The sequence below is a fragment of the Myotis davidii genome, unplaced genomic scaffold (assembly GCF_000327345.1).
Source record: "Myotis davidii unplaced genomic scaffold, ASM32734v1 scaffold1025, whole genome shotgun sequence".
In the NCBI taxonomy this organism is placed as follows: Eukaryota; Metazoa; Chordata; class Mammalia; order Chiroptera; family Vespertilionidae; genus Myotis; species Myotis davidii.
Window position 1 is genome coordinate 884,035 of NW_006297812.1, and position 63,661 is coordinate 947,695.

At 47.9% G+C, this 63,661-nt stretch overlaps 1 protein-coding gene across 1 annotated transcript; it reads left to right on the plus strand.

Moving 5' to 3' along the window:
* Positions 1-5,473: 5,473 nt before the first annotated feature.
* On the plus strand, positions 5,474-54,738 carry TTC12 (tetratricopeptide repeat domain 12). Its single transcript, XM_006773518.2, has 21 exons — positions 5,474-5,531; positions 17,391-17,554; positions 18,143-18,164; positions 18,754-18,831; positions 19,657-19,778; positions 25,943-26,002; positions 31,051-31,122; positions 35,169-35,229; positions 35,629-35,817; positions 36,632-36,701; positions 37,537-37,625; positions 39,871-40,039; positions 44,410-44,502; positions 45,820-45,880; positions 46,607-46,744; positions 47,710-47,808; positions 48,243-48,311; positions 50,788-50,889; positions 52,334-52,433; positions 53,356-53,581; positions 54,575-54,738. Exons 1-21 carry the CDS (start codon positions 5,474-5,476, stop codon positions 54,648-54,650), a joined length of 2,118 nt encoding a protein of 705 aa, XP_006773581.1. The 3' UTR covers positions 54,651-54,738.
* Positions 54,739-63,661: the final 8,923 nt, after the last annotated feature.

Consider the following 63,661-nt stretch of genomic DNA (forward strand, 5'->3'; position numbering starts at 1 on the left):
CAAAGGTAGACAGGCATCTCTGGTCCATGTCCCCTCACTTGAGGACTCACACAGACACAGCCTCCACCATCTGGTGCTGGGGCAAGTGGAAGGGCTAGCTTGTATGGAAAGTTGCCAGTGCTCTTGTTCCAGCATTAAGAAGGGTTCCAGAAATCTGGAGAAGGCTGTGCATAGATTAATTAGGAATCCAGAGACAAAATATAATTTTGAAAGGCATTTGGGGGTCAGAGGAGCCTAGTCTAAAGGAAACTAAGATCTCCTCGTCTCAGGACTCCATGCTTTTTATTAACACAACTTGCCTGAGGCAAGGCAGAGATATACACTTCAAAGGGTCAGGGTTTCCTATACAGAGGCACTGTCAGAATGGGGGAATTAGCCTATGTCTGTTCAGGTGTTTGACCAGTAGGAGGCAATAACATGTAGATTAAGATGCCCTGAGCTGTCTGGCAGCAAGCAATCCATCCCTTTTCAGATTTGGGGAAATGCCTTTAGCCATTCCAAGATTCAGCCCTGCTTTCATGCTGGAATTGGCTTCCGGCAGTAAGTCACACATTGGCTCTTAAAGACCCTTCCCACTTCACTTCTTCCCACATGGCATTGAACAAAGCATGTCACCTGGGCACAGGGAAGTGAGGTCCTATCTTGTACCTGAAAGGAGGAATGAACTGTGTCCAGCACGGCCAGGGGTGAACCTGAGGAGGGGTGGTGAAGGATTAAAGAAGACAGACAAGAGAATACAGTTGGGGCCAGGTAGGATCACTGTGCCTGGATGAGAAAACAGTGACCCAGCCTGTAAGCCGAAGCTTTATTTTATAGTCAGAGCACACAAAGCAAAACAAGGGGAATGGTCAACATGTTTACAATGTTCTTGCGAGTTACAAATCTATTTCATTACTCAAGCCTGGTTTTGGTAGCATTTGCTGCACCTCCCACAGCCCATTAGCTACCTAGGAACAAGGGAGAACTATAGCTTAATTGCGCTAGGATGGCTCTGCCCTCCAAGCTGGGACTTGTATGTGGCTCTGCCACAGGTCAGTCAGAGGCTTGACCTGATAGCCACTCCCTACAGAGGAACATTGGAATTTTTGCAAAAAGCCCAGTGACTACCTAGGGCTCCCTAGGACTTCTGACATTTTAAAGTGATCTGCCTGTCAAGTATGTGATTTACCATGAAACATATTTTATGACTGTGACAATGTTTTTTTGTGGGGTTTTTTAAAATATATTTTATTGATTTTTTACAGAGAGGAAGGGAGAGGGATGGAGAGTTAGAAACATCGATGAGCGAGAAACATTGATCAGCTTCCTCCTGCACGCCCCCTACTGGGTATGTGCCCGTAGCCAAGGTACATGCCCTTGACCGGAATCGAACCTGGGACCCTTGAGTCCGCAGGCCAACGCTCTATCCACTGAGCCAAACCGGTTAGGGCAACTGTGACAATGTTTGTCCTCCAGGATGCACCTCTCTGGGAAGCCTAAGGCACAGAAACTATAAACATCCTATTCCTTTTCCACCTAGAATAACTTAGATTTGAGCCTTCCTCCATACTGAACAAGAGGTTAACTCACTTATTCAATGAATCTTTATTTAGCTCCAACTAAGCGCTAAGTGCTGGGAATACTAAAACAAAAATAAAACAAAGTCCCTACTCCCAATAGATTCAGTCTATGATCCTGAAGGGCTGGGGTGTGGCAGGAGGCCTGGGCTGGACAGAGATCCACGTCACCGTCATCAAGATGGAAGTAACTCCTGAAGATGCTGCAAGTGTCTGTGACTGCTGAGTGTTGCTGTTCCAGCTTGACCTAGCTGCCCCCTCTTTTACTCCCTCCTGCCCAGCCACCTCTCCCATCTCTTGCCTAGGCTCTTGTCTTCAAACCCTTCCTATAGGTTCCCTCCTTGATACCCGGTGCCTTACCCATAGCTCTGAGTCCAGGTACAGGAGTTTGGTAAAAACATTGAGATAGGAAGTAAGTGATTTGGAATTAAGACTGGTGTGGTTCAGTGGTTGAGCATCAACCTATGGACCAGGAGACCATGGTTCCATTCCAGGTCAGGGTACATGCCCAGGTTGTGGGCTCGATCCCCAGTGTGAGGCACGCAGCTGATCAATGATTCTCTCTCATCATTGATGTTTCTATATCTCTCTCCCTTTCCCTTCTTCTCTGAAATCAATAAAAATATATTAAAAAGAAAATTTAAATAAGACTGTTAGTCCCAAAGTGACAAGGGGTTGGAGACTCTGCCTGTGTGTGCTGAAGGCCTCACAAGACTGAGAGGAAAATGGGGTAATAGTAATAGTAATAACCACTAATAGTAATACTCACTGTCTTCATCCATTCCCACAGGCTCCAAGGTCACTGTGAAGTGCCCCACATCTTTCTGAGAATTCCCCAGGCTTGGCTGGCAGTCACACCCCTGCTCTGCCAGATACCTCCACTATCTGCTACTTCTCAGGAGACATCACAGTCCCTCAGGAGAGCCTCTGTGATTATACTGCTGGGTCCCCAGGCCCCACTACCTCCTATCACAACCCACATGCTAAAGGACTCACTCTGCAGGAGCTGGACTTGGTCTGCTCCCAGGAGGAGAACACCCAGGCCGCTTTGTGCCACTCTCCATGTAGGCTGCCCAAGCAGGACTGCACGTGTGCCAGTGCCTTGTGGAGATTTTAGTCAAACAGCCCCCTGAGCTTCATGGGGCTCAGCCATGTAGCCTACAGGGCCTAGGCCACTTGCCAGAGTCAGCAGAATATTCTCAGAATCTGTGCTGGACCTAGCTGGACTCTCCCCACCTGGTAAGTTCTATCCCCAGGGATTCCTCAGTCCCTACCGAACAGGTTCCTGTGAAGTGTTCACAAATTTGCCAAGAAGTCCCAAGTGTTTCTTAATGTCCTTTTAAGCTCAAACTGAGACTTTCCCCCAAACTGCTTTCCTCCCTTTTTGATCCAGCACATAATTTTGATTTTTTAAAAATCTTCATCTCAGGATATGTTTATTGATGAGAGAGAGAGAGAGAGAGAGAGAGAGAGAGAGAGAGAAACATCCATGTGAGAAACATAAATCAGTTGCCTTCCTTCCATGCCCCTGACTGAGATCGAACCCCTAACCTGGGTTTGCACCCTGACCAGGTATCCAACAGACAGCCTTTCAGTGCACCAGGTGATGCGCCAGCCAACGGAGCCACACCAGCCAGAGCAATACTGAGCTTTTGTTTTTAAAAAATAGACTGGAATCTCTGTAATGGTGTGTGCATGTATTCAAAGCGTGGATGTGTTCTACATACGGAAGATCAGAGAAGTCACATAAGGCTCCGATGGTCTCACACATACGAATAAGCAAAGCCGGGTTCACACCCAAGCCTGTCTCTAACAAGGATCCTAGAGACTCCTAGGTTGCCCCGCCAAGGATAGGATTAGGCGCAGCGGTTCTCAACCTTCTGGCCCTTTAAATACAGTTTTCTCATGTTGTGACCTAACCATAAAATTGTTTTTGTTGCTACTTCATAACTATAATGTTGCTACTGTTATGAATCGTAATGTAAATATCTGGTATGCAGGATGGTCTTAGGCGCCCCCTGTGAAAGGGTCGTTCGACAGCCAAAGGGGTCGCGACCCACAGGTTGAGAACCGCTGGGCTAAGGGTACACCCGGCCTCGGTCGCTCCTCCCACCACGCACACACCCTACTTATAAGAAAAAGCTGCGAAAACCTGGAGTCTATTTAGGGACCACGGCTGGTGACTCGGAGCTATTTTCCTACCGCCCCCTTCCTGGGCCCCCACCGGAGATGCTGGCCCTCAGCGGGGCACTAAAGCCCAAGGATAGCCAGTCGGAGCGTCCCTGGCCACGCCCACCCTTCGCCTCTCGCCCCTGGCCCTGCCCTCACAGCCCCCGGCCCCGCCATCTTGTGCGACCCTGAGCGCCTCAGGTCAGTGCAGCGGGGTGGCCCGGGTCTTCCCTGGGACCTGGTCCTGGTCCCGATCTGACTGTCAGAGCCGAGCAGAGAACGCAGGTTGGGGCCCCAGCAGATGGGTCGGGATCCGCGGCGGCCTGGGACCTCCAGGGCTGACGCCCGGGCTCTTGGACGCTGCAGAGCGGTTGCCGGGCAACGGTGCCCTGGGCCCGTGCGTCGCTGGGCTCCCTCCGGCTCAGTCCCCGGGGGCCGCAGCTCCTGCTGAGTGAGACTTGGGGCGCCAAACGCATCACCCACCCCGGGCTTCGTGCCGAGTGGGTGCCTCGCCCAGCCGTACGCGCCCCTGGACCCTGCCCTCGGAGCAGAGGGTCGGCGTCTACCCTGGAAGCTCTCAGCTTTCCCTCTGAGTCCTCCTAACCTTGGGCAGTTAATGCACTTCACTGGGCCTCAGTTCCGTGGGGGTCTGAAATGTTAGAGCTGGGAAGAACCCTAGTTCATGTATTTAAGCCGCACACCCAACTCCTGTTTAATAGGTAAGGGTGCCTCGCATTTGCCACCCACGGGGTACCTGGAGATTTGCATTAACCCCAGGATTGCCCTCAGGGTTTGTATTATCATTTGCATGGGATGAATGAGGACTGAGGCTCAGAGAGGTTGTGCGTTTAGCTGAGGTCACACAGCTTGTAACTGGTGAACAAGTAAGCCGCAGCTTGTTTGTGGCAGATTGCAAATCCCCTGTTACAGGTGTATTATACGACTACTGAACCTAGTTGTCAATCAGAATCACCCGGAGAGTGTTTAATACAAGATACTTCTGGGTACTGTCCCAGGTTTACTGACCAAGGAGCTCTGGTGCTAAGGCTGAGGAATCTGTATATTTAACAAGTTTTTGGATGATTTCTGTGGTCCGTAGATGAATTTTTGGGAAACACTGGGTACGCCATGCACCTTTTCACTGAGAAACAACTGTGCGGTGATAAATCTAAGGTGCCGGAGAAGAGAAGTCACTGGTCCATGGCGCCATCAAATTCTAATCCCTCCTGCCAATCTGTAGTTCCTCTTCACTCCTCAGAAACAAGCCAGATTATATTTTAAACAGTTTGGACATTGAGATGCAGATTGTCCCACCTCTGGTTACACAGCCAGGTCCCAGCTTCTGGCTGAGCCAGTCTGTCGTGATCAGAGCTAAGCATTAGCACCTTCCTCCATCTCTGGAGGCCTGCGACTGCCCTCCTCCGGGTCTCCTTCCCACCAGGCTCAGAATCACAGGGGTTGATACTGGCTTTGGAGGAACATTTTGCAGAGTCGAGTCTGCCGTGGAGGGAGGCCTGGAAGCTTTCTGGAGGTTTCACCACAAATAGTGAAGTCCCTTGGCCTTAAGAGCAGTCAAGTGAAATCGTCCCGCTGTTATCATTCATGACATTTATAAACAGATTTGTCTTAAAAATAACCGCTTGGCTCTTAGTCCTAGAAGGCTAATGAACCTGACAAATTCTGTTTAGAGTTTCATTATTATTAATTGCCATCATTTATTCTGCCTTCCTCAGGGATTCTGGCTCACAATGGCTAATGAACAGGAGAAAGACTTGGAGAAATTTCTTAAAAATGTGGATGAAATCAGTAAGTACCAGTGAATCGTAAACAAATTAAATCCTACTTTAGAAAGGTGGAGCGACTAAAAAAGAAATGATTAAGTTTTTCCTGGGTTGCCTGACAGGTTTATTATGACTTAAGAAAAAATGTGATGGAAATTAAACAGAAAGGGTATTGAGAAAGAAGTAATGTTAGAGCCTGGAGGATTTTCTGGCTGTTCATTGGTATCAGAGAAGCTGTTAACATTCTGTGGGAATTCAGGCCGATAGCCATATTTTGCTTTTTCCATATTTTGTCCCCTTCATGTAGGATCAGGTCGCAAGGAGCTTCTGTTTCCCCATGGCCAATGAGCCTAGCTGTTTCCTCGAGATCACTCAGGTGCCCCGATGATCAGTCTGGGACCCCTCTTGTTTTTAGAGTAGAACTATTTGTGTTTTTGAGCCGCAGAGGCAAAATCAATGGCTTTCCCTTATGATTGGTGAAATTACATCGACGGCTGATGGTTAGCATATCCTGTCTTTCTCTAGGCAATGCCCTTCCCCAACTAAGGCAGTGGGATCTCAAAGAACATACTCTGATCCCACAGACCACATTCAAGAGATTCCACAGCAGTCAGTTCCTATTTACACTTCAGGGAACTTGTCTGAGGATAGAAATAAGCAAACAAACTTACAAATCCAATAGGAATGTGTTGAAATAAGCCAGAGAATCTGCTAGAAGCAGGTGCCAAAGAATAAAATAGTTTTAAAATAGTTTGGGTGACTTGACAAATGATATATTCATAATGTATTCTTTGTGTTTGTCATGGGCCTCTCCTCAGCCCATCCCTAGATGTCGTGCTGTGGACTTCTGGCCTTGGCCCGCTGCTCATCTTTCTCTTCAAGTGATGTAGAAACTCTCGGTGTTAACTACCCTGTTTGCTGATGGCCCTCACATCTCAATTGCAATCCCAGCTCTTGTTTCTGAGTCGACTGCCATATCCACTATATACCCCACAAACACTGCAAACTTCCAAAGTTGTTATACCTTCTCCCTCTGCCTTCCTCTCAAATAAAACCTGCTTCTCCTACCTTCACCTTCATTCTGGTCTCAGTAGGTGGCTCCACCACTCAGAAATTTACAAGTCACGTGAGACTCCTCCCATCTCTCAACCCTGAATCAGCCACCAAAGTTGGCTTCTTTCTCCAGCTCCATCCTCCCCAGCCCTCCCTTTGTTCTGGTTCTCTTACTCAGACTGTTTCAACAACCCTCTGATTGTTTTTCCTGCCTCCAGGCTTACACTCCCCACAGAGTAATGTATCTAAAATGCAAATCTGACCCAGACACTTCTCTGCTTGGATTCTCTCCACAGTCACAATACATTTCAAGTTCTCATCAGGACTTAAAGGCCTCCCATGACCTCTCCTTACCTCTGGTCTCCCAAACTCACGCTTGTGCAGCAACAAAATGCTTTCAGTTCTTTAAACATATCCTAAGGGTTTATACTCTGTGTGATGTCTTTGTCATTCCCTCTGCCTCCCCATCTTTCTTTACCTGGCTAACTTTCATTCATACTCAAAAGTTTCTTCAGATACTGCCAATAGATCTCTCTGTGATGATGAAACTGTTGTATAACCTGCCCTGTCCACTATGGTTACCAGAAGCCACATGTTCCTGGATTCTATACATTCATTTCTTGGGTTCTTGCTATGTACTGAGTATTGCAAATAACAGGAGAGTATAGTAACAATAAAAAAGAGTTACTTTCCTTTATGGTATCTGCCATTCAGTGGGGAAACAGACACTAAACAAGTAATTTCAAGTGTGATGTATGGTACAAAGAGAGAATTGCAAAGTGCAAGAGACTCTAACTCAGTTTAGGAAGGTGTAGTAATCTGTTCGGGCTGCCATGCAACATATATTTTTTTCCCCAAGTTCTGGAAGCTAAGAAGCCCAAGATCAATGTTCTCCTCAAATTACTGTCTACATTCAGTACAACTTATTTATTTTAAATACTAGTGGCCCAGTGCACAAATTCATGCACATTGAAAGGAAATTAATTAGAAGAAATATTTTAATATTGCTATTTGCCCTTTCTCTATAGTAGAAGTATCAGAGATGAAAGAAAATTAGTAAAATGTACATGAAAATAATCTATAAATTGATTAATAAATAAACAATAACAACATGATATAACAACAACAAAGACATGATATAAAAAGAACAAAAACATGATAAATTATAAAAACAACATTGATAAAATCAATGACTGATAAATTGATTAAACTTATTCTAACACTGAGGCCAGTATCAGACGGAGACAAATCAATTCTTGTAATCAGAACAACCTCTCTTCCACAGATCCTGTTAATACGTCAGCTTCAATTACGTTAGGTCACAATTTTTTTTAATTAAAACTTTATTGTTCAGATTATTACATTTGTTCCACTTTTTTCCCCCATAACTCCCCTCCACCCAGTTCCCACCCCATCCTCCCCCCTCACTCCCCACCCACTATCCTTATCCATAATCTCTTCCCACATCCCCCACATCCCCTTCCCCCCAAAGAATAGTCAGTCCATTCCCTTTCTATGTCCCTGATTCTATTATAATCACCAGTTCATTCTGTTCATCAGATTATTTATTCACTTGATTCTTAGATTCACTTGTTGATAGATGCATATTTGTTGTTCATAATTTGTATCTTTACCTTTTTCTTCTTCTTCCTCTTCTTAAAGGATACCTTTCAGCATTTCATATAATACCGGTTTGGTGGTGATGAATTCCTTTAGCTTTTCCTTATCTGTGAAGCTCTTTATCTGCCCTTCAATTCTGAATGATAGCTTTGCTGGTTAAGTAATCTTGGTTGTAGGTTCTTGGCATTTTTCTGTCATTATTTCTTCAAATAGGTTTTCAATATCTTGCTCTCTCTCTTCTTCTGGCACCCCTATAATTCAGATGTTGGTACGCTTGAAGCTGTCTGAGAGGCTCCTTACACTATCTCGTATTTTTGGATTCTTTTTTCATTTTGCTTTTCCGGTTGGGAGTTTTTTGCTTCTTCGTATTTCAAATCTTTGAATTGATTCTTGCGATCCTCTAGAGTCTAGACTGCTGTTGGGATTCTGTATAATATCCTCTATTTCAGTCAGTGTATGCTTACGTTCCAGTTGGTCCTTTATCATAACCTCGAGGGTCTGACTAGATTTCTTGAGGATCTCACTACATTAATCGGCGGTCTCACCAGTCTTTTTGAGGGTCTTACTAAATTTATTGGCGGCTTCTAGAAAGTTCTTGAAAAACCTTAAAAGTGTGGTTTTGAACTCTATATCCAGTAGTTTGCTTTCCTCCATTTCTGTCATTTGTGTCCTGTTTCTTTGTCTCCACATTTTTTATGCTTCCCTTGTTGATAAAGTGGTTTTCTGTGCTGTGTCCTCTAGGGCCCAGTGGTTCAGCCTCCCCAATTACCTAAGGAGGACACTCTTGGTGCACCCCCTTGTGGGCTTTGTGCACAGTCTTGTTGTAGTTAAGCCTTGAGAGCTGCAAACTGGATTGTCCCACTCTGACCACTGGGCACAATGGTTCCTGGCTCTCTAGGGAGGTGCTAATCTAGCCTCTGCCTGAGACTATCCAGCAAAAGCCTCCTGCAGGGCTTGGGCAGGGCAGGTCCCACGGGATCAACAGGGCAGGGCTAGCAGTTATGGCTTCCCTCAGAGGCCCCGCTTTCTCAGTGTCCCGGCAATCATTGCAAGGACCTCCAAGAGAAAGCTGCCCTCAAGTTCCGACCCATGCCAGACAGTCCCGCTTCTCCCGTATGAGTCTGGGTCCCCAGAGACTCGCCCGGAACTGGAGCTCAGAGCCTGAGACTCCCTCCCGATTGAAAAAGACAACTGTGCCCTCCACCACCAGCCCACTCTACGTGGACCTCTGTACCTTAGTATTTTACTTCCACACCGCCCCTCTGAGTCTCAGTATGCTTTTCTCTTTCCTTCTAGTTGTAGAATTTCCACTCAGCCAGCCTTCCTGTGGTTCTGGATGATGTCTGTTCCAGCTTTTAGTTGTATTTTTGAAGTGGTTGTGTGAGGCAGCAAACTCTGGTATTTACCTATGCTGCCATCTTGGTTTCCCCTAGGCAGGTCACAATTTTTTTATAATAAATCTAGTACCATTACAAAGACCCATTTACTATTAAGATTTCTCAGTAGCATGATGATTGCACCTACTTTCAATTCTAATTTATGACATGGCATTCCCAAAGGAGTAATACTTTTAAGAAATTTGATGGGAAATTTTTCTTTTTTGGCATCATCCATTGAACCTAGTATTATTGTTGATTACACTGTCCTCTCCGAGTCTTAATGCAATATCCATTCCCCAGCCTTTTTCATCATGTGGGAAAAGAATAGGATATATCATTGCATCTAATGTAGGAAACAGGACACTGATTTGTTTCATTTTAGTGGCATTCAGATTATTGGGATCTGGTTTACAATGAATGAGCAAGTCCCTTTCAATAGAAGGTCCTTCATCTTCCTTTCTGAATATGATGGTCTTCCAGATCAACTCTCTTATCATATGTGTCTTCTCCCTCACCACAGTGTAGGAACGGAGACAGCCAGGGATTTAAACAACTTCTCACTCAGAAGCGGTTCTGAGTTTACTGCCAGTGAAGAATGACCAAACGCCTTTTTTTGAAATTCACTCCTTTGAATCTTGCTCGTGATGGCTTAGGGTAGTGGTCAGCAAAGTCATTAGTCAGCCGAGCCTAATATCATCAGTAAATGCAGGGAGAACAAAGGGTAAAATATTTAACTGCAGCAGTGTTTGACTATATTCTGCGCAGGGAGAAAACCTGAAGTCATTTTCAAGGTCCACCATTTCTTACTTCTTTTCAGTCGGGTCAAATTTTTAAGCTTTCTAAATCTCTGTTTTCTGGCTAATGAGTAGAAAATAGGATTCCACTGAGTCTCCTATGTACCTACTCCAGGACTTCTGTGAGGAATTAAATGAGATGAGGCATGGGAAAACACTTTACAGACATTTGGTTACAGTGTAGTGTTCCCACCTGAGGCTAGTCATTGCTAGGGAGAAGAAGCCAGGTGTTGCTACTTGATGTCATTACCCAGACAGTATGACACTTAGCATATTAGCCTCTTACATAGATAGTATTTTTATTGATTTCAGAGAGGAAAGGATAGAGAGCTAGAAACATCAATGATGAGAGAGAATCATTGATTGGCTGCTTTCTGCACATGCCCCCACCTCCCCCCCTTCTGGGATCAAGCCCGCAACCCAGGCCTGTGCCCTGACTGGAACAGAAACCTCCTGGTTCGTAGGTAGATGCTCAACCATGAGCCACACCCACTGGGTTACATTTAGTACAATTTAGGTCAAAATCCTAAAAGTGTTTTGTTTAGAATTTAGCAAGCTGATTCCAGAGTTCATGTGGAAGATCAAAGAGCTAAGAATAATCAAGAAATAAATAAAAATATAATCAAGACAATTTTGCAGAAAAATTAGAAGGTGGGATAACTCTTGTTACCAGGTGGTCAAGATTTATTATAAGGCAACTAGAGGCCTGGTACATAAAATTCATGCACTCGGGGAGGGGGGTCCCCCAGCCTGGCCTGTGTCCTCTTACAGTGTGGGAGCCCTGTGATTGATCACCCCAGAGAGGTAGGCCCCACCCACCCATCCGGGGCTCTCAATGGATTTCCCCAAAGACGTAGGCTGGAGCCGGGGGTCCTACGTCCACAGCACACGCGAGGGACTGTGGAAAGCCTGGCGGAAGCTGCTCAGAGCCATCTTGTGATGGCATCACATGTGAGGGCATGATGACTACTTAGCCTTTTATTAGTAAGGATAGTAATTATGCATGGAAGTTTGGTGCTGGAAAAGGTGAGTAATCCAGTAGAGTGGAATGAAGAGCCTAGATCAGATTCATATATGTAACAGGGGTGACGCAGCACATCAGTGGGGAAGGTGGCAACCTTTTAACAAATAGTGCTGGTGCCCTACACAAAGTCAACTCCAGATGGTTTAAATACCTTAATGAGAAAAACAAAACTTAAAACTTTTAGAAGACAATGCAAGATAGTACATTTATAACCTTAAAATACACAAAATATTCTCGTCAATACTCTTTTGAAAAACAGATGAAAACACAAAGCACACCCAAGGACAAAATGTTCACAACTACCTATAATTAGTTCAGAATATATAAGAAATCATAATAAGAAAAAGACAACCCAATAGAAAATTGGCCAAGAATAGGAGCAGGCAGTGTTAGGGTTTTGGCCAGCGACACAGCCTGTGAAAAAATTCACAACTGAAAGAACAGAAATAGAGAGGAGGTTTATTTTGCTCTTTCTGAAGGGAAAGGGCCAGTGCATTGCTAATCAATACAGGGGCCTGCTCTTTTAAAGGGTAATGGCTGCTGTTGCTAGGTGACAAGGAAGGGAGAGGAATTGGAGGCTGAGAGGGAAGTTGCTGTCCTAGGGAGGTGTCTTATCAGTACTTTTTTCAAGCTGTAAAACAGGGGTCCTCAAACTACGGCCCACGGGCCACATGCAGCCCACTGAAAACATTTATCCGGCCCGCCTGGTGTTTTTGCCGCCACTGTGTGCATAGGAATTTGTTCATAGTTTTTTTTTAAACTACAGTCCGGCCCTCCAATGGTCTGAGGGACAGTGAACTGGCCCCCTGTTTAAAAAGTTTGAGGACCCCTGCCATAAAACATGCTTAGAGCAAAAGTTATGAAGAGTTCAAAAGAGGCTTTTTTGAAGAGGAGGGGGAAAGAGAACTTTCTACTAATTATTCCTGAGTTGTAAAAACAGCAGGGAGGAGGGGTATGCAAGAATATAGCCTTGAGCCCTAGCTAGTTTGGCTCCAAATAGAGCCAGGGCTTGTGGACTGAAGGGTTCCAGGTTCGATTTCAATCAAGGGCACACGCCTAGGTTGCAGGCTTCATCCCCAGTAGGGGATGTGCAGGAGGCAGCCGATCGATGATTCTCTCTCATCATTGATGTTTCTATCTCTCTCTCCCTCTCCCTTCTTCTCTAAAGTTCAATAAAAATATATTTTTTTTAAAAAAATAATATAGCCTGGAGAGTAACTCGTCTTGCAGTTTGAACAGAGGGGCTATTTGAACCACAGGAGCTAGCAGTCTTGGGGCTTAATTACCAGGTGCTTCTCATAAATTGTGAAAGGCCACAGCAAAGAATAAGAAGGCCTTCTTTTTCTATCCTAATAGACAGTTCATAGAAAAGGAAATCCAAATGGCTTACAAACTAACAAAAAGATTCCCAATCCCAATCATATCCAGGAAAATGCGAATGAAAATATTATAGAGATGTCCTCATCCATGAGCATGGTGCAATTTAAAAGTTTGACAATGGCAAGTGTGAGAAAGGAAGTAGAACCATATATAAAGACTTGTGTAGACTGCTTGTAGGAGTAACAATTGATACAGCAATATCCTGAAAAATATCTTGCATATGTGCACAAGGGAATATGTACACAGATGATCGTTCAATTTAGCATTTCTGTAATAAAAAAATTAAAATTGCAAAACACCTGGATGTCTATCAATAAGAGAATGGATTAACTATGGTTTATACCAGCGGTTCTCAACCTATGGGTCGTGACCCCTTTGGGGGTCGAACGACCCTTTCCCAGGGGTAGCCTAAGACCATCGAAAAACACATATATAATTACATATTGTTTTTGTGATTAATCACTATGCTTTATGTTCAATTTGTAACAATGAAATTGGGGGTCACCACAACATGAGGAACTGTATTAAAGGGTCGCAGCATTAGGAAGGTTGAGAACTACTGGTTTATACAGTGATTTAAATGAATCAACTGGAACTATTTGTAGGTTGCAGAAGAATGCACATTTTATGAAACCATTTAATTAAGATGATTAAATACACATACATATGTAACAGTGAAAAATGCTCAGTCTCTGATTCTGTCTAAATTCTAGCCAGCATTGTTCCCATAGCCTTCAGGCAAATAGCTCCTGGTATAGATATGCTATTCATTAGAGGAATTCTGCTTGAGCCTAGAGTTTTTGGAAGAACAGCCCCTTGCCATGAGGTACCTCTCCTGAAGAGGTGGGGAAATATGTACAAAATAATGTCTGTTTATCAAAGATTTGCAGGAACCTCGAGACTGGACCCAGATCATCAGGGGAACTGAGAGATTTAGAGATTTTGTGCTCTTCCTCAGATCCCTGTGGTACCCAGATGTCTGGGGTCAGGATTGTCGATCACTGTTTACCCCTCCCATTCCCCCCCCCCCGCCACCTTGATATAAAAGCACCCTGAACTTCAGGCTTGGGGAAGATGGATTTGAGGAACCTGTAAGGACCCCATATTCTCAATTGGGCATCTTCTCTGTCAATAAACCTTTCCTTACTCCAAACTCTGACGTTTTGAATACTGGCCTTTTAAAGTGTCAGGCTGTGGGAACCACAGGAGTCCCGGATGGTCAAGGCTAATTAGAGTGTGGAGGCCTTGTTGATAGTACGCCGGACAGTTAAGGCCATTCTGAACATGGGAATCTTAATCAGAAATGTCCAAGGACTACATAGCTGCAAGGCCACGGCAATCTCATGGTGGGTTGTGCCCTTCTATAGACAAACCATTAATGTCATTGTTGGTAACTAGCCTTCTTTGTCTAAGGAGTATATACGTGTTATTGACCAGCCAGTGAGCTAGAGAGAGGAGAGAGGCAGCAGGCACAGAGGTGCTGTTGCAATGTAAGACTAAGAGCTCATGGACAGCTCAGAGATAGCTACCATGTGAAGCCAGGATAGGCAGGGGAAACAGGAGAAGCTGCTGAGTCAGAGAGACTGGAGAGCTCGGGCAGAGAGCTCAGCTGCTGCTACCATGTGAGGTGGTGAGTTTAGAGGCAGCGTGCGGCTGCTCAGATAACACCTAAGGGTACAGCTATTACTGTGTGGGAAAGATATGTGTTTACCAGCTGGTGTGCAGCTGCTTATATGGGATTGCTGTGAAGGACTGTGTTGTCTGATGGCTATATGGCCACTGGCTTCTGCAACAAAGACTCATTCTTATATACCCACAACTTCTCATGACTTCTCCATCTAAGACCTGATGTCCAAGAAGGTCCAGTCCTAGGCAGAGGGGTTTGGACCCAACAGTTAGTACAATGGGCAGGGTTTGAGAAGGAACCTGCCCTGGTACTTGGCATAGTCGAGGAGAATTCAGAAGAATATATGGACTCAGAGCAACTCAGAGCAGCAGTGCTGTGCAGTGCTCTTCTGTCTCTGACACAGGCAGAGGAACTAGAAGCACATACACTCTAATCGATCATGAAAATGGTCACTAGTTCCTCTCTTCCCATCTCTTGCATCTGGGTTGGCCATGTGACCTGCTTTGGCTAAAAGGATCTTGGTAAACATGACACAAGCAGAAGCTTGAAAAATAGGTGTGCAGTAGGGCTTGCTCTCATGCCACTCTTAGAAACCCATGCCGGGAGATGAGAGACACTTTCCCTAGTTGCCCCCATTGTTCCACCTAGCAGCCAGCCAACATTCAGAAGAGAGCCACTTGGATGACTGACAGCTGGCCATGAACATGGATGAGCCCAGCGGAAATCAGAAGAACTGGCCTGTTAAACCTAGCCCAAATTGCTGACTTAGAGAATTGTGAACCAAATAAAGCTAAATAAATGGTAGTTTGTTTTAAGCACCAAGTTTTTGGGTGGCGTGTTATGCAACAAAAGCTAAATGATACAAAATACTAAACATTAAAACAAGCTGAAAAGGGATACTTATTAACTTACAGATGGTGTGGGAACAAAAAAATGTCAGTTATGTTACTCTTTATTTGTTTGAAATATTTAACAACTAAAAAAGGTAAAAAATTACCTTGAAAAGTCTTTGGAAAGTGAAGAAATAAGAACAGGAAAATGCCTTTGGAGAGACTGAGAGTGTATAAAAACCAATGGGAAGAAGCTGGTAGAATGGGAGAGGTTGAAAATATTGAGGAGAGGGCATTATTAATTGGTGATGCAAGGTTATTGATTATGCAAAACAGAATGGTGGTATGGTCAGCACAGGAAGAGAGATTAGCTTCATTAGCAGGAGGGATACTCTTTCTGTGCAGTGGGAAGGAGGGCGGGTGTGGATGTGGGCACTCTAGTGGGAAGGAGAATGGATGGTGGTCCAGTTGAGTTAGACCACCTCCCCCAGGCATCCATCTGTCTTTCTCTATCAGTACTCAGCATCCCTGATACAGGCTCAGAGAATTGAAGAGTTGGATTCATTTAGAGTTGGAGTTTTGCCTGGCAGGTGGGGTGGAGGCCAAGTGATGGACCATGGAACCTAAGCTGGGTGGGCAGTAAAGTGAAGACAGATAAGGGTAGGATTAAGGGCTATTGTTTAGTAATGTTAGAGCTGCCTTTACCTATTTGTCTCCCACACAAGATTGTGAGCTCTTTAAAAATAAGGATCTTTTTTAATCATTAGTGTTATCTGTAGCATTCTGCATAATATCTAACTCATAATAAGCTCTCCATAAATTGTTGAATTAAATAAGTGCCTAAAATTCTGTTCCTTGAAAGTCATGATTAAATTCACCTGCACCTTTTCCCAAGCAAAACAAATCCTGTTCTTAGGGGTGCTTTTTAATTGGTTCTAATAGCTCTAATTTTCGTTTTCTATTTAGAACCTTCTTTAAGAAATGGGTAGATGTTGGTTAAAGGGTATATTCTTCCAGTTGTAAGATGAATATGTTCTGGAGACATAATGTACAGCATGGTGACTATAGTTAACAATGCTGTATTATATAGTTGAAAGTTACTAAGAGAATAGATCCCAAATGTTCTCACAACACACAAAAAAAGTAATTATATGAGGAGATGGATGCGCTAGTATTAACTAAGTTTTTGGTAGGAATCATTTCACAACATGTATCAAATCATCATGTGTACAGCTTTATATGTCAACTAGAGGCCCAGTGCACAAAATTCATGCCTGGGTAGGGTACCTAGGCCTGGCCGGCAATCAGGGCCGATCAGGTTCCCCGCCTCCCTGCCTCCTCCTCCCCTCGCCACCTGCGTGCCACCACTCCTGGTCACCTGCCATGCTCCACACCGCCCCCTGGTGGTCAGTGCACATCATAGCAAGCAATTGAACTCCCGTTCTGGTGGAACTCCCAAGGGGACACTGCATATTAGCCTTATATATAGATAGATTAGAGGCCCGGTGTATGAATTTGTGCACGGGTCGGGTCCCTTGGCCTGGCCGGCAATCAGGGCCGATCAGGGCTGGCCAGCCAGGGGGAGGGACCTTGGGAGGTTGGTTGGCCGAGGGAAGTTGGCTGTGGGAGCACACTGACTACCAGGGTGCAGCTCCTGCATTGAGCATCTGCCCCCTGGTGGTCAGTGTGCATCATAGCGACCAGTCGACTGGTTGTAATGGTTGCTTAGGATTTTATATATATATACACACTAGAAGCCGGTTGCACGAAGATTTGCACAATAGGCCTTCCTTCCCCTGGCTGCCGGCACTGGTTTTCCTCCGGCACCCAGGACCCAGGCCTTTGGTCCAGCCACAGCAGAGAAGCCAAGCCTCTTCAGTCTTCAGTCTTCACTCCACCCTGAGCCTTCATTCTTTGCGCCATGCCTGTGTATGCAAATTAACTGCCATCTTTGTTGGGTTAATTTGCATAGTTGCTCTGATTGGCTGGTGGGTGTAGTGGAGTGACACCAATTTGCATGTTTCTCTTTTATTAGTGTAGATTAGTGTAGATTGTATCTCAATAAAGCTGGAAAAATAAGAGTTCTCCCTATGCCTGCTCCACACTGTGCTTTCTAGTGAACAGTCTTTCCTATTGAAGACCTAGTTTGAATGATTCACATCTGACTTGTTCTCTAGCCAGTTTAATCCAGGAGATGAATTCTGAAGACCCAGGTGTGCAAGAGAAAGCAATCCTCAAGACAGAAAGGAGGCTACTGGTCACAGAGGAAGACCAAGATGAGGACGGATGCAGGACCACCTTGAACAAGACCACGATCAGCCCTCCACAAGCTCCTGGGAAGGTTGCCTTTTTCGGTTGGAACTTATATACCTAGGCACAGTGAAGGGTCTGTGCTGAGGCAGAGCAGGGGGTAGTTTAATCTCAAATTGTCTGCTGAGGCTGACAGTTTGTTTTTTTTTTCAGATTCACTAGATGTATTTTCCATAAGGAAGTATAAACCCTGATTTTTTTTTCCCTTGCTCCCTCTGGTCATCTTTAAACAGTCCTTTGGGTTTGTTAAAGGGAATGACCCTAGTCTCCACGTGTAATTGCATACAGTGAAGCCTTGACTTATGAGTGTCCAGACTAACGAGTTTTTTGGGATACGCCGATTTTTTGCTTTGAGTTGCGAGCTAAAATTCGGGTTACGAGCCAGCTTCAGATACCCCACTGCTAGTTGGCGCAGCGAGCATCACAGTGAACACCACAACATCAGCCCAGCATCACGTGTCTCACTCGTTCACTTTTTGATTTGACATACAAGTAATTTGAGTTACGAGCTCGGTCACAGAACGAATTAAACTTGTAAGTCAAGGCCCCACTGTACTTATTAGTCAGCACTGTTTCTGAAATTTGTTTCTTTACTTTTATGATAACCTGTGGCCTGCAGAACGCAGATGAAATGAATGCAGGTAAGGGCTGCATCTCTCTTCCCAATGTGTATGACTTATTTAGGATCAGTGTTTACTGACTGCAGCTTCCAGACCCTTAAATTATAGCCTCTGGGTTTACAAACAACCCATGAGCAAAAACCTACTGGTCACCCAGTTCTGTGGCTGGTGGTCAGAGGGAACAGCTTGGAGGCTTCTCTCTTTTCTCCGCCCAATCTTTTGTGTGAACTGAATTCAGCTGTTCTGTATCTTCCAGTTTACACTCAGCTGCTCAAGGGATCAGATCGTTTTTGTTGCTCAGCTCAGAAGCTCATTATGCTAAATAGAACAAAAAAGTCAGGCTTCAGAGAAACACTCTTTTTAAAGACATAATTCAAATTTGAAGCATAGACATAGCCATCATGTATAATAATACATGACACAGATTACCATGTCAAATTAAGACGATTTCATTTTAGTTATGTGTGTGTGCATGTGTGTGTGTGCCTACATGTGTATGCATGAGAGTGTGGCCCTAACGCCTTAAAGTAGCTTCCTTCAAATGTGAGATAAGGAACTGATTATAGTATTGGCTTTTTCTTTTTAATATTTGAAATTACTCTGCTGTCAGAGGCCTTCTTGGCATCTGTGGAGAAGGATGCAAAGGAACGAGCCAAGAGAAGAAAGGAAAACAGAGCCTTAGCGGATGGTAATTGTCAGCCTTCGCTTTGCCATAGCTGGAATGACTTGTGCTAGAACCAGTCTATCTGCTGATGTTTGAGGACATCAGGACTCCCAGTGGGTGGGTTCAGGTGGACCTCGGCAGAGGGACCTGACCAGGCAGGAGCCATTGATAGCCTGTCTCCTGACCCTGATGCAGCGAACAGGGAGCAGGACATAGCTGTCGGTCAGCCTCCACAGTCCAATCTGTTTGCTAAGCATGTGGGCGCACTTGGCCGGTCAGATTGAGCAGTGCTAAATGGCACTGGGAACATAGGGAGGCATGGGAGTGAGGTACACTGGCTGGCCTGAGGCATAGATGAAGAGGTAAAAAAGAAAAATGAAACTAGAAAACAAAGGTATGAGAAGGGAGAGGGGAAATGAAAAGAAAGACAAGTTGTGTGTGGGGGGAGCACACATGACAGAATGCTTTCAGCGTTGACTTTATACCACCCAGTGGCACATGAGCTGCAGACTGAATGATAGCATATTCGCTGGAAAATTCGCGGTTTGATCCTTTTTATGACATCGGGTGTGTAGACTTGGTCTTTGTGGCAAGCTTGGAATGGTTCTCAGCCTGGAGACAGGAACATTTACTTTTTCTGATAAGCTACTTAGAAGATTTGGGGTGACTTTGGAGAAATAAATCCTTAAAGAACCCAATCCTGAACTATCTGCAGAGAGACACGAGTGACAGGTCCCCGTTGATGCATATAAGCTGTGCCCTTCAGAGTGCAGTCAGAAATCAGGGGAATAAAATCTGAAAGCATTTTGCAGCGTGTAGTGAGCTTACTTGTATGACTTGTTCTCATAGCCCTCAAAGGAAAAGGGAATGAGGCATTTGTCAGAGGCGATTACGAGACGGCCATCCTCTGCTACAGTGAGGGTTTGGAGAAGCTGAAGGACATGAAGGTGCTGTACACCAACCGAGCCCAGGTCAGTGAGCCAAGCGGGTCCATGGGGTTTTCTCAGCAACAGGGTCGAGAGCCTTGTGAAATCTGAGAAAAATTAGCCTGGATGGTATCCATGACAACTGGCTCTTTTTGGGGTATGGGAGATGCTGACTTGTATGGAGCATTTGCCAATTTCCATGGTGTAAATACTCTCACTGTGGTCCAATTTCAAGCTACCACTTGAAATCATTGGAGGAGGGCTTTGGAAGAGCCCTCTGTAATCAATTCTGTCCATATAAGTCAACTCTAGTGCATCGCTGGTGGTAACCAGGCACTTTCCATGTGTGTAAAGGAGAAAACTAGTGGCATGAAATGACCTGTGAGACCTTGGGATGCTGCCACCATGGGTTGTCCAGCCTCCGGTTTAATGGTAGTCTAAACTTCCAAGGGCTGCTCTCCTATTAATTTCTTACCCATTGTATCCAGCCCACTTTGATTAAGATTCCATGACTGGGGTTAACTGGACAGCTAATGGGTCGAGAGCAGTGGTTCCCAACCTTTTTTTGGCCATGCCCTACCTAAGCATGCCTAAAATCCTGATGCCACCCCCTCCTCACCATGACATAAAATTCTTATTCAAAAAGTGAACTCCTATTCACGTGGAGAAAGCCTAAAAGGCTATTAACTTGGTCTAAACAAGCTTTCAGATAACATGGCATCCATGAAAGAGAGAAATAAAAGAATGAAAGGACAGTTGAAGTGCCGAGGAAGAAATCACTAAGAAATTGTTTAAAAAATAATATGAAATGACATGAAAAAATAGCAAATAAAGTTTCAAAACATACAGTAGAGAACTATATGAATAAATGAATAAATATGTCTATGAGGCCCCTAGGACCATAAGAAATGCAGAAAATTCACTGTTAATAACTCATTCTCGAATTGCCCCCCTTAAAAATCAAATGCCCCTTTTTGGGACATGTGCCCCACATTGGGAACCACTGGCCTAGAGCCAATTGTAAGTTTCTGAAATCCCTAATACCTCAGTTTTATATCACTGACTAGGGGCCTGGCACATGAAATTTGTGCATGGGTACAGTCCCTAGGTCTGACCTGCCATCAGAGCCATCTTCCCCAGTTGCCCACAGCTGGTCCCACCCCCGCCACCACCCATCCCCAGTTTCCCATTTGCCATTGGGTGATTGGTGCCTGGTGGCCAGGGGAAGGGACCAAAAGGTTGGCTGTTCCCACCCACTCGCCGGCCCTGCCCCCACCATGTGTTCCCCTCTGTGTGAGGGGCAACCAGTGGGGCGGGGGCCTTGGCCTGGCACCACCCGCATCCCCCGCCACCCAACCCTGGTTCTCCATTCGTCATCAGGAGATTGGAGCCTGCCAGCCACCGAGAGGTGGTCAATGTGCCTCATAGTGACTGGCCCAGCAGTCATTCTGATTGTTCTGCCATTAGGGTCAATTTGCATATTACCCTTTTATTATATAGGATAGAGGCCTTGTGCATGGGGGCCAGCTGGACTGCTGGCCTGCCCTGATGGGAGCCCCAGCAGGGTGGGTGGTGGTCCCCACTGGAGGGTGGGGCTGGCCTGGGTAAGGAGCCGCGGGCTGTTTGCAGGCTGACCATGCGCCCCTATTGGGGTGGGGGTCCCTGCTGGGGGGGTGGGGCCAACCAGGGCAAGGGGCCACTGGGGGTTTGCAGGCCGGCCATGCCCCCAATCGCAGTGGGGGTCCCACTGTGGGGGGAGCCAGCCTGGGCAAGGAGCTGGTAGTTCTGGTCTCTGGTCACTCTGGTCATTCCACTGTTTTGGTTGCTGGGCTTTTATTATATAGGATGGGCTCTGTTTCCTGGAATTCCATGTAAAAACTGTCACCCAGATGTTTATTATCTACTTGTTAAAGAAGGGACAAGGTGGATAGTTTGCAGTTGAAACAAAATGTCACTTGTGACCTTATCTTGAAAAGCACTGAGTCTGTGTGTGGTAGAACTCTCTGTTGCTCAGACCTGGAAAACTGGCAGCTTCCTGGGCGTGACTATCCAATGGGCAGTGTCTGTCGGCAGGACCCGTGTGAAATGCGCTGAGTCTGTGTCATTACAAGAGGAGGAGCCCGCATCAGCTCCAGTTCCTGTAACTGGAGACTAAGGATGCCCTGCTGTGTGTGCTGAGGAAGAGTGGTGCAAGCAGGACCTCTGTGGTTCTGAAAATGTGGAAAAGCAAAAGGGAATGGGGAAGTTACAGGGTGTTGACTCCATGCTTAGAGGCCAAGGTTTGGGAAGTGATAGTGATTTAATGATAAATAAATCCAAGCTCAGTATCACTCATTAGCTCAGCAGTTTAGACTTGAGATGACATTTACCTAGTCCCATTGGTGGAGAAATTGTTATAAAGAAATGATTGGTGAATAAAATAGCCAAGGGTTTACTTAGCATTTAGTGTACATTTTATCACCCTAACAAGATCATACATTTTTTTAGGGCAAAAACTGCCATACACTTTTCCCCCTAATGCTTTATTTATAACAGATGTTCAATAAATTCTTTTAAGTTATATAACACTGGAAGCATAATAAGTCAATTTAAGGGAATTAAGTTTCTGTTCCCACTTCAAAAGAAACATTTAAATGCAAACAATTAATATAATAATTATAGTTCCTTTTTATTTATCCCTAAATTGGTCCCTGAAACATTTACCCACTAATGCTTGTTCAGTCTTGTTACTCTGAAGTTATTTGAAGGCAATAAAATTGAATTGCTTTGAAAATGTTATGTAATTCAGATTTATATCTAATTCAGATGGTCTATACCCTGATTCATCTAAATTAGTTACATTTTTACTGTACTCAGTTTAAACAGCACTTTGATTAGCTCTGGAGAATCACATAAGAATGACTATAGATGAAAATAAGTAAATGCACCAAAAGCTTTGGTGAAACAGTTCCTACCAGCTTCCCAAAGAGAAAGCTTACTCAGAGACAAATAAATGCAAAATGTGCTGCCTAGTGTTAGGAATCATTTGAGTCATTGATTGTTTTTAAGATGCCTCCCCTGTTCGCATGTAATATTAGAAAACACATCATGAGGACCCTGTCAATTGAGTGTTTCTGCTTGCTAGAGAGAAACTGACCCTTTTATTGCTTTGTTTTCCTCCTGGAGCTAATGTTATGATCAATGGATTGCTGGTGTCATTTAGATAAATCATTTGGAAAAAGTAGTTCTAAAAATGTGAAAAGCAAAAGGGAATGGGGAAGGTATAGGGTATTCAATCCAAGCTTTAAAAAGAACAAAAGAAAAGAAAAAGTAAAAGGCTGTAGAGAAACTGTTGAAGCCCATGCAGACCTTTCAAGTCTGTATGTTTCCTGAAGAGCAGTGTCATGACATCATGGCTGCAGTTGTCTCGAAGGATGCAGTTGTCTAGAAGGATGTCTATAATAATAAAAGCGTAATATGCTAATTAGACCGGACGTCTTTCTGGACGACCTTCCGGACGAAGCCTGGGCTGTGAGGGAAGCCCAGGACCCGGGTGCTAGAGGGAAGACAGTGCCAGCAGCTGGGGGAAGGAAGGCCTACTCCTGCACTAATTTCATGCAGCGGGCCTCTAGTATTTCAATAAGACTTTTACCAGAAAAAGATAAAGTTTGTCTTTCCTCATGAGCACAGCAAGAAGAGATATAGGAAGTGGGAAGATGTTTAAGTGCATCTTGATGAGAATTCACAGACCACCAGTTGTGTCCAGTATTTAGGACAGAGGGCCCTGTAGCCATTGTGCTGGCTGTTAAACATCCTTTTATTTGTTTCCAGCTCACATCCTCTGCCTTTCAAATGCATTCCCAAAGGAGAGGATGATGCCTTATAGAACAGAAAGCTCAGGGTCAGAGTCCTCCAACTTCAGTTAGTACACACTCCAAGTTAATGAAAGCACCTGTAGCAGCTTCCCGCAGGAATTCATTAGCTGGCTGCTGCTAGCTCCCTCCTCATTTTGGTTGGATGCTGCCATTCCCCATGAGTTATGACACCAACCATGTATATATCTCATCAGTTTTATTTTAAGAATGTCACGGTGCCCTGGTGCAAACCTCCGTGGAGTGTTGGCTCTACTAGTGGTGACCTATGGGACTCTGCAAAGCCACTCATCCTCCTGGTTCCTGGCTTTCCTGTCTTATAACAGGGGACCATAGCTGCTTTTTAGGGAACTGTGCAGAAGAAGAGTGCTTAGCGACCAAGTGCATCTTGATGAGAATTCACAGACCACCAGTTGTATCCAGTATTTAGGACAGATGGTCCCATAGCCACTGTGCTGGCTGTAAACATCCTTTTATTTGTTTACATGCCACTATCTCTTTGAAACTATGGGTGAGCTAAATTGGTTTAGTTTGAATGGATCACAGAATTCTGCATCCATTCTTGATTTTCTGGATTTCCCCCAATTCTAGAGGATCCCAAGAGCACTAGGGTTCATGGTGATGGTCTAACTCTTAAACATCTTCCCATTTCCTATATCTCTTCTTGCTGTGCTCATGAGGAAAGACAAACTTTATCTTTTTCTGGTAACAGTCTTATTGAAATACTAGAGGCCCGATGCATGAAATTAGTGCAGGAGTAGGCCTTCCTTCCCCCAGCTGCTGGCACTGTCTTCCCTCTAGCACCCGGGTCCTGGGCTTCCCTCACAGCCCAGGCTTCGTCTGGAAGGTCATCCAGAAGGATGTCCGGTCTAATTAGCATATTACACTTTTATTATTATAGACAAGAGGCCCAGTGCACGACTGATGGGGTCCTTCAGCCTGGCCTGCAGGATCAGGTCGAAACTAGCTCTCTGACATCTCCCAAGGGGTCCTGGATTGCGAGAGGGTGCAGGCCAGGCCGAGGGACCCCACTGGCATACGATCAGGGCCAGGGAAGGATGGTGGGAGGGCTCCAGGGCATGTCCGGCCCATCTCACCCAATCCTGATTGGCCAGACCCCAGCAGCAAGCTTACCTACCAGTTGGAGCATCTACCCTGTGGTTGTCAGTGTGTGTCATAGCAACTGGTCAAATGGTCCAACTGTCGGACACTTAGCATATTAGGCTTTTATATAGATAGATAAGTGACATACAGTATACAATTCAGTGTTTTCAGTATATTCAGAGTTGTGCAACCATCACCACAGTCAATTTTAGAACATTTTCATTATCCCAAAAAGAAACCTTTTAAGCAGCTCACCCCACCCCCATTTCTTTCCTCCTCCACCCCAGCCCTAAGAAACCACTAGGCTACAGTAAGTCCAGTTTCTGCAGCTTTAATCAAAATGACATATAAGGAAACCAGTTTTACCTGAGGCTAGTTGATATACATGAGTTAACTTCCTACCGGCATCTCACCAACATAATAACGAAATGATGTTGAACGAAACTATTTGTTATTCAAGGGCTTGCTGTACCTTCTATCTTCTATACATCTGATAACTCTGGGCATTTCATATAAGTGAAATCATATATATTTTACCTATTGTGTCTGGCTTCTTTTATTTAACATGTTGTTTTCAAGGTTCATCCATGTTGTAATATAGATCAGTACTTCATTCCTTTTTATTGATGAATAACATACCATTGTATGGCTATACCACATTTTATTGATCCATCAGTTGATGGGCATTTGAATTGTTTCTACTTTTTTACTATTGTGAATAATGCTGCTGTGAACATTTGTGTACAGGTTTTCTCGTGAACTTATGTTTGCAGTCCTCCTGGGATCATATGGTAACTGTACGTTTCATCTTTTGAGGAACTGCTAGACCGTCTTTCAAAGTGGTTGTACCATCTTACATTCCTACCAGCTGTGTATGAGGGCTCTGATTTTTTTCATCAACACTTGTTATTATCTTTGTTTATTACCTTTATCATTTCACAAAGCTGTCCTCTCCTGGTTTGCTCATTGCTCCTCTTCCTATCCCTGCAGCTCTGGCAATGGTAATTAATGGCTGTCCACTGTTGCTAGCCTGGGTTCTGTAACATTCCTGTTGGTTTCCCTAAGTCCTGCCCTCACCTTGTACATAGTCCCCTTATTAAACCATGATGATAGCCATCTATTATATGCTTGGACCCCGAGTGATATGGGGAGGGACCAGTTACTTTTCATCACCATTGGACTGTGCTTTCTGTGTGAACTAAAGACCCTTGCTATAGAGTTGTATGTGAACAGCAGCTGTCTGTGTCATTACAGGCTTATATAAAACTTGGGGACTACCAGAAGGCACTAGTGGACTGTGACTGGGCTCTGAAGGTAAGAAGGTGTTTCCTTCTCCACAGGATGGAGTGGGGTTGGCTTGGGCCAGAGGCTTCAGTACTGAAGTGAGTAGAGGGGACCTGCCAAAGTGTGCTGGTGCGCAAGGGTAGAGGTACTGCCATCAGAGCCTCAGTTTCTTCGCCTAGAAAACAGCTAGAATAGAATTGTCTTGAAGGTTCGGACAATGTACGTAAAGTACCTACTCTTAGAAAGTGCTCCAGAGAGGCTGCTGCTCATATTGGTTTCCCAGGGTTCAGGGCAGCGGGCACCCTTGGCTGTTGTGTCAGCAGACACATTGCTTCCCGTGACAGTGGCCATGCCTCCTCCTCTCTCTCCAGCCCGTGGGAGCTTGCTTCTGCAGCGCCGTTCTTCCCATCGCTCTGTGCTTTCCCCTCCAGCCCTAAGCATTTGGAAATGTATGCCAGCATCCCCTCTTTGCAATGGATTAATCAGAAGAAAGAATTCCTGTTGTTCAGCCTGGATGCTAGTCAGGCCTCAGGCTGATAGTAGCATAATACTGTGCTTGGAATTTCCTCCAAAATCTGCCAAAATAGACAATTAAAGGTAGGGACTGTTGGGGAAGATATTAGAAGGGCTTTTAAAAGATAAATGTCATAATCATAGAGACATTATTTCAGATGACTACTAAATAGTTAAATAGCCCTTAATCCATATTCCCCTAAATTACTCTGCCATGGGGGCTTTAAACAACCAAGACCAGTGCTTCTCATACTTCCGTGCCAACGTGCTGCCAACGGAATGAGCATGAGCCCCTGGAGGGTCTAGAGGCAGAGAGCATGACATTTCTTTTTGGACATGTTTTTTATCTTAAAGATCCATGTGAATTTTGCATTGCACTCCATACAATTTGTCTGTATGTCTTAATGCATGCATATTATTTTAAATAAAATCAAGCACAATTGAAGTGCCAGGAGAACTTACCAGACTTATCTTGGGACTTGATTCCCCGAACAGCACCCCGACGCAGCTGAATGGGCACACGGCCCAGGCAGGAGCACCCTGTGTCGCAGCGTGCTGGCCACACGCATGCTTCCTGTTGCGAGGTAGGCCAGGAGACGGGAGTGGAGTGCAAGTTCACCTTTGCTATGGTTTATAAAACCCCAGGGATCCTCCCGAGCCACCATCTGTGTGCTAGACTTCTTCCTCCCCTGGAGCATGTGGTGGCGACTCAGCCATAATCACAGTCCTCACGTTACAGAAACTGTGGGGCCCCACAGCTCCGGCACAGGCCACCAGCCTGCTTTGTCACTCCACTGGGTCATGATTTCTTTCCTACCATCATCTGTAAGAGAAGAGAGATGTCATAACAATTAGAGCAAAACCCAGCATTGGCTGCTTGCTGGCCTTGAGCTGTCGCATTTGAGCCTCACATCGTTCCATTCTATTGTGCTCAGTACACTGTTATCCTTATGTTTCTGGCATGGAAACCGAGCCTCGGAGATTAGTGAAGTAACCTGCACAGGACCACGCAGCGGATGTCGGTCTAACAGTGCGCTGTGCTCTGAACCATCTACCAAAACACCTCTTCCCAGGAACCTTGAACCCACAGCCCCTGGCTGGGGGTCTCACTCACTTCTGTGGAAGAAACGAAATCGCCTCTTGGGGCTCCCAGGAATATCTTTTCTGATCTGAAAAGAACCGAAGCGGTAGTCACACCGTCTCGGATTCAGGATAACACACTGGTCTGATCCCAAATGTTGACTGAAGCACAATGTAATTAACAGTGAAGCCCAGGCCAGAGCAGGCCCCGAGAGCTGACATTAGAAGATGCTGACACTCAGCAGCCAACCTTGTTAAAGGCCCAGCAAGGCTCCCAGTTGAAGCGTTGGGTAAACATTGGAGGGATGGAGAAAAATGTAAAGGGGTTCCGAGACCTAACAGTGGTTAGCTCTACATCAAAGCTGTGAACTAAAAAGTGTCACTCTCTTTAAAAGCACTGTATCGGCCCTGACTGGTTTGGCTCAGTGGATGGAGCGTCGGCCTGCGGACTGGAAGGTCCCAGGTTCGATTTCAGTTAAGGGCATGTACCTTGGTTGCGGGCACATCCCCAGTGGGGGGTGTGCAGGAGGCAGCTGGTCGATGTTTCTCTCTCATCGATATTTCTAACTCTCTATCCCTCTCCCTTCCTCTCTGTAAAAAATCAATAAAATATATTTAAAAAAAAATAAAAATAAATAAAAGCACTGTATCGATAGTGGAGGCCACTGCACTCCACTACTAATATTAGTACCTTCGTGCCCGTTGAGTGTTTCTGACAGCTCTGAATTGGCAGACAGGCCCAGGATGATATTTCAAGACCGATGTTCCTGGTCAGGGAAGATGGCAGCAAAGCTGGTTTTAGCTGGGGTCAGACCGTCACTCTCTCAGCAGAACACCTACTGCACAATAAAGCTTGTCTTCCTCACAGTAAACATGCCTTCCTCACAATAAAACCATCTTCCTCCACGGCAGGATTCCCTTCAAGGGGATATAAGATCACCCGAGATCATCCCTGTGACGCTCCACACATGATGGAAGCAGAAGGAGAAAATCCACTAGCAGCCCTTTGCTCAGTGACTGAGGAAGGTGTCCCCGCGACACCCCTTCCTGGTGACCACAGTGGGCCTGGGCCAGGCGCTGGTCCTCCAGTCGTGAGGGTTCTGTGGACACGAGGCTCTCATGAGCCTTGGTGCTGCAGCTCCGCTTTCCCTTGGCCACGCCTTTCCCGCTTCCTCAACCCCACCCTCTCAGTCCTCCAGGGTTCAGTCCTCAAAGCTCCGGTTTCCTCTCATGGTTCCACTCTCATCCTGCAAATGGCTCTCAGGCCTACTTCCCCAGTGTGCGCCTCCCGGCTCCAGGGCTGCGTGTCTCTGCCTCCTGCCAATTTCCATCCGCTGGGCAGCATCTGAAACAAACTCTTCATCTTCCCTTCCGCCTGCTCATGGCATATGATGTCTTCCAGGCATAGGCATCCCAAAACTTATGACATGACATCCTCCTTCCCTTATCACTTATGGTTGGCTGATGCCGCTCAGTTCTTTCTTTGACGGAGCTCTGGTGTCTGCACTTTTCCTTTCACTCCCACTGTCACTAGGACATCAGATGTTAGCCTTCCTTCTAAGTGATTGTTCCGGTCTCCTCCCTTATCTCCCTGCCTTTCCCTCTGGGCAGTTCTGCACGCTGCTCCAGACCAACTCTCCAGCCACAGCCACGGAGCGGTCATCCTCCTCGAGCCCGGCATTCAAGGCCTCCATGTGGAGACACAGTCCAGCTCACCCCTCCCAGCCTGGTCTCCCCTCTGTCTGCACCTGCTTCAGGTTCTGGACTGTTCACTGCAGCTCCCTGAACTCTCTGACTTCGACCTTGCTCAGCCCATTCCCTTTATCCTCTCTCTTCACCTCTCTGTACTAGTACATTCAGGATCCAGCTCGGGTCCATCCTCCTCTGCTGCCCTTTGTGAGACTGTTTCTTCAGAGTGCATTTCCTTCTACTGAGCTGCTAGAGCACTTTTCTGCAGGAGATTTGGTATAATTTTTGAGCCTTTGGTGCCTAATCAAATGGTCAGATTTTAAATCCAAGCTCTTCCACTTGGCATCTATGTGACCTTTAATCCTTAGTTTCCTCGTCAGTAAAATGAGGATAACTGTATGTCATAGAGTTGTTTTAAAGTTTGTATGAAATAATTTATATGAACCATATGGGATTGTATGCAAATGCACTATTTATACTATTACTGTCATTCACTCAGCAATAAGTTAGGAAACAATATTCATGGAAATTCATGCCTCTATAAAGGGCTCTCCAATAACAATTATTGTTACCTCTTCTATTGTTATTTCACTTTTCTTTACATTTTCTCTCTTTTCCTGAAATGGGTTGCTACTGTAACTGCAGCCTCAGATACCATCTCATGGGCACCATACTAGTGTTTGACAAGCGTTTCCCCCTCACAACAACAGAGGGAGGGAGGGAGGGAGGGAGGGAGGGAGGGAGAGAAAGAGAGAGAGAGAGAGAGAGAGAGAGAAAGAGAGAGAGAGAAAGAGAGAAGAGAAGAGAGAGAGAGGCTATAACTATCTTCATTTTCCACATGAGGACAATGAGCATCAGGAAACTCGGGGAACCTGGTCAACATCCCACTTCTGGTGAGAGCCACACCAGGGGTTCATCCCAGACGTTTTAGACCCCGAGCCTCATTCTTTTTTTTTTTTTTAATTTATTTTTGTTTGTGTCTTTTCTTGAGAACCTCTTTAAACTGAACCCTGAAGGGCATCTGACCTGGCCCAATGCCTTGTACATAAAGCGGATTCAATTACTTAATTGGATGTTTTAAATTGCAGTTTATGTCTTTGTGCCAGTCATTCCCTCTGGAGTAATAATTAGGAGCAGGCAGGGGCAGGGCCCCTGTGCACATGGTTGAGTCTCAGCCTCGGGTGTCAGTCCTGCCTTTTGAAGGGGGCAACCCTCCTGGCCTTCAGGGATCAAAGGATAAGCTCCCAGTGTATGACTGTGGTTTACTTCAGGGAAGGAACTCCCCAGGCCTAGATGTAATGATCATCTCGGCTGCTTACCGGAATAAAGTGTCCTCTCGTCTAACAAACCAGTGATTTTCAGGCGTGGCTGCATTTACGTCACCTGGAAAGTTTAAAAAAATAGATGGATGCTGGGCCCACCCACAGTACAGTGTAATTGATGTGGGGTTCAGCCTGGCCGGTAGCAGTTTTATGTGTCCCAGGCAATTCCTATGACCTGTCAAGCCCAGGAGCTCTTCCAAACAAGGTTTCTGGTTTCTTTCCTGACGAGTATCATTAAATGGAAATGCAAGCTGACGGGCATCATTAATCAGTTTACCAGAGAGCTTTCTCATGTATCCTGGCTCCTTGCAGGCATCAGTTAGCTTGGTCCCAGATGCATGGAAAAGGTTTAGTTGTCCACTCTGGGAGCTGTCCTGGGAACAGAGCCTGGCTTCTACAGTTAGCTGGGCAGTCAGGGGGTGCCAGTGACCCCAACCTTCTGAGGTGTCTGACTGGTCTTTCTGTTCCATGCAGTGTGATGAAAAATGCACAAAAGCTTATTTCCACATGGGCAAAGCCCACCTGGCTCTGAAGAACTACAGTGTGGTAAGTTCCTAGAGGAATGTAAGTGGCAGGTTTGATCGCAGCGATGCTTCCAACCCTCTTGTTCCTCCAAGTTGATTAAATATCAACCCACCTCTTAGTATTTTCCAGGGAAAATCTTAAGCTCTTAGAGTAGGGAAGGATGTTGAGGGTCCTCTAGGGCAGCCCCTGCTTGTAGCAACCCCTCTGCAATATCTCACCAGTGTTCAGCCCTGGAGGAAGCATCTCTGGAGAGAAAGACAAAGGGAAAAAGATGAAAACAAAAGGCACTTGTAACCTTTTCACCCAAAAGTAATCATGCTGGTATATCTTCACAGTTCTCTGGTTTTTAGTCGATTCACAGAGTTGTGAAACCATCACTACAATAAATTTTGTAATATTTGTGTCACTTCCCCCAAAAGCCATACATTCATTAGCAGTCACTCCCTTTCCCTCCACCCACATCTTGGCCCTAGACAACCACTAATCTACTTCTGTCTCTATGCATTTGCCTAATCTAGGCTCTTCATCTAAGTAGAATTACACAGTATGTGGCCTTTTATGGCTGACCTCTTTGAGTTAGCATAATGTTTGCAAGGGTCATCCAAGCTGTAGTATCAGCACTTCATTCCTTTTATTGCTGAATATCCCATTGTATGGAGAGACCACATTAATAGGTTGTTTCCACTTTGGGCTAATATGAACATCCAGGTACAAGTTTTTGTGAGACATTTGATTACTGTCCTCTTGATTGTAAACAATACCTAGCAGGGAACTGCTGAGTCACATGTTAACTGTTTTAACTCTGGAGGAACTGCCCAGTGTTTTCCAAAGTGGCTGCAGCATCTTGATTCCCACCAGCAGTGTACGCTTCCAATTTCTCCACATGCTGGAGAAATAAAAACACTTGTCATTATCTGTCTTTTTTATTATAACCATCCTAATGGGTGTGAAATAGTATCTCATTGTGGTTTTGATTTGCATTTCCCTGATTTCTAATGATGTTGAGCATTTTTTCATGTGCTTACTGGCCACTTGCCTATCTTCTTTGGAGAAATGTCTCTTCAGATCCTTTGCCATATTTATATTATGGATAAAAGTCCCTTATCGAATAACTTATTGGCAAATATTTCTATCACTCTTTGTTTTGTCTTTTCACTTTCTTGATGGTGTCCTTTGTGGTACAAAATTTTTAAATTTTTAAAAAGTATTTTTTTTTTATTTCAGAGAGGCAGGGAGAAGGAAAGATAAAAACATCAATGATGAGAGAGAATCATAGGTTGACTGTCTCCTGCATGCCCCCCATTGGGGATTGAGCCCACATCCTGGACATTTGCCCTGACCTGGAATCAAACCATGACCTCCTGGTCCATAAGTCAATGCTCAACTACTGAGCCACACCAGTTGGGCAAAATTTTTAAATTTTGATGAAGTATACCTATATTTTTCTTTGATTGCTTATGCTTTTGGTGTCATTGCCTAATCTAAGATTTACTCCTATGTTTTCTTCTAAACATTTTATGGCTTTAGCTGTTAAATTTAGATCTCTGATCCAGTTTGAGTTGATTTTTGTTTATGGTATGAGGAAGGGATCCAGCTTCACACTTTTCTATGTGGATATCCAGTCATCCCAGCACCATCTTTTTGAAAAGACTATTCTATCTACCACTGAATGATTTTGCCACCCTTGTCAAGAATTGATTGATCATAAATGCATGGGTTTATTTCTGGACCCTCAATTTTGTTCCATAGATTTATGTGTCTATTCTTGTGCCTATACCACATTTGTCTTGATTCCTTTAGTTTTGTAGTAAATTTTGAAATTGGGAAACAGTCTTCTAACTTTGCTCTGCCTCTTCAAGATTATTTTAGCTATTTTGGGTCTCTTGATTACCAACAAATTTCAGGATCAGCTTGTTAATTTCCACAAAGAAGCCAGGTGGAATTTTGATGGAGACTGCAGTGAATCTGTAGATCAATTTGGGGAGTATTGCCATCTTAATAATAGTTTTTCAATCCATGAACATGGAATGTTTTTCCATCATAAGATACTAGATTTTTTAAAAAGAAATTATCTTCTAAAAAATATTTGTCTTTTTAAAAAATATTTCCTTTGCTGCATTTTAATTATTACAATACAGTCTTATTGTAATAAGGTTAATAGTAGAAAAGAAAATATTAATTTCCCCTTCTCTACCAAATTCTATTCACTCATTTATTCATTTAATTATTTAACTCAGCAAATATGTATTGCATGCTTTCTATATTTCAGGTACTATTCTAGGCAACAAGAATACAGCAATAAAGAAAATAAAAATCTTTGACTTAATTAACTCATATTTTTCAGGTACAGGTGGCCAGGTGACAGAAACCAAATAAGTAGATGTGTGGTATGTTGGGTAGTGATAGTGTTATTGAGAAAACTTAACCAGGAAGCAGCAAAGGTGTAGAGAGGTCAGGGAGGACCTTTCTAAAGGAAAGGAGGTAGTGAAGTAAAGAAGAAGTGGATGTATAATGGGGGAGTGGGCCAGGTGAAGAGAGAGCCAGAATGGAGCAAGCCAGGAGGAGAGTGATAAGAGATGAGGTCAGGCAGGTGATGGGGTAGGTGGGGGCCTGATCCCCTCGGACCTTGCAGGCTTTGGGAGGATCTTGGGTTTTACTTTGAGTGAGCTGGGAACCATCAGAAGGTTTTCAGTAAAGAAGTGAAATTATCTGATTCAGGTTTTAAAGGCTCACTCTGCTGTATTTGAGCCGTTGAGACTATATTTTGACATGGTAATAAAGAACAGAACCAGTAATAAGGCTTTTGCTACAAATTATCCAAGTAAGGTGATGATGGGTTGTACCGGCTTGGTGATGATGGAGGTGGTGAGAAGTGATGGGATTCTGGACATATACCGGCAGGAAAGCCAGCAGGGATTGCTGGGAGATTAGATCTAGGGTTAGAAAGAAGTTGGATACAGGATCACTGTCCTAGTCCTTTGGGACTGCTATCCCATAGACCAGGTAGCTTAAACCACAGACACTTACTTCTCACAGTCTGGAGTCTGGGAAGTCCAAGATCAAGACCCACAGATTTGGTGTCTGCTTCCTAGTTCATAGGCAGCCAGAGTGAGCGAGCTCTCTGGGGCCTCTTAGTAAGGACACTAATCTCGTTCTTGAGAGCCCCATCTTCATGAACTAATCACCTCCCACAGGCCCCGCCTCCTAAGTCATCCCCTTGAGGGTTTAGGTTTGAACATATGAATTTTTAGGGACACAAACATTTAGCCCATAGCAGTTACCGTGTTTGATGTGTATCCTCTATCCTGTGACATTGTTCTTTACTAACGTGGTTTTTCTTCAGTTTATTTCTTAATACTAATTTTCTAAACAAGCCTTGAGCCTGCAACAAAGCTCAGAACTGTTTTGTTTTGTTTTTCCTGTGCTTTTTCTCTTGGTACCCTCTGGACAGTTCTCGATATTCCTGAGGACAGCACTGCCCTAAACCCAGCATCATGCCTCATGAGCTAGAATCTTTCTTTTTCCAGAAACTTTCTGTCCAACACTTTCCTCAGTGAGAGCCCCTCACTCAGGCTTTCAAGCTGACTCTATATGCCCGGCTCTTTGCAGCCCTGTACCCTTTCAGTAGGCATCTCTTGTTTCCTGTTCCCAATCTCTGTCAACAATGTCTCCAACTTTGTTTATTTCCTAACTCCCTTGGGCATATCTGACAGGTAGCCTCCTCTTCTCGCCCAGTGCAAATATCATATCTAAATTTCGTATTTAACCTCAGCCAGACATGATCCACAAGGATTTAGGAATGGAAATTTTCCATCACAGGTCATATGACAGCACTACTTTTTAAAAATAAATTTTGAAATAATACCCATTGCTTCGTAGACCCAGAGAAGCCTAAAAAAAAAAAAATGTCAGATGCATGCTGTGCTCACATGCCTGCCCCCTGTGCTGGGAGCAGGAGGGACCAGAGGAAATAATGAAGCCAAGTCCTGTGATACCCGGTGTCTTTCTTATAATCACCTGCACCCGCTACCCACTTGTCAAGTCTTGTGTTTGTTTGTTTTTTCCAGTCTAGAGAGTGTTTTCAGAAGATCTTAGAAATAAACCCCCAGCTGCAGACACAGGTGAAAGGTGAGAATGTTCCTGCTTATGACCTGACCTCTGCTCTGGCCCTTGACTGCCTTCATGCCTTCTCTCCTTGGCTGCAAAGCCCTGCCTTGCCTGCATCCTATCCTCTGTGTTAACAGGCTGCCTGCACCTCTCTCCTCTGCTCTCCAACTCAGATCTTTGCCTTCCTCCTTTGTACACACCACCCTTTACAGCCTTCTGGATAGGGAATTCTGTTTTTGCATCCCCAAGATTTTAAAGTTCTGGGTGCAGACTGTACACTTTTCCTAAAATTCTCCTTGCTGAAGATGAGTTAGAGTTATTTTAATGCTTATGCCTCTCAATACCCCATCCTCACAGAGGTCACTCCTTGTGTGGTAGCATTGGTGCCAGGGTTGTTTTGTTTCCCTTCTTGTTTGCTAGGTTACCTGGATCAAGTGGATCTTCGGGAGAAGGCAGACCTCCAGGAGAAGGAAGCCCAGCAACTGCTGGACTCAGGAAAGAGCACAGCTGTGACGACCAGGCATCTCCTGGGGACTCTCTCCAAGCCCGACCAGAACCCCTTGTTCTACGCAGGCGGCATTGAGATCCTGACTGAGCTGATGGAGGACTGTAAGCCAGAGACGTGTGGCCTCATGAATGTTGTTGGTGTGAAGGGGCAGAGTTTAGAGGTCAGAGACTCCCTTCCTTCCATGAATATTGATCGAAGACCTACAATAACGTAGGTGGGAAAGGGGGTGCACAAGAAATATACCCTCACCCCAACTCCAGCCTCTCCTTAGGGCATACATACACTCAACATCCATACAATAAACACCACACACATACAGTACAACACAAAACACACGCACAGCATGCCTTCATTCTGTGTACCCTTACTGACATCAACACACAACACATCACACCATATACTTATATCCACATAACATATACTGCATCTATTCACCCCTCACACGTGCTCCACACTTCCTACACATATCCACACACCCTTTGCATATCCCACACAATACCCCATATATACCCCAACCACCCTGTCTGACCCCCACACATCTCCCCCCAACCATAGAGAAATGGATAATTGTAAGGTTCACCCCAGTTGCACTTAATCGTTGCTTAGGAGCTGTAAACAGTTTCAAAGCCACCATCAGTTCCCCTACTGATGAGCGCCACACTGTTCTCTTTCATCAGGCCCTGTATAAAGCAGTTCCAATCCCTGTATGCAGCGGTCCCAGTCCCTGTCCACAGCGGTCCCAGTCCCTGTCCACAGCGGTCCCAGTTCCTGTCCGCAGTGGTCCCAGTCCCTGTCCACAGTGGTCCCAGTCCCTGTCCGCAGTGGTTCCAAAGCTCCTCCTCTCAGCCGGAGTGGTAACAGCTGGACAGCAGGCAGTTCAGGAGTCTGACATGGGCTTCTCTGACCTTGTTTTAGGCACAGAGCGAACTTTATTCAGAACACACAATGGATTCAGTATCATCAGTGAGAATGAAGTCATAAGAAGGTAGGCAAGTTTGTAAAGACAGCCAGTGTCAACACAAGGGAAGGCCAGCATTTCTCATGGAAGAGACACTAATGACACAGGCAGAGACCTTACTGGATGAGCCCCACGCAGTCACTATCAGTGGCCCCTGGCCAGTGCAGAGGTGCTGTGTGCGCCCTGGAGCCGGAGCCTTGGGTAGTGTTAGTTATGCCACGGTGACTGCAGAAAAGGCCCCAGAACCTCCCAGGGCTTCTCCAAGCACTTCAAAGTCCGAGACACAACGGTGCTGCTGGCTTCCCACCAGCTGCAAGATTGCTGTTCGTTTCCTTCGGGAATTTTGCTGATCATATCAGGAAATGAGGTCAGCTGAGTCCTGGCTGCTCCCATCTATAATTTCATCTGAAGAAAGACCCATATGATAGGAGGCTGTTTGCTAAATTTATTTTCATTTTATTTTGTATTTCAGTTATTCTAGTGTAATTCCTGAGGCTTAGGATGCTACTGTGGGTTGGAGTCACTAGCACATGTTTGCCTACATGAGGAGGCCCATGTACCCTAAGTGGTGTGCTGGCCACCATGCACAGGTCGTGTGTGACCATGGCCCTTGGCCCCTGGCTCAGACCCTCGCTGCCTCCCCTCCCGCCTCCAGCGTGCAACCTGGCCTCCTCAGCCTGCGTCCTTGTCTGGAGCTCTCAGTCCAGTGCCTCACGGTCCTTTGGTCCTAGTGACCTGCAGCTCTGGATTATAGAACCACTTCTCACCCCATATTGTAGGCCTGTTGGTGCAATGAAACCAGCTGAAAGGAAGATGAAGACTGAGTTCCAGTTTTTACATTGTTCCCCCTTGTCCATTCCAGGTGCTTTTCCACGGCAGGAAAGGATGCAGTGGCAGAGACCCTGTGTGTGTCTGTTCTCAGGCTCTGGCAAGCCGTGTGCAGGGGGAACGGTAAGCCTGGCCTAGCACACCTCACCACCCTTTTTTAAAAAATATATATATATTTTATTGATTTTTTTACAGAGAGGAATGGAAGGGGATAGAGAGTTAGAAACATTGATGAGAGAGAAACATCAATCAGCTGCCTCCTGCACACCCCCTACTGGGGATGTGCCCACAACCAAGGTACATGCCCTTGAATGGAATCGAACACGGGACTCTTCAGTCTGCAGGCCGATGCTCTATCCACTGAGCCAAACCGATCACCCTTAACACCCATTAATGCAGGAGCTGTGTGGGCAGACAAGTTTGTTCCCCCAGAGGCCGGGCCCTGGAGACTCGATGTCTGGACCTTCCCTCAGAAAAAAGCATGTGGGTCAGAATCAAGGCCTGCACCCACTTATGTCCCTGGCACCCTTGCAGCACCAGCCCCATGGCCAAGGCCGCTGTCAGCGTGATGAGTGGTCTCAACTGGGGTTTTTGCTGACCACAGGACCCAGTTAAGCATCACGAGCTTTACAGCCTGCCGGGGCTGACCAGCAGCCCCTGAATGACGGGTGAACAGGTTACTCAGACACAGGTTGACTGTGTAAGAGAGGGCTCAGGGGCCCCAGGCTTTAGTAGCCAGAGGAGCCTCCATTGCCTGCCTCATTATTGGAATTTTTATCTTTAGATACAATCAGTGGGGTGAGTAATCTTGAGAGGACACGTGCTTACACTGTCCTCTAGGCAAGGGCATCCAGGGGTTAAGCATAAGGATCCCAGTAAACACCTGGGGCTCTGCAAAGCACAGACTTGTTTGGAAAGGTCAAGGACTAATTAGGGATGCCGCTCGATACTCCCCTGTCTCCTCTAAGTAGGAATTCCAATAAACAGGGCAGGCGGCCTTCCACACCCTCCCCTTTTCTCAGACTGTCCTCCTTACAACTTTCCAACAAAGTCCTGTGTGCTCCCCAACGGCAGTCATCTGCCACATCTGTGACACTGATCCGTGTGCAACAGCAGGACAGTAACATGTGTGAGGAGTTCACTTGCCTTCCGCCTCAGCGTTTTACATAGCAGCATCTTCTGGGGTTTAATAAGTCTATAGAATCTGATCACTTTTGTGACCTCGATGTAAATAAAAAATTGAACCATTTCCATTATTTTTTAAAAGATTGTATTTTTATAGGAAAATATCTGACCTGGGACATAAACTCTGAAATTAGAGTAACGGTAGCTGTGTCCCTTTTTCACAGGCTCCTGTGAGGAGCCAGCAATAGAGCTTGTGAATGTAGCTTGTCAACTGCTGAATATGAGATCATATAATTTTTTTTCTTGATTTATTAGAGTGAAGGAATCATAGGTCCCAGAAAACTAGAGAAGCAGGGGCCTCTTTCCTGAAGGGCATGATACTCAAACTAGTATCATGATCGAGGGACTGCTTACAGGCCAGGACACGGGCCTGTGTGTGCATGTTGCCAAGTGGGAGGGAGAAGCCAGGTGCAGTGTGGGGTGGGTCACACTGGGAACAGGATTCATGCAGGGATGCGGAGCAGCTCCTTTCGGGGAGGGCTTACCGGAGGAGTACACGAGATGAGGACTTTTGTTTTCAGCTGTTCTTCTGATAGTTATTTCAGTTGTTCACAGTGAGCTCCTTTTCCAGAATAAAAAAATGCATGAGCTGAACAAACGGGTCGGTTTCAGCGCTTAGCCTCATCCTCCACCTGCACCCCGATGCCCTCACATTCACACACCTGGTTAGAAGTGACCCAGCGAGAAGGGAAGACCCAGGGCCACTGCCTGGAGTGGCTTCCCGTGCGGGGAGGGGGCACGCTTTACACTTGAGCGTTCTCATGGTACAGTCTAGTTTTCCCGCAAGAACTCTGGCCATTATATGAAGTGGAAGGTCTAAAGACAGTTCACCTGCTTTCTTCCCCATTCCTCACATTTCCACATCACATACCAAGGAGCCTTTGACAAGAATGTTACTAATGTACGTGCGCCAGTCCCTGCTGTAAGCGCCATCACGTAGTAACTCACTTGACCCTCTGTTAGCCCTCACCTTCCTCAGTCCACTGATGAGGGAGCAGTTGCACAGGAGTTACTAGATCGGCTGAGGTCATCCACCTGGTGATTGAGACCAGCAGTCTGCTTCTAGAGTCCGTGCCCTTACACTTCACTATCCCAGCTCTCAGATGAGTGGAGGATTGGAGGTGGGGACAGAACTGTAATCGCTGCCCGCGGTGCACAAGGCGAACACTCCCGTGTCTTGCAGAGGAAAACGAGCGGCAGCTCGTGATGCACCCTGGCTCAGGCAGGCTGCTGCCCTCCCTCTTGGCCTCTGGGGTCCTGCCCATCCGGCAGCAGAGCCTGGCCCTGCTGCTGCAGCTCGCCCAGACGAAGACCGGCCGGAGCCTGGTCATCAGCCACCTGGACCTGACCCGGTAAGGGAGATCCACCCACGTCTCAGAGCATCACCTGCCCAGTGAAGGCAGCCCGTCTCCCTCTCACCTCTCTGACAGAAGAGGTGCCATCAGACTTTTCCTCAATCTGCAGTCATTTCCTCAGTCCCTTCATCACATGTTTTATTTGGTTTTGGTCTCTTTGCGTAAGTGTAGCTATAGGATCGTAAGCTTCTCTCCCCTAAGCTGTCTTTGAATTGCTTGGGTTTCAATTGGAATTTTTCCAGTGTCTTGGAGAGTGGCATTCATGATCATCCCGGGAGTCTGCCTGCTCCCTTTAAATAGCCAAAAAGCCTTAGCTTATTACCTCAATGCCTGCTGTTCTCATTAACGCCCACCCCGACTAGACCAGAAAGCGAGGCATGTGCTCTCTGCAGTGAAACGAGACGGTTTGCAGCAGGCCGGGCTGCAGGCAGGCCCCGGGACCTCGCAGGGGGGGCCCACGCACATTCCTCCCAGGTGCTTTTCCCTATACGGTGCATTGACGGAACAAGTGGACAGTGATGGGAATTAGGAGGGCCAGTGCCACTTTGTGGAAAGAGCTAGGTTTTAGGTGCCAGCAGTCATGAGCCCAAACCCTTATTTGTCTCTGTCTGCTATGTGACCCCGGAAAGTTACTTAGCCTTGATGAGCCTGGTGTCTTCCCTGCTTCACAGACTTTTGGTGACACTTAAGAGTGGTGATGTGTGGATGCCAGCTAAATATTTTCTGTTGCATTCAACAGAACTCATGACCAAGAGGAGCTGGTCTTCTTTTCTCATGTAACAGCAGAGACCAGAGGTGGCATTGGCTGGTGGAATGGCTTCAAGATGTCAGAGTCAAGGGCTCTGTCCTTCTCTTGACCCTTCCCTCATGGTCACACAAGCATCACCTCCCCCTTTAGGACAGTTTAGCACCAGCTGGGTCTGTCCCTTTTATCAAGAGAAACAACTGCTTCTGTTTCTCTTTGTTCACGTGCCACCTGTGATTAGAAAATGGTTCCAGCTTCCGCAGTCGAGTCAGGCAGGGTAGAAGGCGATGGCAGGGTTTCCGTGGGGTTCGCCAGCAAACAGCTTCAACCTAGTGAGGGAAGTGGCCAGTGTTATGCCTGACACGTGGTGTGGACTCAACTCATTTGCTCTCTCCAGGGCCCATGCTCAGGTCCTAAAAGGATGTGAAAGTGCATTTACTGTGCGTTCAATCATTTTCTGATGTGTGGTCCATCTACAGGGCCAGCTGCTTGCCAGCAAAGCAGAAGGCGCCAACAGTGAAGGAGATGAGGAGGGTGGGAAGGGGCAGCTGCTCTCTTCAGTCCAGTTAGGATGTGCACTCTCACAGAGAGAAGCCTCATTGTTATGGCTCCTGGGACTAAAATCAAGATGATCTTAGGCTGCCGGCTCAGCTCCTCCTCTGTGCTGCTCAGCTTCATCAGCATCGTCTTCAAGAGCAAGGAGAACAGATTTCAATTGGTGGAGGAAGAATCGGAACTAACTGTAAAATAAGTGATTTGTGACAGAGGAACACTGAATGCACTCCCGAGGACGTGGGGGAGTTGCAGAAACTTGAAGTTGCCTGGGGTGTTGTCAACTATCCAGCCCAGCCCTGCCCAGCACCGATGTCCTCTCTGGGGCATCCCAGCACATACCTGGTGTGCACGCTGCCCTCCAGGGGAGATTCCAGCTTCCAGTCAGTTTGATTAGGATGGACACTATCACAGCTGATGGACTGGGGTCTTTTCCCAGCTAACAAAAGGATGTGGCGCCCACCTCCTACAGGGTGTTCTGTTGATGGAAAATTACCTCCTTTCACTGAGCACAAACTGCCTGCCCCGTTCTAGTCTGGGACAATGCTGCTGCCAATACCGAGGCCTCAGTCAGTCTATCAAAGGCCTACAGAACACATCATCTCTCCCACTTTGCAGGGCATGAAGGAGCCTGGTCTTTTCCATGTTAAGCATCCTGGTTTCCCTCTGGACTTGACTTCCAGACCCTGCCTAGACAAGCAGCTGAGTAACGTCAGTAGCACAGATGTGGGCACTGGAGCTCACCTTCCTACAGACCCCACCCGATGGGCTCCTTTCTGCACTTTCCTCCCGCCACTGCCCATTTGGTCCTATCGATGTTATCTTCCTGGCCTCCTCCTACCTCTTGGTTTTTTCCTTCTCGGTTTCCTTTTTGAGCTCCCTTTATGCTGTCACCCTCCAAGTGAGGGACCCCAGGACCCTACCCTTGGCCCTCCTCTCACCCGCGCCCTTAATTATCACCCGTAAGTCACTCTCTCTTAAAAGTGCTGGAAGAAAACTCCCTCTGCCCCTGGGCGTCTCCATCTCAGTACCATGAGTATCACAAACTTAATCAGTCAGAAGTGGTTTTGCAAACCAGACCCTCTGCCTGCATTTTCTGTCTTCAGAGGTGGCATTTCCATCCCCCCAGCTGCCTAAGCCAGCATCCTGAGGGCTCCCTGGATGGCTCCCTACATCTGTAAGACGATGGTGTATTATCAGTCCTACCTTCTCAGCATCTCCTGCATTCATTTCCTCAGGCTTCCTCCCAACGTCCCTCTCCAGCCACTCCTCCTATGTTACTGCGAACACCTCTCTTCTCTACTGTACATCTTATTCTGCCTCTGCCTTGGTTCAGTCTTTAGTCTCGATAATCCACTTCCCCCCAATGGACTCCCTGCTTCCTATACTACCTGCCCAATCCAGCCTCCACTGTGCCACCAAAGGGGTTTGTCTAATGTGCACATCTGTCCTGTTAGTTTCCTACTGAAAATAATAGCATAACCACTGCCTATAAGACTAGTTCTCCAGCTGCTGAGAAGTATGGTACCCAGGAATCACCTGGGGACTTGGTTTAAGTGCAGCCTCCTTCCACTAGGCCAGTGATGGGAAACCTTTTGAGCTCGGCGTGTCAGCATTTTGAAAAACCTTAACTCTGGTGCCGAGTCACATATAGAAATTTTTTGATATTTGCAACCATAGTAAAACAAAGACATATTTTTGATATTTATTTTATATATTTAAATGCCATTTAACAATGAAAAATCAACCAAAAACATGAGTTCTTGTGCCACCTCTGACACGCGTGTCATAGGTTCACCATCACTGCACTAGGCTGAGGTGGGCTTAAGAATCCGCCCCCACAGACACACCCCACTACCAAGTAAGTCCTCTACCTGCCACACTGGGGACACCTCGTCCTGCAGGACAGAGTGCAGACTTTCCAGCAGGCCACAGAAGGCCACTATGACAGGCTGGCCCTGTCCAGATCTCTAGCCTCACCATTCCCTGTCCTCTCCTCACACCCTAAGCACTCACTGTGAGGACCTGCTGGCAGCCCCCAAATGTGCCCTGCTGTCTGATGCCACATCGTCTTGGTGAATGCTGTGTGCTGTGCCTGGAATGCTCTGCTCCCCGTGTGCCTGACACTGGCCTGCAAGCTCCTTGGACAGTGCCCAGCAGGTGTTGATTGAATGAACAACGGAACAAAAAGCCAGCACTACACTTTCAAGTGAGAGCTAACATATCATCTGCTCTTCGAAGCCTTCATCGCCATCCTCCCACACCTCCCACCAGGGGGACTCTGTGCCCACTTTGTGACATGAATTTGTTTCTGGCATATCACCCAAGTGCTTAGTCCTGCCTTCCCTGGACTGAGCACAGCACTGAGCTCACTGTGGGTGCCGAGTATGGGCCTGCTGGTTGCACAAGTGGCCCCTGCTTCGTCCTGGGCTGGTCAGTCTGTCAAGGCAACCTGAGGTTGCATTTGCTTTTTTTGGCAACTCCACCAGACCATTTGCTCATAATGGGTTTGCAGTTACTCAATAACCCTTGAATCTTGTTCATATGAACTAGTTATAAACCAGGTCTACCAATTCTGTTACTTATGCAGAATTTCTAGCTCTCAGTGGAGGAGTTTGAGTTTAACTGAATTAAATTTTGTCTGATATACTCAGCAGCCTGTCAAAATTTTGTGAAGTCTTTATTCCATCCCTCACCTTATTAGGGAGCCCTCCTACTTTAGTCATTAACAGATTAGTAGCATGCCATTAAGATGTCATTTATGTGACTGAACTTGGCCGATCCAGAGTCACATGGCAGAAGCTCCAGCAATTCCTTCCTGTAGTCGTCTGATAGTGAACTTGGGTTAAAACTGTTCCACCCTGGGACTGCACATGGTGGTAGAGACACTCTGCAGGAGAGCCTGTGTCATGGATGGCCAGGAGCTGGGCTTCCTAGGGGGCGTGGCAGGGCCACTCCAGCTACCTCACCTGCATCTGGCTCCTTCCTGGCCTCCTTGCAAGGTGTCCCTGATGGAAATGCTGTCAGTTGGAGGACAGCCTACTCTGAGGTTGTACTGGATTTTTTGCAGATTATTAGAAGCCCTGGTGTCATTTCTTGACTTCTCAGATGAGCGGGCCACCTCAGCCATGGGACTGCTCACAGACTTGGCGCTGGAAGAAAGGTAACCTTTATTTACAGAAATTGACATCTCTCCTTAACTGTTGCTGACTGTCTGATAGTTTAGAATGTACAGCATAGAGGGAGGCTGGCCAGTGGGCATCGCAGGCCCACTGAGTAGGAGGGCTGATGCCTTCCTGGGCCACGGTCAGCACTGCTGTTCCAGCCCCTCAGGCCAGGGGACCTAGTCCTCAACGGGGTTGGAAACAGTAACGTACTAAAAACACATTAGACAAGCCTACTGTGTGTTGGGGAAGCTTCTTTCCCTTAATCAGCACCTAATAGGAACTGCCTAGCAAATGTGTACTGAATAGATGTGAGTGAGGGAGAGAGTGCACAGTAAAATGGAGCCTCCTCTTGGGTTGCCAGTGGCATTATGGGTAACCATCCCCCCTGCTCTTTTTGGCTTAGCTACTGGGGAATTCAGTAAAGGTCTTACATTTTTCATAATTCTTAAGTGTTGTTGTTTTTTTTCAGTGTCTCTTGTTTTTTGTTTAATTTCCTCACCACCTTTAGAACATCGTGCTTAGAAATGATCATGAGAGGGTGCTGCTTTGCTCCTGGACAGGCCCTTGGCACAGGCTGGAGACTTAGTAGCTGCTCTGGCGTGTGGAGATGCATGTGTAGCATGTGGAGACATGAGTGTAGCATGTAGGGATGTGTGTGCCATGTGATGTGTATAACATGTGGAGACATGTAGCACGTGTATATGTGTTTGTAATGTGGAGATATGTGTAGCATATGGAGATGTGTGTAGCGTGTGGGTGTGTGTAGAGGTTTGTAGCATATAGAGGTATGAAGCATGTGGAGACGTGTGTGTAGTGTGCAGAGATGTGTGTAGCATGTGGAGACACATGTGTAACATGTAGAAATAGTGCACAGCATGTGGAGACATGTGTAGCATGTGGAGACACGTGTAGCACTGGAGGCACATGTGTAGCTAGGTCTCCTTATGGCTGTGCCGAGGGACCATGCTTGCACTGCACTTCCTGTTTGCACAGCACACAGCGCAGACTCGGAGCGAGGGGAGGGCAGGGGGTTGGGAGGTCCGTTTGGCAGAGCCTAGGGATTCCAGCACTTTCTGCATCAGTGCTGCCATCTGAGACCTGATGTTTAACATCAAAGGCAATTCTTCAGACTTGGAGAGATGAAAGCCGCATCATGTACCTGGAGCATTCTCTTCTGTTTCCAAATGAGTCATCCAGGCACATGGCAAACAGGGGCCCAGAGGCTGTGTCTGTTCAGCCCGTCCCCTGAGACTGCATTTCTCCTATAGCTTGTACAGTGTGGAGCTAAATCACGGCTGGTGTTCTCCCAACAGATTCCAAGTCTGGTTCCGGGCCAACCTCGCAGGTGTTCTCCCGGCTCTAAGAGGCGTGCTGGTGAGCAGGTCTTCGTTTCATCATCTCTGACTCTCAGGGGCATGAGCAGTTTAAACACAGTCACACTCCAGAGCGCCTGTTGACTCTCAGGTTCAGGAATCATTTATTCACAGCTGGAATTTACACAGTTCTTATTAAAACAGCACTAGCTGGGCCAGGTGGAGAGGGCACATGCAGGCTCATCGCGCGGGAGGAAGAGCTGGACGTGGCCTCTGCGTCTGGGGTGAAGGTGAGAGAGCGTTCAGGTTCATCAGTCCCCTGTGATCCCAAGTCTGGTCATAAGGACTGTGTGCCACCCTGAATGAAAGTTGTCCAGGTCAGGAGGGCGAGTGTGGCGATCTGAGCTAGGGAGGCAGGGAAGAGCAAGGGGATGGGGGAGTTCGAGGAGAGCATGCTGGGACTAGCCCCTGTCCCTGGGGAGCCACATCTCAGGGGACCTGAGCACGTCTACAGCCCAGTCTTTCAGACGTGGAAGTGGAAGCTCTGTTGTCCAGGCTGGTTGGTGGTATCCCTGAGATGAGCCCAAGGCCTCTCTGTTCCTGGCCACATGCTTTGGGGTTAACCCATGTGCCTCCACTCTGTTGCCAGCATGACCCCATTGATACCAGTGTGATGCTGCACTCTCTGGTTCCCAGGCGTTTTGGTGCACGAGGGGTGCGTCTGGGCATGATGCTGGCATCATCTGCCTGCTCTCTGCACATTTACTTTCTCATGATTCTCTTTTAGAAGAGAGACCCCAAGGAAGTCAACACCTCAGCTCTCAGCCAGTGTGTTGCCATCATGGGGAACCTCAGTGCTGACGCTGCCACCAGAAGACAGATGGCTGCCTCTGAGGAATTTGGGGATGCTTGCTTGGGCCTCATGGTATTCTAGCTTTTCTCCTTAAGGCTGGTCTTCTATCTGCTTTGGGGGTATTGGCTTCTTCTTCATTATCTAAACCTTCTAAAAATTTTGTTTGAGAGTGCTGGAGCCAGTGGCTTCTTCCTTCTATAACCACAGATTTTATGGGCGGCCGACCTCAGCAAGCCTCCACATCATGTCTCATTCACCCTGGAGAGCCTTGAAGGGTTTGCTGGCGGAGTTGGCTTGGCCACCCATTTGAGCAGCTCAGTCTTCAGTGTAAACACAGGACCAGGTTGAACCAGGGTCACATGGCAGAGGCACAAGAGACACCTTGGGAGTGTCCCACACTAACACTAACTCATAGACTGGTCTCTAATCTTCCAGCATCACGTAGGTTCATGACATTGGCAATGTAAGCAGTGTCAGTAATGCTGAGACCATTGCCAAGGGAAGATGACTTTAAAAGCTACAAGGCAGCCCTGGCTAGTATGGCTCAGTTGGTTGGAGCATTGTCCCATACACCAAAAGGTGGCAGGTTTGATCCCCAGTAAGGGTGTATACTGGAGGCATCAGATAGATGTGTCTCTCTCCCTCTCCCTCTCCTTCTTCCTTTCCCTCTCCTTTCCTCTCTCTCTAAAATCAACTAAATATAGAAATATATATTTATATATATAAAAGCCTAAGCGACTGTTATGCACACTGACCACAAGGGGGCAGATGTTCTACACAGGAGCTTCCCCCTGGTGGTCAGTGTGCTCCCACAACCAACTTCCTACAGCCAGCCACCTTCCTGCGTTCCCTCCACTCTGGCCTACCGTCCCAATTGGCCTGATTGCTAGCCAGGCTGAGGGACCCCACCCATGCATGAATTCATGCACCAGGCCTCTAGTATACTAGTGTGTGTGTGTGTGTGTGTGTGTGTGTGTGTGTGTGTGTAGAAGCTGCATGACAGAAAGGTCATGGGTTACCTTGTTTTCTTTTCAAAGGCCAGGTGTGAGGAGGATGTAGATCTGTCCAGAGATGTCATATATGCACTCCTAGGACTCATGATGAACTTGTGTCTTCAGTCCCCCATAGTCTCTGAGGTACAGTATTCTTTTCTCCCTACCTTGAACCCGGGAACATCCTAAACACATTCTGTTGCATAGACTGTTCTCATTTTTGCCAAGAGCTAGAAGCCCCTAGAGCCAGCACGGGCAGTGGGACTGGGAAATGCTGGGAGACACTCTCTCTGCTTCACTGAGGGATAGATGAGTCACTTGGTCAGCTGCTCATTCAGAAAAAATTGAGTGTGCAGGATGAGCACACTGCTAGGTCCTGCATTTACAAAGTCAGATAAAATGTGGTTCCTGCCCTCAAGGTATGGTGCCCTGTAGTGAGGAGAGAGCAGTAGGTGTTGTGAGGGAATGTGGTGGTGCACAGGAGGGTGGTCAGCTCTCATCAGGACTCAGAGGGAGCTCCGTCAAGGACTCTGATGACCAGAGCATTCACAGCCCCTTCTCTGTCCCCCTGGCTGCAGGTCTGGGCCGCGGAGGTGAGCAGGAGGTGCATGTTGCTGCTGAACAGCCAGGATGGAGGAGTCCTGACAGTAAGATCAGGAGAGCCAGAACAGCATCCTTTGTTCTCCTTCGTGTTGTTGTAATGTCAGTGCATCTTACCCTTTCAAAGGCATCACATTTTTTATATTCTGCCAACTCTCTGAGGGATGGGGAGGGCACGCTCCTCCGAATGGTGCCCATAATCACACAACCCTCAGACTTGCCCTCAGCTTCATGGGATTTGGTGACCACTGCCCAGCACCCATCTGTGGAGCCGCCTAGAGTCCAGGAGCCCTTTGGTGCCTGGTCTGGAGCTTATCTGATTTGTCCTATTTCAGGATATCCTTGTGCAAATGGAATGGGTCCTGCAATTTTATGTAGAATCTCTTTTCCATGATCAACAGAACCAAACCCAGGTTTTCAAGCCTGTGATCCCGGAGGCTGTTTAAGCATGCTGGCCTTAGCCCCCTTGGAGGTAGATGCTGAAATGGCTTCTAAACTCCGTTTCCATTTGGATAAGAAAACCGAGAAGGCGGATGGGGAGCACAGTGCGTCAGGAGATACTGATGTGGTTCAAGAGGCTATTTGCCAGAATCCCAGGATGTGGTATAAATGTACATTAAGAATTACCCCAACTTTCTCGCCTATTAGGGCCCCAAAGCCTAGAAAAATCATTGGAGTCACATTCAGGGCATCCTGGGAAGCCAGCCCTTCAATGGTCACAGACTGGAGGCCGGTTCCAGGATGGGGGTAAAGGTTCTGAGTAGACCCAGAGCATCCTATTTGGAGCTGGCATGCCCACACTTCCCTGAGGTCAGTTCCGGCATTGTAGGGGTTTTTTAACCTGGGCTTTAGGAACGTGTGGCAGGTCTGCAGTTCCTTGGAACCCACTGCAATTGTATAGAAAATTCTGAGTGTATGTGCATTTTCATGGGTGGGGGGCAGCACAGCTTCCATCAGATCCTCAGAAAGGATCCATGACCCCCAAAGTGGTGAGCACCATTGTTGTTGGGTATTGGATTTTCTGGATGGTCCAAATCAGGGATAGGGAACCTTTTTTTCTGCCAAGGGCCATTTGGATATTTATAGCATCATTCTTGGGCCATACAAAATTATCAACTTAAAAATTAGGCTGCAATGTTTGGTCAGACATTTAATTAACTCACCCCCATGCCTTGGCAGGACCAGACAACATGATTCTGTGGGCCGTCCATGGCCCACGGGCCGTATAGTCCCCACCTCTAGTCTAAACTAGAGCCTAAAGCCAGGCCAGCACTAGCTTTGTGCTAACCATTCAGGACTCTCTTGGCCAGACTTTCCCAGGAACTCTGCATGTGCCACAGTTGGGGGCAGCAGCTTCAGCAGGGGAATCGGTCCTTCCTTAGGGTGCTCTCTACTGTCTCGAGCCTGGAAAGAGATCTGTGCTGTCAGCTGTGGAGACATTCCAGCCCCCGAGGGAAGCAAGACTGATGTCATGCTAACACAGTCTATGCCTTCTCTCTCTGAGACCTCTTAAAACAAGACTACAGTCATTGTGGGGAAGTCGAAACCCACATCAACAAAGTGAACAGGCAAGAGGACATCAGTGGGTCAGGAGAGGCAGAGCTGGAGAAACCTGGGTGTAGAGCACAGACTGAGGGGCACAGCTCTGGGAAAGGGACCCTGGAGAAGATGGCACCTTCCAAATGCCAGGTGCAACAGGGCAGCAGTGGGAGCCTAGGGGACTGCACTCGGCAGCCCCCGTCTGTCCCCCTGGCATAGAATCTGAGCACGTTTCTTCAGAGGCACCGGGAGACCAGAGAAGACGTGTGTGCTGTCTAGTATCTGGGGGTGCCACCTGCCACTTTCTCACCAGCTTCCCATAAACACAGCAGGCCCAAACATACTGTGTTATCTTTTTCATAAGTGTGATCAGCAGCTAAGGGTCCCTAGACATTTCAGGAAAGCCATACACATAAATAGAAAAACCACAATAAACAGAAAAATTGACCAGAAAAACAAACAAACACAGATGGTGTAGGAAAAAGCAAAAAAGTAATAACTATTATGTGTATCCTCAGAAAAATTCAAAGTAGTATTATAGCCAAATTGTAGTAATAGCTTTCTATTTCAAAGAATTAGAACGGGAAGTCTCCCAGAGAATAGAACAAAAAGACAGATTCAGAACAAATAAAGGAAAAGCTAAAAGACCCAAAGGATCAATCCAGGAAGGCTGCCCTGGGCCCTGGTGGCAGCACCGCAGAGTGGCCAGGGCTTACAAAAGGCGAACTGGGTGGCCTGTGTGAAGCAGAAATGAGCAGAGCCACAATGCACCAGGGACAATGTTCGCAGCCCTTTGAATGGCCTGCCTGGCAGCTGCATTCAAAACAGCAGTGCTTGCTACTTGGCCATGACATATTTTTAAGATCAAGGTGCAAATTTGGCTTCCAGTGTTAATGGTTGTTTCACCTCCCCTTGTTCACTTGTAAAGGTCCTCAGCATGTCTGAAAGGAGCTTTGAGTTACCCTTCACTTTCTGCTTCCCTAGAGAGCTGCTGGCGTTCTCAGCCGCACCCTTCCTTCCTCCCTGGAAATCGTCGCGGAGGCCCTGAGAGCAGGAGTGGTGAAGAAAATGATTAAGTTCCTGAAGGTAAAATGCCGTCATTGCTCACAACCTCTGGAGTTTCCAGGAACGTCTCATTTTATTTGGGGAACAGAAGTGAGGTGCCGCTATTGCACCCCTGCTAGATTTCAACCTTGAATGGGGATTCTCTTCTGCGTGTCCACCCAGACTGTGCTCTGAGCATCAACAAAAGAGTGGAGAATAGATAAGTAAACTGTTCCCCGGCTGGGTGGCTCAGTTGGTTAGAGCATCATCCAGATACACCACTGGTGTGGGTTCCATCTCTATTTGGGTCACGTACAAGAATCAACCAATGAATGCAGAAATGGGTGGGATGACAAATTCTCTCTCTCTCCCCCTCCCTCCTTGTGTTCCTCTAAGTAAGTAAGTAAATAAATTAAATAGGTAAACTGCCCATTAAATACACATAGAAACCCTGTGTCCGAGCCTGTCTTACACATGCATGGCCTCTGTCCCAGAAAACGATGGTCTGAGTACCTCCCACCAAGGCTTCTCAGCCTCTTACTCTGCTCGCGTTTTCCCACTCCCAGCACTTTAGCCAGTTGTCTGGAGGATGGAGGATGTAATTCCACTGTGAGATACACAGGGTGCAGCTACAAAAGGATGTAATGAAAGGCTGTTCAGGTTTCCCTGTGATAGGAGTGCAGTAAGTCTAAGTGAGTGGGTACAACAGGTAACCAAACCCACCCGGAAGGGCGAGGGGACGCACGCAGCTGCCATCTCTGGACCCCTCCCGCGATAGCTATGCCCAGCAGGGTCACTCACCCATGTTAGTGTGGTGACCCAGTGGGAGACTTACTCATAAAACTCCGGGCTTGCAGGGCCAGGAAGCATGCTTGCTGTGCGTGGGGCTGCTGCGCTGTGTCAGGGACAGTATTGAGAGGGCAGGACAGGGGAGTCTGAGTTTCGGCTGCCACTTGCATGATGACTGTTATTCACTCTGGACAACTCTTGCAAACCTGCCAGAGGCTGCCGATTGCATGCACACACGTGGTGTTATGCATGCATATATGCACCGTGCATTAGGCTATGATTTGACAGTTGTCACCTCGTAAAATGATGTAGGTCCCTGATGTTCTCTGTGCAGGCCTGGCAGCCTTGGCAAGTCAGCCCTTGTTCTCAAATCCTGCAGTGAACGGGTCCTTCCCTCCCTTTTTGGTTGATCTGTCAGTCGACAGCATCGTTCCCTTCTCACCCACTCTCACAAAGCCTTGCCAGGCGATTGCTCAGGTGTATGTGTCAGGCCTGCACCCCCTGGTGTGGGCTGTGCTGGGGGCGGTGAGTGCCACTCCCTCCGCAGGGCCACGCTCCTCTGGAAGTGTGCCCGTTCTCAGTGGGCCTCTCTTTTAGGCGTTAGGACGCCACGAGCAAGTCACAGCTGCTCACTGTGGTTTCTGCCAAGAACAGTCGCAGGATTGATGGTATTTTTCTAATCTCATTCGCAATCTAGGCGGGAGGCCAGACTGCCTCGCGTTATGCCGTGAAGACCCTCGCCGTCTGCACTAACAGTTGCCATGAGGCACGAGAGGAAGTGATAAGACTGGACAAGAGTAAGTGATGCTTTCGTTAAGTGGAGCCCACACCCCAGAGGCTAGTCATCCTTGAAGCTGCAAAGGGAACCGCAGGTGAGCAGAAAGGAGGGACTTAGTGGAAAGCCGCTACTTCTCCCCAGCCTTCAGCTGTGCTTACACTGTCAGATGTCATCTCACCTCCAGCTCGGAGAGCATTTAATTAGCCTTGGGCTGCGCACAGGGAGCAGGCCCAGGCTGCAGACTCAGGTAACAGGGTTGAAGCTGGGAGTTACCGCCTATCGCCAAGTTAAATTGAAATTGTTTCTAAAGCATTCTGCTCAGACCGACCGACCTAACATGGGTTCTCCTCTTTCACCAGGGGAAGGGGGAGAAACAGGTTCAACTTTTAGTGAGCAAGGACAGTCACCGGAGTCTGAACCTAGCGTTGCTCTACTAACTGAGATCGGCTGCAGTCATTGGTAGCAGGGTTCCCAGGCCAGGCAGCCTGCTGCTGTTCTCCTTACCCCTCCCCTGGAATGGGCCAGGAGGGGACTTACCAGGGCCCCTCCCAGCAGGCAGGAACCTTTCTTCTGGGCCTTATTGCTTACCCTGCAGCCCAGGATGCAGGCCGGTGGCCTCCCACTAGGGGCTGCCAGGTGGAGAGTAGAGGTAAAGGCTGGGGACTTTAGAGAAGACAGCCCTGCGTGCCTGCCACACAGCATTCACCCACTCCCATCAGTGTTGTGCCAGACGCTGCCCAAGGCCTCTGAGGTACGTCAGAGACACACACCGCAAGGAGCCGATGGCGCTCAGTACATTTTTGCTAAGTCAGGGAGTGACATGCCCTATCTCAGAGCTTCTGGGCACCTCAGAGTCCACTGACACCTCCTCGCGCCGTCCATCCCTCTGCCAGCCTCCTGCTTGGGATTTGGAGGGACCGATGCATGTTCTCCTCCTGCAGACTTCAGTGTTCTCCTGACACTGCTCGGCTCGGAGGATGAGATTCTGGTGGGCAACGCCGCCCTCTGCCTGGGGAACTGCATGGAGGTGCCCCAGGTGGCATCCTCCCTGCTGAAGACAGACATCGTGCCCGTCCTGTTGAAGCTCGCAGCCCGCGATGTGGGGGAGAGGGCTGTGCCGCTGAACGCAGGGATCGCCCTGGGGAAGCTGTGCACGGCGGAGCCCAGGTGTGCGGGGCCCCTGGTCATGTTTCAGAACAAGCAGGCGCCTGTGTGGCTGGGCTCTGCCCCCAGAGCCCCGGTTCCTTCCCTGCAGGCAGGGTTGGGCCCTGTAGCTGCCTCTTGGAGGAAGCCTTCCCTGAGGGAACTGGGGGCCCTCAGGCTCCACCCAGGAAGGGAAGACTCTTATCTGACAGGGATTTGCTTCCTGCCATTGTCCTCTCTGATTCCACTCCCTCATTCTCCATCCTCCTCTTTCCACTCCTCCTTCCTCCCTGTCACCATCTCTCCTCTCTCCCTCCTTCTTTCCCCTCTACTTTTCCAAAAAGGGTTAGCCTCCCCTCATTCTTATCTGCCCAGGGCATGAGCATATGGGAGAAGGTCCAGTGCCCATAACGTTCTCCTGCTGGAGCAAACCAACATGAGACGTGGACAAGCCAGGGCAAGCCAGCTCTGCTCTAACCGCGTCCACTGCTCCTGTTCAGCTCATACTCTGTTCCTTCTGATGCGTTTAAACGTTTAAACTCCTAGTCATTCACGCTCCCAGCAGGTGCCACCGTGGCTGCATGATGGAGCCCCGAGCCCCCCGGCATAAGAGGGGGTGCCTCCCTTGGCAGGGAGGGTGTCCGACCTGTCGGGCTCCGTCCTTTGCAGCCTCAGGCCTCTGACTCCTCCTCCGTGGAATGAGAGGGTTGGCCTGGATGGCATCCAAGGTCCTTTCAAGTTCTGTCTGGTTGTTCAAACGGGAGGAATGGATAGTTTCTTCCACAGAAAGCATGGCACATTAGCTAGTGTGAGCTCAGAGTTCCCGAGAGCAGGTGCCATCGGATCAGCTGTCACACCCGCCACTCAGCAAGAGTGTTGGCAGTGTCTGCAGGCCTCCCTGAGGGCTCCAGGGCCCCAGCTCGGCCCCTTGCCACCTTCCTGCCAGGGCAAGTGAGGGGCAGCCTGGGCTCAGCAGTCCGCACACAGGTCCTGGAGCTTGTGTTCCGATTACGACAGGTTTGCTGCTCAGCTGAGAGAGCTTCATGGACTAGAAATTCTCAACTCCACCGTGACGCACATCCAGGATTCTTGAGGCACGTGGTGTCTGTGCAAACCCACGACTGCATGCCCTGGGTTGCTCCTGGTTAATAAAATCCTCACATAGCCACTTGAGAACCAAATACTGACTTTCCGAGTCTGTGCTTGTGGTTTTCATTGGCAACAGGAGAGTGGGCATGAGGCCAGCTGCCGCGGCAGGACCTGCCTGTCTGCCCAGCACGCGTTCTGCAGAGGCTGGGCTCCAGCAAGCAACAAGTCAAGCATCGTGTAAGTGACGGTTCTAGATGGGAGCTGTGTCCTGCCAGCCTCCCCCTCCCCTCTGAGTCGTTCCTGGAAGTGCTGCCTGGTGCCCTCCTCCAGTCCTACTGTGCGCACCCCATCCTGTGTGTCACTAACTCCCACAGATGCAGACATTCATTTCCCTAATCCACCTGCACTCTCACCCCATGCCCAGAAGCCCCTGCTCCCCTGCCTCTGCCCTAGGTCCACTCTCAGACTGCTGGGGCCACCTCTGCACCCCAAGTCCCTAAGTGAAAAGTCCAGTAAGTGACACGACTCTTCCACTTCTCAGTACACGTACCTGAGCGCTGTAGGGAAGGAGGCGGGACCTGTATGGTACAGTGAACACCAAGAGTCCCGGACCAACGTCCCAAAGACTTATGGTCCTACCCTACTTCCTGGCAGCTGTGTGACTTTGGACAAGTCACTTAGCCACTCTGAGCTTTGGTAGCTGCTTCTGTTAAAACTAGAATAATACAGGCCCAGCCTTCTCCTGTATTGCTGTGAAGATTAAACGACACTTTAGAAGTAAAGGAACTTTGGGAATTACAAAGTGCTACACAGATAGGACATATTGTCAGGCTCCATCTTGAGGTCAAGGGAGTTGACTATGATATCAGCTGGATTACATCTGAGTGGCCTGGGAAGGGGTAAAACGCAGGTCCTTTAAGGAATCGGAGCTGGACCATTTCTGGACCCTGCAGGAAAGGAAATCTTCCTCTTAGATTGTGTTCATCAGACCCAAGAAATGGCTTTTCACGAGTCAGGTGGCTCTTAGCTTACATGAAAAACTGTGCTCCTGAAGCCAAGATAGGTCACTGGCACTTGGGGGGGCTGGAGTGAAATCAATAGCCCCGAGACCCTCACTATGGGCTCAGGGAACCACGTGGGGCTGGAGCAAGCTGGCGGGGCTGTGACAGCGCCGTTGCGCTGGCCCTGCGTGGCAGATGAGTGACAGCCACAGGAGGGGCCAGGACCTGCCCGCTCAGTCCCATCCCGCAGACACACGCACCTGAAGAGGGAACTGAGTGGCACAGGGAGACGGCTTGATGCTAACAGAGCACAGAGAAGGAAATTGGAGGCTGCGAAATGTGCTGTCTGGGGAGAGAATCCTGTGGGGCTTTAAAAATGGAAAGGGGCCCCTGTGCATAACCAGCAGGCTGTCGCCTGGACGGGAAGTCCCGGCCCCTCCTCCCCCTCTTCAGCTGCACTCCTCCTCCCCGGCTCTTGAAAATGGCTATTATACATCTAATCTCTTCCCCTGAGAGTGGGGAATGTCGAATTCTGTTACCATCTTTGCAGCAGCAATGTTCTCTGCTGCGGAGGAGGGTCTGGCCGCACCGGGAGCTCCCTCCTCCCAGGTGGAAAGATGGTCTACATCCCACTGTTCTCCTTCTCCAGTGCGGGGCCGGCCCTCCAAGTCCTGTTACCGCTAACCCGTGGGACACACAGGGCTTCTGGGCGGCATGGAAAAGCCACTTCCGCATTGAAGACGGGCTCACCACTTCATGCCAGGAGTCCCTGCACCGTCCTTCCCACCCTCGGGGTCACGGCTTATTTCGGGGGAGCAGTGCTGGTTCCACAAGCAGAGGCGCTGGCAGGAGGATGTGACCGAGACGGAAGCCGATAGCCACCCGGAGGCCCCACAGAGGCGTGAGGGATCTGTGGTGACAGCCGCCCAGGCAATGTGGCATGGCACTTTAGAGGACAGCAGGCAGGACTGAGGGTCGATGTTGGGAGAAAGTAGCAGGAAGGGGCAGGACATGCTACCCTGGGCCAGGACACTGCTGTCAGCAATTTCCCAGGGATCTGTGAGGACAAGGCCAGATGACATTCGATCTTCCACGGTCTTTTCCAAAATACAGTCCCACTTCCTGAACGCCTGGAAAATGCAGGCTCTCTAGAGGGTCCCGTCATTTACTCTCTCAGCCAATTCACTCCCAGCTCACCCCCTTCCCCAGTGCCAGGGGCTCTCGGTCCTCAGGGGCTGCGTCCTGCGGGCCTGCAGAGAGAGGCTGAGTCCTGCCCATGCCCTGAGCATGTGCTCCGTGCAAGGCACAGTCACGCGTGCCTAGTGATCCTGCCACACAAAGACCCTGAGAGGTAGGTGTCATCTCAGCTTCACTCGCCCAGATTCACAGGACCAATAGGCAGGGGAGCCAGGCTGTGGCCCAGCCTGTGTGTAACTTCTGCACGTAAAACATTCCTCCACTTCCTACACATGGCATCAGGAAGAGGGATCCAATTTCCTGCGCCTCCGTTTCCTTTCTTACAAAGTGGGAGCATTTGTAAGATACCTATGGAGTTCTGTGGATTGGACAGAACATATGAATCCCCTGGCATCGGTCACTGGAAAAATAGAAGGCATTAACTTAAGTGACTATTATTTTTAGGCAAGAAATTACCATGAACACACTATCTGCCCCCTCCCACCCTCACATTTCTGCTCATCCTTTTAATGCAGGCAAGTGCTTACCTGGCTGTCCCGTCTGCCTTTTCCTCTTTCCTGTACCTGGTGGCAAACATAGGGATCCTTCAAGACCCAGCTGCCTGTTAGCTGCCTGCCACCTGCCTTCCCCTCCTCCCTCTGAGGTACCAGACCAGGCGGGTTGAGGTTTGAGCGCACCCAGGGCTCACCAGCGGTGGCAGTGTGCCTGGCCAGGGACCTGTGACGGGGGCATTTATATCAGCAAGGCCTCATGGGCAGTGGACTGGGAGCCAAACACTGAAGGGCCATAGTTGCTAACGTCCCAAAGTCCTCTCCCCAAACAGATATCATCTGTTTGTCTTTAAAACCAGGAAAACCTGTTGATTCCCAGGACTGCATCTCCAGTACACATACATCAGGACATCTGTAGTTCTTTCTCAGCAGGCCCCGGGGCGGAGGTCCCCAACCCCTGAGTGCCCTGGAAAGGAGGCATGTTAACAGCAAGACAGGCACCTCATCACCTCGGGCAGCTCCAGGCCTACCGCTGCTGGCTGCTCCTGTCAGGAAAGTGCCAGGCTTCTGTCATCTGAAGCCTGTGGGTGACTTTTTTAAAAACAAGACCTCAAATTTTTATCTCAATTTCAAAACAGCCAAATGAAGAATGGGTTCTCCCTGGAGGCATTCTGCCCCTGGGGCTGGTTTTGCCCTGGGCCAGGCTCAGATTCCTCTGGATGCTCAGCTCTAGTTGGGAGTGGGGAGGGGCCTTGGGTGCCAGCAGTGCGAGCAGCACCTGTGCTCCCATCGCAGTGGGTTGAAGGGAGGTGCTCCGTGTGAGGTGCCGTCTGCCGGACAAACCCATTCAGCTCAGCCTGAGCAGCATGCCCCTTGTCACATGTCTGCCTATGGCTTCATATTTGCACTTTAATCTTCAGTAGCTCCATCTACTCATTTAGATCCCTCACTTCCCCCTCGAGCCTCGAGTCCATGCAGACACACACATGCACTTGCAGATGAATTTCTACCTGTAAAAACAGGTGAGTTCATGTGCAACGGAAGTTAGGCTAGATCAAAGCACAGATAATGAGAACTATTGGAGTGGGTGTTGAGGACGAAGGCTTCTAGAATACCCAAGATGAAAATAATTTAGGGACCATCCAATTTCAGTATCTGTTTTATGGGAACCCATCTGACTTTATTTGCTAAATATAACACAATGCTTAAAAATATGTAGTCTGCACACCCCGCCTCAATTTATACATAAGGAAATCAAGGCGAGCTATCTCCCAGGGGCAGAAGCCTCTGAACCAAGGGGGCGGAGAACTAGGGTCAATTCTCAAGGCAGCCACTGGGAGGCAGTAAGTGCAGTGGCTCAAAGCCCAGCTCCACCTCGTATGTCACTGAGCCCCTTCGTTGCCTGGTCTATAAAAGGTGGGGGTGGACAAGTACAATACTGACTTCATGAGTTTGTCCTAAGGATTAAATGGGAGGATTTCTGTAAAGCTCTCAGCTTCCTTCTGGGCACTTGTAGCCCAGGAAACGGTGGCCACTGTGGTCCTTAGAGTGGAGTTGGCTGCCTCATCAATGCCCCGGCTGGCCATCCGTGTGTGCTCTTCCCAGAGTTCTTAAATATGGGGATTTTTATAAGGATTGGAAGGATCTGACTCAGCCAGAAGATGGGGGATAGCGAAGTGGGCTCCCAAGTTCAATGCCATCCGGGATATAGACCGCCAGTAGTAGAGAGCTGGGCTGTGGAGTGTGGCAGTGGGAGTCCTGGTGTGGTGGGGGGCATGCGCAGGAGAGCATGAAGGATTCAGACCCGTGTTCACAGAACTTGGCACTGCATTATCAATGTCAGGGGGAAATAAGAAAAAGACAGGCACCGGATTAGGCTAACTTGCATTATAGTAATAGCCTCTGGGCAGATTTCCCTGTCTCGCTCCGAAGTCTAAGCCATCCTGCATACTGAAGCGGAATAATCCTCTTAAACTCCACTTCCATTATGTCGCACCCCTTCTCGGGCACCTTCTCCCAACTGCCAGCAAAATAAAGGGCAGACTCCTCTGCTGGTGCACGTGCACGTGGTGTATTGTGTGTGTGAATGTGTGGGTGTGTGGTGTCGCCGGATAAAGGCATAAAGAGAGCATAGCGCTTTTTGAATTTTCTAAAATTTTGCTGATCAAACACTCACATTATCTTAAACTACCCTAAGAATTATGTTCATTCCTTGTACTGAGGAGGAGTAAGAGCTATGATCCATAAGTTTTAGGTATAATTTTATATGAGCATATCTATGATTACCCCTCAAATATTAACAAAGCCACACATGCCTTTGCCCATCACCCATCCAGTGTGATCTCTCTGAGCCTCACCTTAGTCAGCTTGGTTTCAGGGTCACATCCTGCCGCACCTGAGCTAGCCAGTCTTCAGCAATGACCCAGGGTCCCCTGTCCTCGGGGGTCACCGCAGTGCTCCAGCACCTCACGGAAACCTGAGGCCCACTTGTGAGTGACGGCTCCCACCGAGCCCCCTTTTCTAAGGCCAGCTCCCCATGCGTCTGCTCACTCCCACCTGGCACTCCGGCTCTGCTGTCCTTCCTGCCTTCCCTCTCTTTATATCCTGCACATCCTCAGAGCCCTGACACAATCACTGTGGCTGTGCCTTTTACTACAGACTTACAGGTTTCAGCCCCCGCCAATGAAGTGGGTACTGCTATTGTTCTCCCTTTACTCCCTTGACACATGAGGAAACTGAGGAAGGAGAGGGAGGCAACCGTTGGAAGATCTGCGCCGAGGCCATCTGGACACTCTTGCCCTCGGCATGAGCCTCTTCACCACACGGCTCACCCTTCCTCTGCGTCCACGGCGGCGCCTGCACTGGGAAACACTTCCTCTCTGTGTCTTCATGTCTTCTCTACAGCTAGAATTTACATGGCTGTCCCACATAGCATCCACAGGACATGCATGGGATGGTCCCCTTCATGCTTCTCCCGAGCAAATGTGGGGCAAAGGGTCTCGTTCCAAGGCTCACCAGACAGACAGTCTGGTGTTTCCGGCACAGCCCTGCCCCTGCAGCCTGTCTCCGGCAGCCAGGTAATAGCCTCCCACAGAAGCCCTTCTTCAAAGGGCTTTCATGTCAACGCACTCATTTCCTGAGCACAGCGCCGTCAGATCAGAATTATTATTTCCATCGGAGAAACCGGAGGAACCATGGCTGAGCCAGGACCAGAATCCAGCCCTTCCCCGCACCCCACTGCCCACTGCCAGCCCCGCCTCTCCTGCCATTTATATTCTGGCCCAAACAGTCGCACAGGGAAGTAGCCCGTTCTTCTCACCGGCACCCTGAGCGTGAAGGGAAAAATGAAACTCTACCCCCTTTAAGGTTTTATCTGAAAGCCTTGCTAATCCAGCGGCAGCCTGGGAGCTAACAGCTAAATCTCCCCGCTGCCAGGATTACCTTTCCATCTGATCAGCGAGGCACATCCAGGCCTGGATGGAGGTGAGTGTGCGGACAGGTCATTTTCTCTGTGAAATCGGAGGTGCTCGGGTTTCCAGACCCTGCTGTCCTCCCTGGGAGCGGAGGGGGAGGGGAGCCCAGGGGCTGTTACATTAAGCAGCTCCTCAGCCAAGGTCACTTCAATGACAGCTTGATCCTGAAAAGCCCCTTGTTTACTCAAATGCTTACCAAGCACCTCCTTGTGCCAAACACTGTGTTAGACAATATAAAATGACTATGGGGTCCTGGCCAGTGCTGCAAGTGGTTAGAGCAGTGGATCTCAACCTTCCTAATGCCGCGACCCTTTAATACAGTTCATGTTGTGATGACCCCCAACCATAAGATTATTTTTGTTGCTACTTCATAACTGTAATTTTGCTCCTGTTATGAATCATAATGTAAATATCTGATATGCAGGATGTATTTTCATTGTTACAAATTGAACATTCAAAATAGACTCACCCAGGCCGAAAACCGACTTCTGCGCATGGGCCACGAAGTTTCAATCTCACTGTATGTGCACGCCCACACGTGGTATTTTGTGGAAGAGCCACACTCAAGGGGCCAAAGAGCCGCATGTGGTTCGCGAGCCGCGGTTTGCTGGCCACGGGGTTAGAGCATCAGGCCCCTGCACCAGTGGGTCCCCGGTTCGATTCCTGGTCAAGGGCACGTACCTCAGTTGTGAGATACTATCCCTGGTCCCTGTTCAGGGCACGTGCAAGAGGCAACCAATTGATGTGTCTCTATCTGCACATGCAAGAGGCAACCAATTGATGTGTCTCTATCTCATTGATGTTTCTCTCTCTCTGCCCTCACTCCCTTGCACTCTCTCTCTAAAAAGCAATGGTGCCCTATCCTGTTTTGCTCAGTAGATAGAGCGTCAGCCTGCAGACTGAATGGTCCCAGGTTCCATTCCGGCCAAGGGCACATACCTGGGTTGCGGGCTCAGTCCCCAGTAGGGGGCGTGCAGGAGGCAGCCAATCAATGATTCTCTCTCATCATTGATGTTTCTATCTCTCTCTCCCTCTTCCTTCCTCTCTGAAATCAATAAATACATATTTTTTAAACTTTTTAAAAAGCAATGGAAAAAAATATCCTTGGATGAGGATTAACACACAAACAAGACTCTGGTGAAATAGATACTGCCTCCCGGACTCCTATTATAGCAGTAGTGGTATGTGATCAGGGTGAAAAACAAATCGGACACCAGAAAACTTCCATTTGGAGCTAACATGGTCTTGGCTGCTGACCTATGCACCCACATCAGGGATTCAGGAGCATGCACTGAGGCCAGAGGCCTCAGACCCAGCCCTTGGATTAACGGGGGTCACCACTCCGAAGGGCAGGTGTGCAGGTGCCGGGTGCCTGAGAGGGCCGGGAAGCACCTAGGAGTCCTGCCATCTGTCGGCATTACAGAGTTTATAAGTGGAGGGATGGGGTCTGAGGACACGGCCTCTCCTAAATGGTCTTCATTCCTACTGAACTCGGCTGGGACTTTCCTTCCAGGGGCAGGTCGGAAGCCACCAGTCTTGTTTGTCCAACCAGCAGAGCGGTAACCCTCAGAGCACCCATGCATCACCTCTGACAACCATAGTTAGGCCTGGGCTCACCTTTCCCGGGGATGTCTGCTGGGGACCCTGCCTGCATTAAAGAGCTGCCAAAGGTAGGCCCTCGTCCTGGGTGCACCACATCTCCCAGGCTCTGGAGCAATAAAGAAATATGTGTGTGTTTTCTTTTTCTCAGATCAAGTGAAGTCATAATAAATTCAGATCAGGAACTGAAATGGGAATCGTGTTTTGAAATAAGGACTTTCAAATAGCTGGACTGTTAGCTGCTATCGCCGGAGTCACTGACGAAAGAAAACCACTACCTGAGGGCTGATGGGGAAATGTCATTTGTGCTTCCACAGGAGGCTAGAGGACGTGGCTCCACGGGTTCTTTCCAAAGGGCACTCTTGAACCAGCTGGGACCAAGACCGGTCCCAGCCCTGCCCCGCCCTACTACCAACTCAGGCGGACCAGCTCACCTCTCTGAGTCCAGGCCTTTGACTTCTATTTCCTTGTAAACTGGACAATTGGTGTTTGCTTGTCCAGCACCCATTTCCCCTGTTCTGGTTGTGACACCTCAATTTTTCTTGGGGATCCCGGTGCAGGAGGCAACCTGCACTCAATCCCCCGATTAAGACCACATGATCAGGTGCAGCTGATTCTACCCCTGGTTCCAGAGAGGAGCATGAATTCCAAGACATGCCAATCACAGGACTGCCCCTCCCTTTCACCAGGGTGGTTGGCTCAGAGGCGGACATGTGACAAGTGCCAATCATGCCAGAGCAAAGCAGAGGAACCTTTTTTTTCTCTGAGATTATTCAGGGGAGAAACATGAATTGGGAGCCACACTGGTGATGCTGCCATCTTTGAGGAGGGCTTCACTGAGAACGGAGTCAAAATAGAAAAAAAAACAGAACCAACAGATGGAATTAAGGAGACCATTGAGCCCCAGATCCAGCTGTGACTCAGGCTGTCACGGGCTTTCCAGTTATGTGAGATGTCACTCATCATACTCCACACCCAACCCATCTCCTTTATCTTGCTTATGTTCTATTTACCCTGAAAGTATCAGTTTAAATGTTAAGTGCTCCTTTCTTTCCACAACATAGTATCATCCTATATAATAAAACCCTAATATGCAAATTGACTGAACGGTGGAATGACCAGTCGCGATGACATGCACTGACCACCAGGGGGCAGACGCTCAATGCAGGAGCTGCCTCCTGGTGATCAGCGTGCTCCCACAGGAGGAGCACCACTCAGCCAGAAGCCCTGAGCCAGGCTCACAGCTTTCTACCA

Coding starts and splice junctions, on each gene's coding strand:
- TTC12 (XM_006773518.2), top strand. CDS start 5,474: ATGGCTAATGAACAGGAGAAAGACTTGGAGAAATTTCTTAAAAATGTG. Junction 31,123..35,168: donor CTCTGAAGAACTACAGTGTG/GTAAGTTCCTAG, acceptor TGTTTTTTCCAG/TCTAGAGAGTGTTTTCAGAA. Junction 46,745..47,709: donor ATGCTTGCTTGGGCCTCATG/GTATTCTAGCTT, acceptor TTCTTTTCAAAG/GCCAGGTGTGAGGAGGATGT.